This window comes from Pongo pygmaeus, chromosome 2 (genome assembly GCF_028885625.2).
Source record: "Pongo pygmaeus isolate AG05252 chromosome 2, NHGRI_mPonPyg2-v2.0_pri, whole genome shotgun sequence".
Classification (NCBI taxonomy): domain Eukaryota; kingdom Metazoa; phylum Chordata; class Mammalia; order Primates; family Hominidae; genus Pongo; species Pongo pygmaeus.
The window spans coordinates 180,008,264-180,080,352 of NC_085930.1; the positions used below are offsets into that span (position 1 = coordinate 180,008,264).

General features: G+C 38.8%; 1 protein-coding gene and 1 pseudogene across 1 annotated transcript; both read right to left on the bottom strand.

Moving 5' to 3' along the window:
* Positions 1-11,141: 11,141 nt before the first annotated feature.
* On the bottom strand, positions 11,142-31,565 carry EIF5A2 (eukaryotic translation initiation factor 5A2). The gene is made up of 5 exons (XM_054479685.2): positions 31,345-31,565; positions 30,458-30,657; positions 29,796-29,900; positions 17,011-17,142; positions 11,142-16,133 (listed from the first exon to the last, which is right to left on the bottom strand). The coding sequence occupies exons 2-5, from the start codon at positions 30,620-30,622 to the stop codon at positions 16,074-16,076; spliced, it is 462 nt and encodes a 153-aa protein (XP_054335660.1). The 5' UTR covers positions 30,623-30,657; positions 31,345-31,565; the 3' UTR covers positions 11,142-16,073.
* Positions 31,566-68,082: 36,517 nt separating this feature from the next.
* On the bottom strand, positions 68,083-69,147 carry LOC129032475 (Krueppel-like factor 7; annotated as a pseudogene).
* Between the last annotated feature and the right edge of the window lie 2,942 nt (positions 69,148-72,089).

Below are 72,089 nucleotides of genomic sequence, written 5' to 3' on the forward strand. Positions count from 1 at the left end.
CTGTCTCAAAGAGAAAAACACGTAGTGCTTGCTTCTTGTTCATTCGTTTGGTATAATTTATCATGGGTTTTAGAGTTAATCCCAGGTCTCTTGATTTCCATCCAAAGTGCTCCCAGTTAAAATTCAATGAATGTTTGCTGTGACCTAACTATCAGTATGTACAAGACACACGAGGGTGGAAGTGTCTTGCTGACAAAAGGAAAAAGTAGCTTTTGAGCTTTGAAGGATTGTAAATTGACATCAGATCCGAAAAGTGGCATGCTGAACCCCTTGGGTTTAGCAGTAATACGTTTTCGTGGAGATGAAATTATCATACCTAGGGGTAGGGGTAAGGGATGGGGTGGACTTTGTTGTTAATTTGAAGAATGACCCCAGAAAGTAAGAACTGTTCATGGCCTTTATGCCAGCAAGTAGTTATCGTGGAAACTGTGCTTTAATAGAGCATATGACTTGTAGAGTCTGAAGAGAGGCCCTGAATTCCTAGAAGAAATCCATTTCAACAAGATTTTTTAGTTGTCTGCCTTAAGAGCTACAATAATCATATTTCTTTTTCCAAACATTAAAGGGAGCAATTGGCATTTCCTCCTCAAGGGTTGCCTAAGCTGAGGGGCAGAAATGATTCTATTTTGCTTGTCTTTACCAGTCTTCCATGTCTTGACAATAAACTCCTTAAGCACTATTAAGCCATTTGTACAAGGAGGATATGAAAACATACCTGTTTCACAAGAACTAGTAATCACCAAATAACTAGTTAGAAACTGTAATGGGGGAAAAATGTTTGTCAATTAGAAAAAAAAAACAAGAATATTAGCGAGAAATGTGCAGATGGGAAGACTAAAAGTTGTAAATAATTCAGTTCTTCCCAAACTGTGCGTGTGCACACGTATATAGTAACACAATGCTAGTCAATACCCTATAGTTATTTTTTAAAAAATTGACAGCTAATTAAAAAAATTTTTAACATTTATTTTCGATTCAGAGGGTACATGTACAGTTTTGTTACATGAGTATATATAGTGATGGTGGGGTTGGGGTGCGATTGATCCCTTCACCCTGGTAGTGAAAATAGTACCCAATAATTAGATTTTCAACCCTTCCCCCCTTCTAGTATTCCCAGTGTCTATTTTTGCCATCTTCATGTCCATGAGTATCCAATGTTTAGTTCCCACTTATAAGTGAGAAGTACAGTATTTGATTTTCTGTTCCTGCATTAATTCGCCTAGGATAATGGCCTCCAGCTGCAGCCATGTTGCTGCAAAGTATGTGATTTCGTTCTTTATGGCTTGTGTTGACAGCTAATTCTAAAACGTATGACACAATAAATGTCTGAAAAGAGCCAAGACACTCTAGACCAACGAAAGGGAGTGTGCCTTTCAAGCTCTTCCAATATAAGATATAATAGATGATAGATATGTATTTAATATGTTATAAACTTCAGTCATTGGATCTACATGATGCTGAAGCCTTAGTAAACGGATCAGTAAGCAAAAAAATACAGAAAAACCCCTCCATATGTAACTACCTTACAAATGGCTAAAATATAGTTTTATTTTTATGTATGCATTTATTTATTTTTTAGAGACATAGTTTTGCTCTGTCACCTAGGCTGGAGTGCAGTGGTGCAATCTCAGCTTACTGCAACCTCCGCCTCCCTGGTTCAAGCAATTCTTCTGCTTCAGCCTCCCAAGTAGCTGGGATTACAGGTGCTTACCACTATGCACAGCTAATTTTTCTATTTTTAGTAGGGATTTCGCCATGTTGACCAGGCTGGTCGCGAACTCTTGGCCTCAACTGATCCGCCCACCTTGGCCTCTCAAAGTGCTGGGATTACAGGTGTGAGCCATTGTGCCCGGCCTAAAATACAGTTTTATAAATAATTTTTTAATGTATGGTTGAGCTGGTGGAAAAGTAAAATAATTTTTAGGGAGCAGAGATGACAAGTCATGATCATACATGTTTGGAGCTTGAATTAGCTCTGCTCAGATAGCATGAAAAAGCTCCAAATTGAATATGTAGTTTAAAGTGTGCTTGTATTATTAACACCAGACAGAAGCAAGGGCAAATGCTCTCTGGAGAAATGCATTTTAGATCCAGGTACAAATAATTCCCTGAGATAAGCTTCAAGAAATATGAGCTGACAGGTTTTTTGTTTTGTTTTGTTTTGTTTTGTTTTGAGACGGAGTCTTGCTCTGTCGCCAGGCTGGAGTGCAGTGGCGAGATCTCGGCTCACAGCAACTTCTGCCTCCAGGGTTCAAGCGATTCTCCTGCCTCAGCCTCTCGAGTAGCTGGGACTACAGACACACCACCATGCCAGCTAATTTTTGTATTTTTAGTAGGGACGGGGTTTCACCATGTTGGCCAGGATGGTCTCGATCTCTTGACCTCGTGATCTGCCCGCCTTGGCTTCCCAAAGTGCTGGGATTACAGGTGTGAGCCACCGTGCCCGGCAGAGCTGACAGTTTTTTAAAATCACTAAAATACAGGAAAACAAGCCACCGTGGATGAAAATCAACATCAAAAACCTATGAAATCAGACTCACAGAGACTTTATATGTTGGAATTATGAAATGCAGAATATAAAATAAGTATTTGTAGTATTTGCAAAAAGTAAAAGTATTTAAGATATGATAAGGAAGTCAGACACAATCAAAACTGATCAGAAATTTTTTTTTTTTTTTGAAAAACAGCTAAAGAAGGCCGGGCACGGTGGCTCAAGCCTGTAATCCCAGCAGTTTGGGAGGCTGAGGTGGGTGGATCACTTGAGGTCAGGAGTTCGAGACCACCCTGGCCAACATGGAGAAACCCCCGTCTCTACTAAAAATACAAAAATTAGCTGGGTGTGGTGGTGCCACCTGTAGTCCCAACTACTTGGGACGCTGAGGCAGGAGAATCACTTGAACTGGGGAGGTGGAGGTTGCAGTGAGCTGAGATCATGCCACTACACTCCAGCCTGGGCAACAGAGCAAGTCTCTGTCTCAAAAAAAAAAAAAAAAGAGCAAAAGAGAAAGTTTAGACATTTAAAAAAAGAGCAAAAGAGAACATTTAGACATTAAAAAGAAAAACTGAAATTAGAAAAAGTAGATGAGTTAAACAAGAGAGTAAACAGCTGAAGAGAAATCAGTGAGTGGGAAATTACTTAGAATGCAACGTGGAAAAGCAAATAGATATAAAGTATAAAAAATAGGTTAAGAGACCAGGATGTCAGAATAAAAGTTTTCTGGATATGTCAACCAGGAGATCCAGAAGGATATAATAGAGACAATGGGGAAAAGGCAAAATCTAGAGAGATAATGGCTAAATTTCCAGATACAGGAAGCCCCAAGCAGGATAATTTTAAAGAAATGCAAACCTATACACATTGTAGTGAAACTTCAAAACACAAAGACAAAGTTATTTCAAAAGCACCCAGAGAAGGAAAAGGCAAAATATTTACTAAATGACTTATACTAATAGCTGACTTTCCATCTGCAACAGTGGAAGCTGGAGGCAAAGGAATATTATCTGCAGAGTGCTGTGAGAAAATAACTGTCTACCTAGAGCTACAAAAAAAAACAAAACAAAACCAAGAATACATTTCAAGAGTAAAGATGCATTTACGACATTTTTAGGCCACAAAGCTGAAAGTTTGCCATCAAGAGCTCTTCAGTAAAGGAATTCTGAAAGATATACTTTAGAAAGAAGGAAAATGACCCTAGAAAGAAGGCCTATATGTCAAAAGAAATGGTGAGCAAAGAAAATAGCAAACGTGAGTAAATCTGAACAACTACTAACTGTAGACAACAGTAATAATTATGTCTAATTTGTGGGTTCATGGAACGTTTTTAAAAAACTCAGTATCATAGGCAGATTAGGTACTGTTAATGTTGTATTTCTTCATCTTGGTGATATTTACATGGGTATGTTTACTTTGGGAAGGCTCATCAAGCTGTAAATTATAATCTGTTCATTTTTTCTGTATATGTAATTCAATTAATAGTAATAAGATAGTATAAACTACCACTTGCCAAAATATGGCAGATTAGATAAAATGAGCAAATTCCTAGAAAAATACAATTTATCAGAACGTACACAAGAAGAAATAGAATATCTGAATAGTCCTATATCTTTTAAATAAATTGCATTTGTAATTAAAACCTTCCCACAAAAAAAACATAGGCAGATTATATACTGTTCATGTTTTACCAGTGAATTCTACCAAACAATTGCGGAAGAAACAATGCCAGTTGTAACAATTTTATGCCGAAACTCACATTCTGCCAGTTTACCTTTTAATTCAGGGCAGGGGAGAATTTATCTACAGCTTCCTGTCCCCTGCTGATAAATGTTTTTCCTTGGATTGTTAACTCCCTTGCATTTTCAGGTTGTAAATGTATAAGTGGGTATTGGTAGGGAGGTTTCCACACGTGTCCCATGCTTCATGTCAGAGAAGCCATGGGGTAGAAGGTGAAATATATGTGGGGAGGTGCTGTCAAGTTACGCCTGCATGAAACTGGTTGCTGCTCCTTTCTTCCTTTTGACTGGATGGTTTAGTGCATTCTATATTACTACATGAGAGATTCCAGAAGAATTAAGCCTCGGTTGTCCCCAGCAGATTTCTGTTTGCTTTTGTTCTTTCCAAGTTTCGTTTTTCCCAGTTTCTTCTGTTACCTGAGATCACTTCCTAATAAATCAATTGCATGCAGCCAATAGGCTAAGAAACCAATTTACAAACTCTCTAGGAATATTAGAGACATTCATCAACTTTTTAATGAGGCCAGCATAACTTTGAGAAAGGAAATTTATAATTATCCTTTTGAGAAAGGAAAATTATACCCCAGTCTCATTCATGAATATATATATATTCATGAATGTATATACACACATACTATAGTCACAGATATTTAGCAAACCATATCTAACAATATATCATTAGATTATTTACAATCATTCATAAATATATCCATAATGTAAGTATCTGTGTATTTTGAACTATGAAAAAATGCTATGACATTTAGGCAAACAGTACTCTGAATACAATTCTCTGTTGTGGTCCATTTATACGTCATACATCTTCTCTTTCTGCAGCTCTGCATCTGTCCTGGGTTTGTGCATCACACAAAGTTTCTTACAGGAGCAGATTGTTCACCTTATTCTGTAGTGTTGTCTTTTGGAAGACCTCAGCTGTGCTAACGGCACAAAGGATCACACTGTAACGTAGAAAGTAGACAATGTGTGCATCTCTGAAATATACTTGTTATTAAAACTCACCTATTTTCTTTTTTCTTTGTTTTTTTTTTTTTGGGATGGAGTCTCACTCTGTCACCCAGGCTGGAGTGCAGTGGTGCAATCTCGGCTCACTGCAACTTCCGCCTCCCGGGTTCAAGCGATTCTCCTGCCTCAGCCTCCTGAGTACCTGGGATTGATTACAGGCATGCACCACCATGCCCGGCTAATTTCTGTATTTTTAGTAGAGATGACGTTTCACCATGTTGGTCAGGTTGGTCTTGAACTCCTGACCTCGTGATCCACCCGCCTTGGCCTCCCAAAGAGCTCATCTATTTTCTAGAAGCTGATTTGAAAAAAAAAAAAGAGAGAAAGTCTGTAAATTACCCTTTACCCAAACAAACTTCTAGTCATCAAAGTTACCACCATTTAAGTATTGTAAAAAAATATATAGATTTTGTATGTGTAGCAAACAGCATTCTATTTCTTTCTGTGCCATGTGCTACAAAGTGGAACATGTTGAGCATCATGAGGCATTGCACTACCATTTCCAGGAAAATATACTTTAATGACATTGAAGTGCGAATAGTCTCATGGAAGCAAACCGTGCAGCTTTGGCTAAGAATGGGCTGAAGCCCTTCTGTGCAAACAATGATGAGATACTGAGGACAATCTTAAAACTACTGAAGAATATTGCTTTTAAAATCCCAAACCTATGTATGGTTCTTTGTTATATACTCATTAATGAAAGCCAAGGGGACCAGGGAAGGGAAATAGGAACTTAAGTTACTGCTGCTTGCCTTTTCTTTACTAATTGGATTCAAGAGCATTAAAAACTATGATTAAAACGTTTATGCTTGCTTCATTGCATCTTTTCTCTCAATGTGTATTTAGGAAAACCTAAGTTATTTGTTTTTATTATTTTTAACAAATTGCAGTTTCATCGAAGTAATATTTTCTTGTTATATAGTGCCACAGGAATTCTGAATATTGATCAGCCTTTAAAATGAAAACAAGTATCTTTTTTCATTGCTTCATTTTATTGCTTGTTATTTTCAGCTTATTGAATGGATATTTAGATTATCCCATTTTTTCACTATTATAAACAATGTTTTGAGGAATTTTTTTTTTTAAGATGGAGTCTCGCTCTGTCACCCAGGCTGGAGTGCAGGCTCAGTCTCGGCTCACTGCAAGCTCTGCCTCCCAGGTTCACGCCATTCTCCTGCCTTAGCCTCCCAAATAGCTGGGACTACAGGCATGCACCCCATGCCCAGCAAATTTTTGTATTTTTTAGTAGAGATGGGGTGTCACCATGTTGGCCAGGCTGGTCTTGAACTCCTGATGACCTCAAGTGACCTGCCTGCCTTGGCCTCCCAAAGTGTTGGGATTACGGGCGTGAGCCATTGCGCCAAGCCAGAACTTTCTTAATTAACAGAATTACCTTATGTGAAAAGAAATGTTCATGCAAGAAAAATAGAGAAACCAAAAATATAATGCATACAAATATCTAAAACCCCACTTGCTCAGAAATAGCTATTAAATGCTTTGGGGATGTGCATGTCTGTAAATGTGTCTGTGTGCATCCGTCTATCTACTTGCATCCATCTATCTATCTATCTATCTATCTATCTATCTATCTATCTATCTCCTTTAGATGACATAAATTTATAAAGATTGGATGGTACTATATATACTTTTTGAGTTCAAAAAATTTTATTTAGAAGTAATTTAAATGTTATGAAAGATTGTAAAAAAACAGTTCAAAGCACACACACACACACACACACACACCCTTTATCCAGATTTTTACTTCTTTTGTCCCACTTATTTGTTCTCTCACTCTGTCTCACCAACACATATACCTCTTTTATTGTGTCTAGACTTCCAACCAGTTTTGTTAAAGCCAGGTTACAGAGGAAATCACTCATGTTTTCTTCTAGGACTTGTATAGTTTTATTGCTTTCATTTAGGTCTCTGCTTCATTTGTAGTTTATTCGTATGTATGTTGTATGGAATTCATCTTATTTTTCTAGTTGTCCTAAAACAATTAATGTATGTCAATCTTTGCCCAGTGATTTGCAATACTATCTTGGTCATATATTAAATTTCTATGTGTATTTGGATCTATTCTGGATTTTCTATACTATTCCATTGATGTGTATTCACTTGCCAGTACCTCACTGTTTTGATATAGAGGCTTTGTAATATGTTTTAATTTCTGGTAATGCTGATCCCCACTCAGCTCTGTCTTTTCAATATTTTCCTAGTGATTCTTGCATATTCATATTTCCATATGAACTTTATTAACAACTTGTTTAACTTCATTTAAAAAAATGATATTTTTATTAAGACTGTGTTAACATTATAAATTAAATTAGGTAGAACTATCATCTTACTAACTAGCTATCAACCAAGAATATGGAATTTGTTCAGGTCAACTCTGTCTCTTGGGAGTGCTTTATAGTTATCTTTGTATAGGCTTTGAACATTTTCATTATGTGTTCTAATTGATTATTATTTGTATATATAAAGCTATTTATTTTTGCATGTTAATTTTATTTCCTGCTACCTTGATGAACAACTTTATTGTTTGAGTTAGCTTTATCATTGATTATCTGGGATTTTCCAGATATACTATCAGATCATTTGAAAACAGAAAATGTCTTTTCTTTTATTCTTACAATTTTAATATGTCTGTTTTCTATTGTCCACTTGTACTGGCTAATACTTCCAAAACAATAGGGGTCAAGATACTGAGCATTCTTGTTTAGTTCTTGACCTTAGTGAGACTGCCTTTAGCATTTCTCCACCAAGGAAAAGGCTATTTGGAATTTTATGCAAAGATGCACACACATATATATGCACGTTTATACATATGTATACATACACATACATAGCTAATGTTAGGTGTACCATGTTAACATATATAAACATAAATACATTTACATCAAATAAGTATTCATACATCTCTATTTTCTAAAGAGATGTTTTAAGAATGGATCTTGTTTTACCCAAGTGTTTTTTTCAGTATTTATGCAGAACATCATATGTTTTTTCAATTTATTTATTTGTTTATTTGAAACAGTGTCTTGCTGTCTCACTCAAAGTGGAGTGCAGGTGCAATCACAGCTCACTGTAGCCTCCACCCCCTGGGCTCCAGTGATCATCGCACCTCAGCCTCCTGAGTAGCTGAGACTACCGGTGCGCTCCACCACACCTGGCTAATTGTATTTTTTTGTGGAGACGGGGTTTTGCTATGTTGCCCAAGTTGGTCTCAAATCCTGGGCTCAAGCCATCCATCCGCTTCAGATTACAGGCATGAGCCGCCATGTCCGGCCTTATTTTTTCCCTTTAGGCCTATTAATATAGTAAATGCTATGAAAAGATTTCCCAATATATTAATTATATTCCCAATATATTAATATATTCCCAATATATTAATATATATTTCCCAATATATTAATATCCTATGATAGTGAGCTGTATTAATAGCTTTTCTAATATTGAACCATTCTTACATTTCTGATAGACACTCCATGTAGACATAGTGTATTACTTTCTTCACGTGGTGTTTGAGTCTAAAAACTAGTATTATATTAGGATTTTTGCCTCAATATATTTTTTATTATTTTTAACAGGTTTAGTATCAATGTTTGCTTCCTAAAAAGAATTTAGATTGTTTATTTTCCCTATTCTGAAACATTCTATATAACGTTAGGACCATATGGTCTCTAAAAGTTTGGTAACATTCTCCTGTGAAACCATTTGGACCTGGTTTTGTTTGGTTGGTTTCTTTGTGGGAACAGCAACCCCAGCTTGGCTTCTTTGTGGGACAATTTCTTGACAACTTTCTGTAGTTCTATTAAAATTACTGTTTAAGCTTCTATCTTTACTGAGGTCAATTTTAATAAACACATTTTCCTAAGAAACTATATCATCTAGGTTTTCAAATTTATGTGCATAGAGATTTGCAGTTTTCTGTTTTATTTTTATTTCCTCTGCATTAGTTATTCCTTCTTGTCATTTCTCATTTTTTATATTTGTGCTTTGTTTATTAAGTAATAGCTAATGATCGATCTATTTTGTTAATTTTTCAAAGAACTAGTATTTTAATCTATTTAATTTGCTATTTTTCTTATTTATCTTATTAATTTCTGCTTTTGTTATTGTTACTTCCTCCTGTGTGCTTCCTTTTGGTTTATTTTTCTAGCTGTTTGATTTACTATTTATTTATGTTCATTCTGTCATTTTTATTTATATAGATGGTAGGGCAATGAATTTTCCTCTGATAATACTTTTACATGGATTCTGATATGTAGTATTTTCATTATCTTTCAGGAATTCCTTAATTTTTGTATTTTCCCCTTTCATTGTACCCTGCATAATAGGTTTTAAATTTCTAGTTAGAAAGACCTTTTTATTTTCTAGTTTTGTTTTTAATTTCACTTGGGACTGGTAACAGTGTTTTTAATATTTCTGCTTTATAGAAGCTACTGCTATTTTCTTTGTGCTCTAAATATCCTTTTTTTTGGTGAAAGTTCTGTTTGCCTTGGAAAGAAAATCTCTAACATCAGGATGGTAATATTTGATATATATGCAAAAGATTTACCTCATTGATTGTATAGCAATTAAAATGAGCTACAGTGACAGCCATATTAAGTGAAACTCACATAATTATGAAGGAAAAATGCAGAGACACTATGAGTGTTAGTTGATGAACTTCTCTTCTCCCTTAGAATCTGTCTGTTGGGAATCTGGTGGCAACCAAGGTTGCCGGGCCTTTTTGGCTTTCTTGGGCACTAGACTACAAGTCATTGTGGTCCTGGGAAGTGTCCCTGGGTGTAGCCAAAAATTATTTTAACTGGATTCAGAAAAAAATCTCTCAAATTGGACAAGGATTGATATAACCTTGTAGGTAGGTCCTTTTGAACCAATACACACCCAGTGGTTGTAACTGATATGACTGCAAGTATTGTGGGAAACAGATATTGTAAGTTCCCAGTGGAGTGCATAAGTTAGACAGGCAGTATGGTTTCCAAATATGCAGTTCCACAGAAGGGCATTCTATTTAGATAGAATGTTTAATGATTTAATGATGGGGGGTGGGGGAAGGATAAGATGCAGATAAATTGTAAGAGACAAAACTCATAATTAGCCCTTTTCGGTCTTCGTTTTCCCTCCTATGCCTCCCTCTGGGTAACTGGGCTACCGAATTTGCAAGTGGCAAAAAGGAGTGCGGATAGAGGCTAGAAGACTTTACTGCCCAACTTTGCGTTGTGGATCTGGTAGATTATGGATATTTGTAATGATCATAGATACAAGGTGACAACTGCCATGGTATCTCTGGCATGGCTTACCTGTTGGGGAGCAAGAGGGATGTTCTAGAATGGTACAGCGTATAAGGAAGAAACCACTGAGCCACCTAGAAATGAACATGTCCAGTTGGTGTGGATTAGACATGGTGAGGACTGGCAAAAGGGTGAAGCCTTTGCTTCAGGGAATTATCACACCACTCATGTTGTGGAAAGGGAACAGCAACCCCAGCTTGTAGGAAAGAAATACCTCAGACCCTGGGAAATCAGGGGTGAGGGAAGCAGCATTGCCCTCTCTTACATTAAATATCTCTGGAAGGACACATAGGAAGGGGATGAAGAGGGGAAAATGTCTTTAGTCTTTTGTACCTGCTGAATTTTGAACCAAATGACCATTTTATATAGTTTAAAAAACATTAAACATTTAAAAATAAAATTGTACCTAAACCTCAAACCAACATTTAGAAATTAATAGTCCCAGCCATAATGCAAGGGCACTACGTAAGGACCTAGAATATGAAAGTACTCAATAAAAACAAGTTAGATTTTCTTTTAACGTGACATACACTTAAGTCATACAATTTTCGGGTATGAAATTGTTTTAAAGATGTATATGTACAAGAATAGTGCAAGCTGTTAACTTTATTTTTATTTAATACAACTGATGAAGTTAACAGACAAATATATTTTAATAATATCACAAAGTTATAATTGTTAAGGTATTATCTACATTTAAAGGTTTTTTAAGTCAAAGATTTAACATTTGAATTTTAACTATTTTTGAAATGTAAAATGCACAATTAGTAATACCCATACTACATATTTTAGAATTTTAAAGTTTTAGCGAAAACATTTGAGTTTCTGCAGGTAAAAGCAATAGTTCTCCTGTATCTAAGAAAAAAAAAATGTATTACTAAAAAAGTGCCACTGAATTTAGACAATGCTAAACTGTTTCCTTTTTGGGGAGGAAGACAAAAGTACATAACAGTATAGAACTAGTCATTTTCATTATACTAGTAGAGAACTAGTAATTTGCATTATGCTTTGTAACAAGCACAAGAGTGCTTATTTATAGTAGATATTAACCACAATAAATAACTCCTCAAAAAAGATCACAACTATGATGTGTGACAAGCTGTTCAGTCATTGCTGAAATTAGTCCAGAGTTTTTTAAAAAGTGCAATCTTGAACTAAGATAAACTTAAGTCTGTCAATACCAAGAATCAGTTTTAGGGACTTCATATAAATACAATAACCTGTCTTTTTTTTTGTAAAATAGGTTTCTACCTGTTCTAAGGAGGGGAATAGTGGTGGATGGCAAAGTTTGGCAACAAGTATGTTTCTAGCAGGTGAAAGCCTGGTATGCATTGCCATAAAGTGCATCATTTACATAAAGAAAACATGCTTATTAGATGTATACAGTACTTTTCAGGCACTTGACCTCACTTGGTAGCTAAGTTGGTGTTCAGATGTTTGTTTAATGGAAAAACATTAAATTACATATTGGCTTCAAGCCATGTTCCCATAGAACATCTGTGTTTCATAAGCTAAATCGAAATGTTCCCTGCTAAAATCAAATAATGATGCCATATACCCAATTCAGAGAAAAAATTTAATAGATTAAATAGATTGAATTGTCTCAATTTTTAAGGTTTTCCACCATAAATTTTTCTTAAATCTTTGTTGCCTGTTACTTGTCTGGATGTTAGCAGAAAAAAAAAGGCTTGAAAACTATGAAATATTATGCCTAAATGACATTAAAATGAGAGCTGCTGATCAGTACAATATACTGTTCATGGAAATATGCTTATATTTTCACTCTTACACTGCTTAAGAGCCATATTTTCTCATAGTAAATGCGTTCCTAGTTCATATTATAGAATTCAGTATGTAAACATTTCAGTGTACCCAAAAGAGCATTATGAATTTATCTATTATCCCTAAATATGTTTGGTGAACCTCTACATCAATGCCTGGCTCCAAAACTATCTCTGGGGTCCATGCCAAAGGAATACTTTCAGATATATCCTAAGGATAGGATTCTAAGATGAGACTGCCAAATTCTATTCTAAAATGAAAAAAATATGGCAAGATTCCAGTATGGATGCTACTGTTTCCATTTTTTTCTTGACTATTTAGCATGTAGTTTAAGTGTGTTGACATTAAGGATTTTTTTATATGCATGTATCACAGTATTGCAATTTGGGAAAATTCTGCCAATATATTTTCAGGCAATTAGCTTTAAAATAATGAAATTTCAGCTTTTAGCACAAATAGCCCTGAGAACAATGCATTCAAATTACAGCTCAACTAGAAATATTCGAATTGAGAAACCTTAAAGTACAAAAACAAGTTGTGGAAAAGTTGTAAATTAAAAAAAAAAAAAGTTACCAACAGTTGAGGCACCACCAGACTACAATACTTTTAAGAGTTGGGAGTCTGGAAAAAAGAACTAACATACAAAGCTATCTGTGCACATGTGCACACGCAAATTGTGTTGTAATGAAAAATTGTGTCTCCAAATTTTACAGCCTAATCATTTTATTGCAGTGTCTCCTATTATAGGTATCATGCTCTGACTGCAGGAGAGTTTTGGTAATTAACATAAAGCGCTGGTACAGAGACTTGTATCATTAAGGGAAACAGAGTCAAGAGCTTGGTTAGCAATAGTTTCTTCAAGTGACTGAGCCCCTGGAAGGGAGCATGAAAAAAAATCATAATTATGTTTATGATGCAAATGCTAAGTCAAAGTAGCAATGATATGATCTATGTTGTAGCAAATAAGGTATAACAAAGTCTTCACAGTATAAATAAAATGTTCTAAAAAGAAACAAATATTCAACCTGTTAATAAATTGGTGAAATGTATACAGATAAAAATGGCTTATCACTGTACAATGATATCAACATGACAGTCCACATTCTATACATGGTAACTCGTGATTTTTAACATTTGCTACAAAAATGTACAACAAATATTGGGAATCAACTTTAACATTTCTGATGTCTAAAAAGAATGAAGTCACTTCTGTTCTATGTTAAAAAATACATGTTCCCTGCTTCCTTTTAATATAATTTATAAAGCTTTACTAAATACTTTGTTCTAGAGAGACATCTATTGACTTATGTGAAAATAAAGTCCCATATCTTTAAAATCTATACTTATATATCGAGTATTTACACTTCATATATTACTTAAAATGAAAATATTTATGCATAAATAGCATTTGCCATTCAAAGTATGAAGATAGAGATGCATTATTATAATTTGTACACCCTTAATTTGTACATAATTGAAAATATATTTATGTGAAATTTTACAAGTTAGGAAGAACAGGGGCATGCTAATTGAGAGTTAATACTAAGTCATAACACCAGCATGGTTAAGAGGTGCCATATAAATGACCTGCAAGCAGCACAGATTAATAATTTTCTGGAATTCCTATGAGTTACAATGCCAACCAGTAGCAATTAAGATACACATTACAGAGTACTAAGAAACTAGAGCAGTATGTAGTAGGTACTTAAATAGAATACTGGAAAGAATGTAGCCTAATTTTAATTGTGCTTTAGATGGGCAAAAGCTAAAATGTTATAGGAAAAACGACTAACTACTACCTTACTATTTCTTGTGCTTTAGAAATTTCCTTTGTATTTCTCTTAAACTATCTTGCTTCTTCCCCAAATGGGTTTGCTGAGGCTAAGACAATATTTAAAAGTGTGTACAAATTAAGCAACTAAAACTTGGGATCTTCTGTTACTAATGCTATTTCCAGTCACTGATTAGATCAGTTACATCATCATATATGATATACTTCCCTTTAGAAGATAGGAACAAAGGGCTTTTTAGAGGTCAAGGCATGATGGGAGAGGTCTAAGAGCCAGTCTTAGAGAATTAAGGTATTTCTGAGATAGTGATTTTGTTCTATGTTTTGCTCCAATATGATGATTGTTATTGAGTCAAAGGTCCTCACAAACACTGTTAATAATGTCGAAAATTCTGGAAATAATATACATATGACTCAAAAGATTAAATAGAAATGCAGTGGTGTCACCTAAAATACCTTTTAAAATAATTCAGTTTATAGAATTATTTGCTAGTTATATTTCACACCAGCAACTGAATTAAGTCACACAACAATCAGAAAAAATGCATATACTTAAAATAACTTAAATAATAATATTCATATAAAGTAATGCTGCTTCCATGATTCACTTTCAATTCACTTTAGGAAAAAAAGGACATAAAATTAACAAAAATTCCAAATCAATTTAAGGAACTCTCAGTTTTTGTTTAATAAATACATTAATGTCAAAAAATCTACTTAAAAATGGATGGAAAGGGGCTGGGTGTGGTGGCTCATGCCTGTAATCCCAGCACTTTGGGAGGCTGAGGCACGTAGATCACCTGAGGTCAGGAGTTCAAGACCAGCCTAGACAACATGGTGAAACTCCATCTCTACTAAAAAATACAAAAAAAAATTAGCTTGGCGTGGTGGCGTGCACCTGTAGTCCCAGCTACTTGGGAGGCTGAGGCAGGAGAATTGCTTGAACCCGGGAGGCAGAGGTTGCAGTGAGCCAAGATTGTACCACTGCACTCCAGCCTGGTTGATGGAGTGAGACTCAGTCTCAAAAAAAAAAAAAAAAAAAAAAAGAAAAAGTTGGAAAGGAGTATTTACTGATAAATATTAATATTTATTCAACATAGTTGGAAAACAAGCATTGCATAGTATCCTGTAAAGCAGATTACTCCCTTTAAATGTTGGAGGCAAAGTTAAAAGCAAAAACAACTGAGAAACAACTTTTCATTTTTATGCTGACTTACAAAGTCCTCACATAAAAACGTATAGATTTAATCAACCCTCTTTGCCACTGTCTTTTGTGTCTTCCTTATAATCTTACTTGCTAACTTTCACCCAACAGTTCAGTGCCCTTCTGCCAACCATAAGAAGGGACTAAAACCACCATATAAGGTTACATCAAGTTTGCCAACAATTTGGTAAATAGTATGACCAAAGTAATCACATGGTTACATGTGGCCACCAAAATAACTGACACGTTTTGATAACATGATTTTTGTTTAAGGATTGTTTGCCCTACACAGACTGAAAGTGCAACAATTCCAATATCTAATCAGTTCATTTTATATTAAATCTGTAATTAATGCAGAGCAGTTCAACTTAAATGTGGTACTTCAATACCACTTTATGCTACATTGTTTGATTTTAAACCCTGGTTTATCATTTAACTAAAACACAGGAATGATTTGCTCAGACAAATCACATCTGCTGAAGCTATCTTGTTTGTTTCTTGGACTGACATACTGAAAACCACAGGAATATTATAGGAAACATACCTACAAAATTAAAAAAAAATTATACATATTGATAATTTTAAAAAAATTATCAGTTGCTTGCAAAACTAACCCAGCACAATCTGAAAACAATTAAAAAAAGAAATGAGGTTGCTTATGAAGGCTATAGCTTTGGTGACAACTTAGAACCAAATTATATCTGCAGTTGATTCAGACCTAAACAGTGTTCATGCCTGATGTTTCCATTTATTTGCAGGGTTTTATGGCTACAGCATATTCTTCACTCATTGCACACATGACAGATACCTAGAAGGAAAAAAGCAGGCAAAAGGTTATTCAGAAGATAATACATATAGAAGATATAATTAGTTCCTCATATATTGTATATTTGTGGATATTTTGTACATATGGACTTCTGAAAGGGGTATTCCAAAACAAGCTACTTTCTTTACAGTTTTCTAAAGCAGAATTTCTCAAAGAGTAGTTTGTAAGACAACTTCCAGGGAACAGGAAAAATAACTATAAATGTTTGAATACTTACTACACGTTACATTTCTGAAAGTTGTAACAAAGACAGTAAATCTCCTTCACTCTTTAACACTCCACTAGCATCATTTCTTACCTGTAAGAATAGCTCAGGGCTGGGCGCCTTGCTCAGGCCTGTAATCCCAGCACTTTTGGGAGGCCAAGGTGGGCAGATCACCTGAGGTCAGGAGTTCAAGACCAGCTTGGCCAACATGCTGAAACCCAATCTTTACTAAAAATACAAAAATTAGCCAGATGTGGTGGCACGCGCCTGCAATCCCAGCTACTCAGGAGGCTGAGGGGAGAATCGCTTGAACCTGGGATGCAGAGGTTGCAATGAGCCGAGATCACACCACTGCACTCCAGCCTGGGTGACAGAGGGAGACTCTGTCTCAAAAAAAAAAAAAAAAACAGTCAGGTACAGAGCTTCAAAACAAATTTGGGTTTGAGAGTAATGTTGATGTAGCAAAAATGAACTTTGATACTTTCTTTGATAATGAGTTTCTAAGGGTTTTATGGAAACCTGCCTGAGAGATCATTTTCAACATTTTAGCAGTATTTTTAAACCACATTCCATATGTAGTATTTTATGTCAACTAGCTGAGGTCAAAGTTTTTATAAAATGGTTTTCAAAAACAATCCTTCTCTAAGTCTTTACCTGTACATCTTCACCTGCATTGTATTTTCCTTCTATTTCTTTGCCTAGTTCACCTTCTGGCAGTTTAAGATCTTCACGAACTTCACCAGTTTCTGTCAGCAGGGAAAGGTAACCATCTTGAATGCATATCAGCTATTAGAAGAAATTATATCATTTGTGCTGATTAGATTATATCCACTTCTTTGTAATGTTTACACAGTTAAATTGCAATTGATATTAATTCATATAAGTACACAGTAATACATTAATATTCTTGGTATTTAAAATGCTAAAAATATAAAAAATATAAAATACATACAGAATAGAAATATAAGTTTACTCCTCCTGGTACTTCCCATACCCAATCTCTGCCTTGTTAAACAGTTTAGGTTTCTTTACAGTGTGTTCTATTTATGTTCACAAAATAAATATAGTTGCTGTTTTTTTTTTTTTTTTAATCAAAATGGGATATTGGGCCAAGCAGGGTGGCTCACGCCTGTAATCCCAGCACTTTGGGAGGCCGAGGCGGGCAGATCATGAGGTCAGGAGATTGAGACCATCCTGGCTAACACGGTGAAACCCCATCTCAACTGAAAATACGAAAAATTAGCCAGGTGTGGTGGCACACCTGTAGTCCCAGCTACTTGGGAGGCTGAGGCAGGAGAATGGCGTCAACCCAGGAGGTGGAGCTTGTGGTGAGCTGAGATCGTGCCCCTGCACTCCAGCCTGGGCAACAGAGCGAGACTCTGTCTCAAAAAAAAAAAAAAAAAAAAGGGATATTGTAAGTACTTTACAGTGAGCTGTTTTGACTTAATAATATTTCTTATAAATACTTTCTAAGCAGAAAATATAAACCTACCTTAGTTAACTACCACATATCTGCATGGACATACTATAACTGATTTAACCAATTTCACATTACTGGGCATAAAAGTTATTTTTGCTATTACAAACAATGTATTTTCTAATTTGAGTGTGAACAAAATTAAGTGGAAAACTTTTGGTTTTCAGCCAACAACAACAACAACAAAATCCACTAGTGTATGGATAACATCAGTGAAAAAAAAAACCCAGTCGTCAACCCAACCTGCAAAAAAGCATGGTTTTGATACTACTGAACTTCTTTTACTACAGGAATGAGGAAACAACCAACCTCCACTCATTTATTCTATTAATAAAAGTATGTACACTATTAGTATGCCAAGAATCCTAACACATTTTATAAAAGGCTACCATCCAGAATACCAGCTGCTAATATCTACAAAAGGAGTCAAAGACAATGGTCCTTTTGTAGATATCATAGTGGTTAACCACTATGATATAACCCAGGCATATCGTTGGGATTGCTCTCCTCCACATACACCATCTACCAAAACTGACTATGGCTCTCCATAGAAACTCCATCTACCACAGGAAATTTGAGTTTTGGTATGTCTAGACATCTCAAAAATAAGAAATCCTACAGAGCTACAACAAAGACTTTTAACTAACCTCTTAGACCCTCAAATATTTGTGAGGTGGCTGGTAGAGAAGTGGGAGCAAGGAGGTTGAGGTAGAAGTGTAACTTTTTAAAAAATACATATTTTTTTAAAGATGGACATCTCATTATATTGCCTAGGCTGGCCTCAAACTCTTGGGGTCAAGTAAGCCTCTGCTTTAGTCTTCCGAGGAGCTGGGACTATAGGTGTGCACCAATGCACCTAGCTTGAAGTGTAATTTTTAAACAACTACAACATTCCAAGGCAAATCTTTCTGATTTCTGTTCTTTTAGTAATTCCCTAAAGCAGAGCTTGTCTATTTCAAGAGTTAAATGTTCCTACTGTGCCACTAGTGACTGAAACACAGAAGCCAAATAATAATACTGATATTTTGAAAATGATGTATGTAATGGAGCTATTTTATTTTTTAAGAGTTAAGAATCATAAACTGTGGAATGAAATATATAAAGCATTTCAAATGTACAAATATATAAAACATCTAGTAAAACAATGCATTTGCAAACATTAAACATCTTATTAAGATAAATTGCTATGTTAAATACAATTAGTTTTCAAAAATAAAACTAAGCTACGAAAAACAAAAATAATGAGAACGAATTATTTAATCTTTGATATGGTTTGGCTCTGTGTCCCCACCCAAATCTCATCTTGAATTGTAATCCCCACATGTCGAGGGAGGGACCTGGTGGGAGGCAACTGGATCATGGGGTCAGTCTCCGCAATGCTGTTGTCGTGACAGTGAGTTCTCTTCAAAGTGTTTAGCAGTTCCCCCCTCACTTACTGTATCTCCTGCTGCCATGTAAGATGTGCCTTGCTTCCCCTTCGCCTTCTGCCATGGTTCCTGAGGCCTCCCTAGCCATGTGGAACTGTGACTCAATTAAATCTCTTTTCTTTATAAATTACCCAGTCTCAGGTAGTTCCTTATAGCAGTGTGAGAAAGGACTAATACAGAAAATTGGTACCAGGAGTTTGGGCCACTGCTATAAAGATGCCTGAAAATAAGGAAACAACTTTGGAACTGGGTAACGGGCAGAGACTGCAACAGTTTAGAGGGCTCAGAAGAAAGAAAGATGAGAGAGAGTTTGAAACTTCCTAGAGACTTGTTGAATGGATTTGAACAAAATGCTGACAATGATATGGACAGTGAAGTCCAGGCTGAGGTGGTTTCAGATGGAGACGAGGAACTCATTGGGAACTGGAGCAAAGGTCACTCCTGCCGTGCTTTAGCAAAGAGACTGGCAGGATTTTGCCCTGCCCTAGACATCTGTGGAACTATGAACTTGAGAGAGATGATTTAGGTTATCTGGCATAAGAAATTTCTAAGCAGCAAAGTGTTCAAGAGGTAACTTGGCTTTTTTTTGAAAGCGTACAGTCATGTGCATTCATGAAGAGATGATCTGAAACTGGAGCTCATGTTTAAAAGGGAAGCATAGCATAAAAGTTTGAAAAATGTACAGCCTGACCATGTAGCAGAAAAGAAAAACTCATTTTCTGGGAAGAAATTCAAGCCAGCTGCAGAAATTTGCATAAGTTACAAGAAGCTGAATATTAATAGCCAAGACAATGGGGAAAATGTCTCCAGGGCATTCCAGATATCTTCATGGCATCCCCTCCCAACACAGGCCCAGAGGCCTAGGAGGGAAAAATGGTTTTGTGGGCCAGGCCCAGGGCCCTGCTGCTCTGTATAGCCTTGGGACTTGGTGCCCTGTGTCCCAGCCACTCCAGCTCCAGCTGTGGCTAAAAGGGGCCAAGGTACAGCTTGGGCTGTTGCTTCAGAGGGTGTAAACCCTAATCCTTGGAAGCTTCCTTGTGGTGTTGGGCCTGCAGGTACACAGAAGGCAAGAGTTGAGGTTTGGGAGCCTCCACCTAGATTTCAGAGGATGTATGAAAAGGCTGGAGGTCCAAGCAGAAGTCTGCTGCATGGGCAGAGCCCTCATGGAGAACCTCTGCTAGGGCAGTGTGGAAGGTAAATGTCAGGTTAGATCCCCTACACAGAGTCCCCACTGGGACACTGCCTAGTGGAGCTGTGAGAAGGGGCGTCACCATCTTCTAGATTCCAGAATGGTGTACCATGTGCCTGGAAAAGCCACAGGCACTCAATACCAACCAGTGAAAGCAGCTGCAGAGGCTGTACCCTGTAGGGCCGCAGGGTTGGAGCTGCCCAAAGCCTTGGGAGCCTACCTTTTGGATCAGTGTGCCCTGGATGTAAGATATGGAGTCAAAGGAGATTATTTTGGAGCTTTAAGACTGAATGGCTGCCCTGCCAGGTTTCGGACTTGTATGGGACCTGTAGCTCCTTTGTTTTGGCCAATTTCTCCCATTTGAAATGATAGTATTTACCCAATGCCTGTATCCTCATTGTATCTAGGAAGTAACTAACTTGCTTTTCATTTTACAGGCTCATAGGCGAAAGGGACTTCCCTTGTTTCAGATGAGACTTTGGACTTGGACTTTTGGGTTAATGCTGGAATGAGTTAAGACTTTCAGGGACTGTTGAGAAGGCATGATTGTGTTTTGAAATGTGAGAACATGAGATTTGGAAGGGGCTAGGGACAGAATAGTATGATTTGGCTCTGTGTCCTCACCCAAATCTCATCTTGAATTATAATCCCCACATGTCAAGGGAGGGACCTGGTGGGAGGTGACTGGATCATGGGGGCAGTTTCCCTCATGCTGTTCTCATGATAGTAAGTGAGTTCTCATGAGATCTGACGGTTTAAAAGTGTTTGACAGATCCCCCCTGCTTGCTGTCTCTCCTGCTGCCCTATAAAACATGCCTTGCTTCCCCTTCACCTTCCTCCATGATTGTAAGTTTCCTGAGGCCTCCCCAGCCATGTGGAACTGTGAATCAGTTAAATCTCTTTTCTTTATAAGTTACCCAGTTTCAAGTAGTTCTTTATAGCAGTGTGAAAATGGACTAATACAATCTTTTAAATTGAATTATTTTCTATAGAAAAGTTGCAGTAATGCAAAGAAATCCCATATCCTTTACCTAGATACATCCGTTGTTCACATTTAATCACATGTGCACTATTTTCTCTATGTATACATCCAATATATATATCTATCATATACATTTTTATTATTTTTACAGAACTATTGAAAGTTCCAAAGATCATGATTCTTCAGCAATAAATACTTCAGTGCAACAGCCATGACTTTTCAGCAATTAAAACTTAAGTGTATTTTTCTCAAGAACAAGGAAATACTCTTAGATAACAACAATTTATTTTTCAAAATCAGGGAATTTAATATTGATAACCTATTATTCAATATATAGTACATATTTAAATTTGCCAATTGTCCTAGTATTGTCCTTGATAGCAACTTATTTCCCTAACTCCAGGGTCATACCTTGTATTTATCTGGCTATCATGTCAGTTTAGTCTCTTAATTCTAACAGTCTTCCCCACCCTTTAACTTTCATGGCATCTTTTTGTTTTTTGGGGGGTTTGGTTTTTGTGAGACCAGGTCTTGCTCTTTCACGCAGGCAGGAGTGTGGTGGCATGATCATGGCTCACTGCAGCCTCAACCTCCAGGGATCAAGTGATCCACCCACCTCAGCCTCCCGAGTCACTGGGACCATAGGCATACAACCACTATGCCTGTTGTTGGTTTTTTTTTAATTTTTAATTTTTTTAATTTTTATTTTTTGTAGATACAGGGTCTTCCTGTGTTGCCCAGGCTGGTCTCAAACTCCTGGGGGTTCACTGTTTTATAGAATATTCCTCAGTTTGTGTTTGTCTCACTGTTTCCTCATGATTAAGGTCATGCATTTTTGAAAGGAATACTATATAAATGATGTGCCCTCAGAGTATCCTATCAGGAGGTAAATGTCAATTTGTCCCATTACAAGTGATGCCAACTCTGATACGCTGACTAAGGTAGTTATCTGACAGATTTTTCCACTCCAAAGTTACACTTTCCCCCTTTGTAATTTGCAAGCTTTAAGAAAAAAAAAAAAAAGCCAACAGTGTCATCGTCAAGTCCCCAAGCATATTTTTGTGCAAATGTTTCTATCTTCTCTCAAAGGCCTCTCTGACTCCATAGAGTTGGAAGGTGGGGATGGTAAGGAAATTGTTATAAGTATCTTCTGGTCCTTTACCTTTAAACAAACCTACTGATTTGTTCACTTTTAGATGTTTTTGAACAATTTTTTTTTTTTTTGGTAGAAAGTAATTATTGTTAGTAGCAAGCAGGGAGACAGCAGAGGTGAGGGTCAAAAAACTTTAGAGATATTAGGCATGTGGAGGCGTACCAAGCTCCTGAACAGTATGAGGTTATAATGCTATCAGAATGTGGTATTTTTGGCTGGGTGCGGTGGCTCACACCTGTAATCCTAGCATTTCGGGAGGCCAAGGCAGGCGGATCATTTGAGGTCAGGAGTTCGAGACCAGCCTGGCCAATATGGCAAAACCTTGTCTCTACTAAAAATACAAAAATTAGCCAGATGTGATGGCACCTGGAGTCCCAGCTACTTGGGAGGCTGAGGCAGGAGCATCACTTGAACCCAGGAAGTGGAGGTTGTAGTGAGCTGAGATCACGCCACTGCACTCCAGCCGGGGTGGCAGAGCAAGACTCCATCTCAAAAAAAAAAAAAAAAAAAAAAAAAAAAAAAAAAAAAGAATGGGGTATTTTTTATTTCCTACTAAAATATTCTAGGGATCCTTGGATAATTCCAGGTCCAGATCAGGAAGTATGTAAGATGAACCTGGAGAAGCTGTTGTACTCAAAAGCAAGCAGCTATCAAGGAGAATTAAAATTAGGCCCATGTCAAAGGGACTCAAGAGCTAACTTGAATAAGCTCCCACTGGCCAAGATGGAACAATGTGAGAATAAATAAGGACACTAACAACAATGGATTGAAACACAAATATGTTTAAATGCTCGAGTTTATGATGAAAAAAATACGTATTTCGTCATCTTTAGTGGATGCTAGGAACCAATTTATTTTATAAACTGTACCTTAAAGGGAAAGAGTCAAATACACCCACCCCCACTACACACACAGACACTGGTACTGTCTCTTAAGGCAAACAAACAAAAATTGATGAAGGGAAGTTTCTTTTTATAGAAGTATTCTGGCTAAGAGAAACAAATGAAGGAATGACAGATCATAAATTTTGTCTCCTCCAATTAATAGACTGAGGCAGTGATCACATATCTGATAATATCACAAAAGGAGAAACAATCAGACTTATTTACCTAATGATTGCATAGAACATTACGGAGTAGTCCTGTTAAAGGAAAGAAAGGAAGAAAATAAAAATCTGAACTGAATCTGATCAAGACTCTACATCTTACTACCAAGTTTCAGGAAACACAAGGGACAGAGGAGCATGTTAAAAAACAAGGAAATGCAATTAGCAAAATCCATACAGTGGGAAAGTCTACAGAAGAAATGATACAGTGTCTTTGTCAAAAAATTGCAGAGACAGAATTAATCACACTGGTAATTGTTGAAGCCGAGTGACAGGTACACAGGATTCATTATACTATACTTTGAAAATTTCCACAATAAAAAGTGAAACAAAAAATGCTATAGTATATATGAATTCTAGAATGAGCACTGTAACCACTAAGTGCTGGGAGGCACAGTAAGCTAAGGAAGCAAAACATGATCTAAAAGGGAGTGTGGGGAGAGTTAATGACTGCAGATTCTGTCTTAGAAATAGTCAGAATAGGAAAGAACACTGAAAAGGGGGAATTATTGGGAAACTATTTTGCCTGCATTGTACAACTGATATACAACAGAAGGCTGGAGAAGGTATATTATCCCTACAGGTGCCTTTTTTTTTTTTTTTTTTTTTTTTTTTTTGAGATGGAGTCTAGCTCTGTCGCCAGGCTGGAGTGCAGTGGCGCGATCTTGGCTCACTGCAACCTCCACCTCCCTGGTGGTCTTGAACTCCTGATCTCGTGATCTGCCCGCCTCGGCCTCCCAAAGTGCTGGGATTACCGGCGTGAGCCACAGTGCCTGGACAGGTGCCTTCTTAGTTCTAATTTCTGAATTTAATTTTGTTTCTCAATCTATTTCAAAACAACCAGACTTGTTTAGGTAACACCTATTCCTTTTTATTTCTTCCTTCTTTTCCCCCAGAGTGTAGCACTCTTGTGCTATTTCCTTAGAGTTGCTGGTCCCTGGTAGAGACTGAATGCTTGATCACTATTATTATACAGCCTAAGCAAATAACACCACCATAACCTGACCCATCATCTGACCCATCAAGCCACACAACTAGGAAGGCACAGCAGCTCTCCATCATTAAGTGGAAGTAGCATACATGAGATCAGCTTGAGAAGGACCTAAAGGTACAAACAAGTTGTATAAGAAGTGGCTCAGACTCAGAAAACACTTTCTCTTACCACACTGACACTTCTCTTTCAACTCATAGCAATGACTAGATGGACAGTTGCCTATGACCAGCTGACTGAGAAAGGAAAATATTCACAATGGTTTCTAGATGGTTATGTATTATATGATGACACCATTCAGGGGTCAACTTGAAAGTGGGTTTGGGAAGAACTTCAAGCACTGGACCTGAAAGAAGACAGAACCAGAAGTGTGGATTTGCACTGATTATGAGCTAATGTGTGAATGCCATTCAGCTTTTTTTTTTTTTTGAGACCGAGTCTTGCTCTGCCACCAGGCTGCAGTGCAGTAGTGTGATCTTGGCTCACTGCAACTTCCACCTCCCAGGTTCAATCGATTCTCCTGCCTCAGCCTCCCAAGTAGCTGGGGTTACAGGTGCCTGCCACCACACCTGGCTAATTTTTGTATTTTTTGTAGAGATGTACAGATGCCTTCCTTTTTTTTTTTTTTTTTTTGAGATGTAGTCTTGCTCTGTTGCCCAGGCTGGAGTGCAATGGCGGGATCTTAGCTCACTGCAACCTCCGCCTCCAAGGTTCAAGTGATTCTCCTGCCTCAGCCTCCTGAGTAGCTGGGATTACAGGCATGCACCACCACGCCTGGCTAATTTTTGTATTTATTAGAGACGGGGTTTCACCATGTTGGCCAGGATGGTCTCGATCTCTTGACCTCGTGATCTGCCCGCCTTGGCCTCCCAAAGTGCTGGGATTACAGGTGTGAGCCACCGTGCCCGGCCTCAGCTTCTTTTTGTAGCTCTCTTCGTCTTTGCTCAGTGGGATCAATGACACAGGCTTTCTCTCACCAAGACTGATCTGACTACAGCCACTATTGAAAACCTCACAGAAACAGGAAAGTCTTGATATGGCAGAAGAAGAACATAGAAGAAAAAGAAGTCTTAATATGTTTCCCAGAAGAACAGCTGGCCACCTGACTGTACCCCTTCCATCATGAAACAGGCAGCAATTTTTTCTTATTGCAATAGTTTTATTCTACATATGGATTTGCCTTTCTTGCCTGCAGTGCTTCTGCTAAAATCTCATCTCAATTTACAGAATGCCTCATTCCTGTCATAGTATCTCACATTGCATCACTTCTGACTAGGAAACTAATTTTACAGGCAAAGTAATGAGGCAGTGAAACACCCAGGTAATTTGCTGGCTCAGGTACCCTATCACTCCAAAACAGCTTGCCTCTGTGGATCGGCTTAGTGAAGACTCACATATGGCACCTGCTGAATGGTACTTTGTTGGCCTGGAGGGCTGTTTTTTGCAGGTTACAATATATTTCAATATATGATGCTATTTTTCCTATAGGTAGAATACACAGGTCTAGGAACTAAAGTTAATGGCTCTTCTCATGATTACCCTTAATGATCCTGTAACAAGCCTATTTGCTTCTAGTCCTTGCAATATTGGGCCCTATTGGTATAGAGGTTTTCTATTTCCAAAGAAAGACTGCTTCCATCTGAGAACACAAGGATTCCCATGAAACAGGTAAAAATTATACAAAGACTTTAAGCTCAAGGAATTCAATTAACATATCTAAACATTCAAATAATATACTACTTATTTGAATTCAATTAACATATCTCAGCATTCAAATGATATACTACTTATTTGAATTCAATTAACATATCTCAACATTCAAATAATATACTACTTATTTGAAGAATATACTAGGATTTAATTGTGACAGTTTTGGAAATTCACTAATAATCCAAAGGTCTACAATATATACTTTATGTGTCTATAGTAATTAGTTTTCCTTCTGGAAAATGGTCTTCAAATGACAAGTAAAATTTTAGTAAATGCAGAAACGGCATTTAACTTGTGGTGAGGTTCATATCAACACAGAACTTTCTAAAGAAATATGATTCCAGAGAGTGCTAAAGTCTGAATAAGCATTTCTGTATGAATTTGGGGATTCCCAAAGGTCTATCTGGATGCATTTATAATTTTCCCCATCACTCAGTCCCGGACATCTATAACTACTTTTGGGAGAAGTAATGTAAATGAGCAATTCTAATCCAAGCTAATCTTGAAAGAGAAGTCAGGAGACAATTTTTCTTTCATTCTGAACTTATTTTAAAACACATAAAATTAAAACTATAAATATTAATACGTTTTGTTTCCTGTTTACTTTTTAATTATAATGAACAGAATACATATTTCTCTTTAGCCAACTGCTGAACTGGCACTCAAAATATTGAATTCATCAAATATAAAGGATTACACACAGCCAAATAATGAGTAGATATTTAATCAAGGCACTTGGTTAGGTAAGGGAAGACCACCATAGCACAATAAATATAAATAGAAAGGCCCACAGAACTGTTTTTTTTGAGACACTTACCCACTCTGTCACCCAGGGTCCCACTCTGTCCCCCAGGTCCCACTCTGTCACCCAGGCTAGAGTGCAGTGGAGTGATCACGGCTTAGTGCAGCCTTGACCTCCCAAGGCTCAAGTGATCCTCCCACCTCAGCCTCTGGGTCTGCTGGGACTACAGCTGTGTACACCACCATGCCTGGCTAATTTTTTTTTTTTCTGTATTTTGTAAAGATGGGGTCTCACCACATTACCCAGATTGGAGAACTAGTTTTTTAAAAAATTAACAGAAATAAGTTTTCTATGCTGACTTGAAAATGAAGAGCAGAGAAATAATGAGTACTTTCTATGCCAGGCGTTGTTGTATTAACTAATTAAACCTCAAAATGATCCCATGAGGCATTATTATTTATGTCTTTGCTTTATAAAGAAAGAAATGGAACCAAAACAGGTTAAGTAACTTGTCAACCAAGGTCACACAGCTATTAAGTGCCAAAGTAGAGACTAGGACCAGGCCTGCCTGGCTTAAATCATCCTCTTATCCACTTTGCAGTGCGGAGTACATACCAAGGGTTGGGACAAGGGTGAAGTAAGACACCTGTCTCGGGTGCAAAATTAAAGACGGCACCAAAAAAACCTCAGTGATCAGATAGGCACTTTAATGCAATATTTTAAAAAATTAGAATTAGTGCAAAAATCCTATGATAAAATACCAAAATTCTAAATAAAGATGGGATCAGAATTAATTTTCTTTGCGCCTTGAGCTCCTATATGGCTTGTCATTGTTACTAGTTCTGTCTTTATTTAAAATTCTGTGCCTGAGGCAAAAGCCTCCCTCACTTCATTTGCCTCATCCTAGTCTAGGACCCAAACCAAATTTTTCCTTTAAGTCTTGAGCTCCAATCAATGACTGGCTAACCTTATCATAGTATAATAGTAATTATCTGAACTGCTGATACCATCTTTCTGAAACATGCAACAGGCAAAAGCATTCTATATTGAATGAATATTACTGAATATAATTAATATTGAACAGTCAAAGCTTTCATACTTTAAGATGAAAAGAGAAACCCAATTTTGACAACATTCTATGCTCAACTTTAGCCTGCTGTACTATCTCTACCACATTCAGTAATCACATATATATTTAACAAATATTTTTCGAGCACCTACTATGTACCACATAAAATTCGGTGCTCCAACAATAAAGAAATGATTAAGTACAATATACATCTAACAAATGTTTTTTGAGCACCTACTATGTACCACATCAAATTTGGTGCTCCAACAATAATGAAATGATTAAGTAGAATTTTTACATAGGAAAAGGGGGAAACAGAACGGCACTTTTTGGTACGTATCTACTTATGGAGTTCTTATGGGGTACATTTTCTCATTTAATCCTCATATTATCCCTATTTTGTAGATGAGAAAACAGGCTCAGAAAGGTTGTATAACTTGTCCAAAATCATCCAACTAGAACGTGACAGAACTAGATCCAAACCCAGATCTACCTGGTTAAAAAAACCCACTTGCAAGACAATTCAAATTTCTACAAGACTTCAAAGCAACCTAGAAAACATTTATGACAAGTAGGAAAGTGAAAATATAAAAGTTTACTAGATTAAAACCACAAAAAAGTATGTTTGCATGTGGACAAACAGCAAAAGGAAATCATTGCGTAAGTGCAGTTGATAGCAACATTAAAAGAAATTTATACAAGACAACAAAGGGTACAGAAAAAAATCAGTTTAAGTCGGATAAAACAAATACCAGTGTCAACTTTGTATTTTTTACTATGTAAAATGAGCAGAAATGAGTTTGATATATGGTATGCTTGATACAGAAATTGAAGACTTTCAAGAAAAGCTTTAGTTATATGTAATCTGAGCTTCCACATCCTATAAGGTCAATTATTTTGTTATAATCAACACTCCAAACAACAAAATGCTATCATTAAATATGACCTACCCAAATGTATAACTGGAACTAAAACTTGAAATTTACATATATAATTTAGCAAAAGGTCATAGCATGGTCACTGAATATAATTTAACCAATTATATAGTTTTTGTGCTTTCTTCACCATACTCAGTGACCATGTACTTTATCCTTTATATTTATGGCTTTCAACTTATTTCCCTACTTAAGAATGTCAAGCTCTGACTAACATTCATTAATGCAAAAACTTGGTAGGAACATGAATTTCAGTAGTTTCTTAAATGTCTCAGGTCTGATCAGTGAAAAGAAACAAAACATCCAGGAGGGATGTTTTAAATTAGAACAAGAAATATTTTACAACAGAGAGAATAGTACTTTCACTAAACATTGTACTTAATTGCAATATGCAGTCACTTGGCCTGAGGAACACTAATAAGTATTTGACTTTTTAAAAAATGCAAGAATGTGAAAAAAATAGCAAACTAGCAATAATCCTAGAAAAGGTACATGTGTTAAACATCACTATTTCTCCAATTTCTAAGATAGCTGCTGCCTAATAATTGGTTAGAAAAACCTACAAAACTACTCTTGGGTTTTGTCAAATTATTACTGATAGTACAAAGTATTTGCACCTTGAAGAAACAAGCAACATTCTAAAGAAAATCAGTGCTTACTTGATAATCATTTCTCTTAATATTTGGAACATCCATGTTGTGAGTAGAAGGACAAATATCTTCATATTTTTTGCCCGTGAAAATATCAATTCCAACAAGGTGAACCTAACAGAGGAGAACAGGAAACCTGTTTAATCTCTGCCAAGTATATCACTCATTACACACACAAGAGCACAATACCAACGCTGATTACGACAGATTCTTTTTCTCCTCCTTCCAAGGTCACCTAATTTTACTTAAAAAAAAAAAAAAAAAAAGTAGTGGTCTTACAATTAAGAGGCAGTAAACAACTAAACAGTATCACGACCTGTCAAGACCCAATATAGTCCAGTGATTCAATTATGAGATTACACAAGAAAAATAAAGTGTAGGTTTCTTAGAATTGCTAGAACAGGTTTTCTCATCTGTAAACTGAATAGATCTTATAGGTCACTAGGATTCAGGAAAGTTTCAGTTCCCAGTTAATGAACATTGTAAGGGCCCAAGAAGGGAATGCTACCTTTAAGTATTCAACGTAATAACTGATTACCCAGTAATTGTAGGAAGGAAAAAATAGTGCTTATTACAAAATTTTAAGTATAGAAATCTCATGATCTGTAACGGAATACAAATGATCAAAGTCCCAACGCCGAAGCCAAAGCCTGATCTGCAAGGGTACTTACCTTGGCATGACCATGCTTTCCAGTTTTGGAAGTTGACATCTCCACTATTTTGCATGGTCGTCCTTTGAGCACCACGAAGCCGTTTTTCCGCAAGGCCGAGCACTGCATAGGGTAAGTGCTGGAAGCCCCGGCATCTCCAGTAGTGAAATCAATTTCGTCTGCCATGGTGGGCTGGGGAGATGGTAGTTTTTCCGTAGGAACTACACAAAAAGTTTGCGTTTGCTTTTTAACAACGGGTATGTAGGCAGGGAAACGTCTCATTTCGGACAAGTTATGTGCCAAGCATCATAGGCCCGTTATTTCTGCATGTAAGTAACACCCACCCTAGACTAGTGGATACTTTCTAACTCTGGCCTCTACAAACTTTTCCAGCTATTGCTTGGGGAGGTGGGATGAGAAGTCGCAGAGGAGCTCGCTGAGGGTGGGGACACCCGCCCTGGGCGCTCCTCCGCGCTGGAAACAGCAGGTTGCGGCCCCCATCGCCCCACCGCAGAAGCCGGCGACCTTCCCCCGCCGCCCAGCCCTCGGCCGCCGCCCCGAACCCTACTGCGGGGGACCCAGCCCAGGCCGCACGTCCCCGCGAAGGATGCGGGGTAACAGAACCTGGCCGGCAGCACCCGGCCCTCTGCTAGCTGGCGCGCACCCCGCCCTCCACCCTTCAACGCCGCCGACGCGGCCGCACAGGCGCCCCTCGTTCTGCCGGCATCTAGGGCTCAGCTCGGCCCTGCCCGGCCCCACTAGGGCCTGAGCCCCGGCGGGTCTCGCGCTCGCCTCTGTTCCCCCATCCATTCTCCTTCTTTCCCTCGGTCAGCGCTCGGGTCTGGGCGCCTTCCCCGGCCCTGCCTCGCTCTGGCCCCATCCCCACCAGCTTTTCCCCAGGTCCTCACCTTTCAGCTGGCAAAGAGCGCCTTTCGTCTGCGCACCCGCGCCGGTCCCCTACAGCAGCAGCGCCGGCGGCGGCTGTGGCGGCCGCGGCAGTTCCAAGAGACGGGGCGGGGCCGCCACACTTTCCACACCCCAGTCTCCCCGCCCTTACCCGCCCCCACTCAGCCCTATTTCCGGGATAGGCCCCGGAGCGTCACAGGCACCGCCCTCTCGGGCTACGATTGGCTACCAGATTCCCGAGGCTCCTCCCAGTCACGTGAAGAGCGCCCTGGCAACCCCACGTGCTGCGGATTAGTGCACTTCCGGCGTGGAGCGCACTTTCAGCAGTCTAGTTGCCGAGGGTGAGCTCGCTGGCAGAGGAACTTGCGCCTTCCAACTCTTAGGTTTGTTGCGTTCGGGTCGCAGTCGACTTTAATGGGAACCAAGCAAGGCACCTAGTGGCCCCTACCATCAGGTGCGTGGCAGTTATCACATGACGATCGTCAGAACTCGCGAGGCGCGCAGATTCAGCGAGTGGCAGTGTGGCTGGCTGTGAAGCGAACTTTGGGTTCGAGCTTCTGGTTCAGCTTGCAGCCTTTCTTGGGGTTCGAACCTCCTCCTGGTCCTTAAAGAAGAATTTAGGTGCAGTATTTTATTACCCAGCTCGGCACTGCGGGTCCTGAGGACCCCATTCACCCCTTGGTGAGATTTTTGGCAGCGACTGCTGCGGGATGCCCCTGTAGAGTCAGCACTGCTCCCTGGGGTGGGAACTCCTGAAGCATCCGCCAGCTAACAAGCCAGCAGTGAAATGAATTAACCCACTTCTCACAGCAAAGGCTGTTGGGAAGTTGTGGAGGCGAAGGGTGTCTGACTCCTACAGCATTGTGGGTCCAGAGAGGTGTTCTGCCAACTCATCCATTCTTTCCTCCTGGCACTGGCATTCCTTAGAGTTTGGGGTTTAACCCTGCCACATTAGAATGCTTGGATGGTCTTCAAAATTGACCTAGAGCTTGTAGACTGCCATAGAAAGGTTCTTAAAAGAGATGTGCTCCCCTTTCACAGTTTTATTTCGCAACCTACCACAGTATCCTATCTTGGGGACGTGATCTAGGAAATTATTTCCCATCCCACACCCGCATTTATGTGGTAACTTTGATTTCCTATTGCTGTCTCATGAATAATCCCATATCTCACATTCCTGTATGACTCTACAGTTTACACATATCTTTCAAACATGCCCAATTTAACTTTCGCAATAAGTTACTGCCCTCTCATGTACTGAATTCAGCCTCTAGCTAATATACAAAGGAGCCATTACAGCAGTCGGGAGGCTGAGGCGGTGGGTTCCCTGAGCTCAGGAGTTCGAGATCAGCCTGGGCAGCGTCGTGAAACCCCGTCTCTACCAAAAATACAAAAACGTAGCTGCCCATGGTGCCGTGCACCTGTGGTCCCAGCTACTAGGGAGGTTGAGGTGGGAAGATCACTTGAGCCTGGGAGGTGGAGACTGCAGTGAGCCGAGATCCGGTCGCTGTACTCCAACCTGGGGGACTGAGTGAGACCATCCCCTGCCACGCCCAACCCACCAAAAAGAAAGAGCCAGATTAGAGTCTCGGTTCATTAGCTCTTTCTGCTTTTCCTTATACCTCCTTACTTTTCCCTATTGTTTTTACAATGATCGCTAATAGTATTTAGTATTTATATAGGCAGGTAGTGTACTAAATTTTTGATGTGCATTATTCCTTTGATTGTGACTGCTGCTCTCTATTTTTAACCTTTTTAAGTTATTCATATAAAGTAAAATTTGTCCCTTTTCTTTTTATGAGTTTTGAAAAACATATCTTGATCATCTGCTATGATCAAGATATGGAATATTTCCCTCATTCCAAAAGTTTTCTAGTGGCTTTTTGTGCTCAGTTTCCTCCCTCTACACCCAGCCCCTGGCAAATATTAACAGTACTTTTTTAACCCTGCATTTTTAGTTATGGAAAAAGGAGAAAAGTTAAGCAATTTGCCCTAGATTGCAAAGCTAGTAAGTCGGAAAACCGAGATTGGAACCAAGGCAGTTTGGTTCCAGAGTCACTGCTCTACCTACTACCATATACTGCATTCACAAAAGATTTGGGTTTGAAATCAAATGACTGAGCATCACTCATTCAATAAATACAGTCAGTTCTTCTGAAGTCAGTAAGAACACTGAATTGGCAAGTACTAAACCATTGCTCCTAGGGGAAATACAGGGTTAGGTTCCTCTGAGCCTCTGGGCCACAACATTGGTTAATATGTGATTTTTAGTGTGTTTCTATTTAAAGACACCTGATTTGCTATATATTGTTGGTTCATTAACATTAAACTCATGGCCAACAGCAATGTAATTCATACCTGAAGGTAGCTTATCTAACATATGCTCTCTGTAAGGCACACTGTAGCTTTCTTCTGTTTCAGAACATTAGACAGCTCTTCAGCACAGTGCTTGGGGGCCATTTTGAACAGTGAAATCACCAACAAAAAGCACAACAACGCAAAATCTGGCAATAAATAGACTGAAAAGAATACTGGTTTACAGTTTGACAACTGAAACAAGAAGGCAGAGCATGGCTGTGGTTGACCTCAGCTAAATGTGCATTAGATGGCACAAGTCTCTGTGCATGTTCACAAATGACTTCAAAAGCATTGCAAGTATTGATTTTAAGATTCCAAGTGAATTATGTCAAGTATGCAAATTTGCAAATATGGAATCCAAAAATAATGAAGATCGACTGTGTGTACTTTAGCAGCCTTACCTCTGGTATTACTGTGTTGACCAAGACAGCCTCTGCTTCCTAAGGTGCTTGCAGTCTATTGCAGAAGACAGTCTAGTAATTTTAAAATATAAAACAAATGCTAGTAAAGAAATAACTATAAGGCACTCAAAAAAGGGGCTTATCTAGGCTAGGTGGTGTCCAATTAAAATATGATACAAGCCACATATAGTTTTGAGTTTTCTTTTAGACACATAAAGTTAAAAAATGAAACTAATTTCAATAGTATATTCTGTTTAACTGAATATGTCCAAAATATTATTTTACATGTAACCAATATAAAAATTATTACTAAGATATTTTACTTTTTTTCATACTAAGCCTTCAAAATCTGGTGTATTTTACACTTTCAGTACATCTAAATTCAGACTAGCTATAATTGAAGTGGTCAATAACTAGGCATGGTTGGTGGCTATCATATTGGGCATCATAGGTCTAGAAGGTTCAGGAACTTCTTCTCTGGAGGGATATCAATTTGAGATTTGAAAGACAAATAGAAGTTAGCAATGGAGAGGAGTTTAGAAAGGGCACTTTAGGCAAAGGAAATGGGATTACAGAGGTGTATTGTGACAGAATCGTGGCATCATTTGTACTGTAAATGGCGTAGTATGATGGTGTGTACTGTAAAGATGGGTGAATTTGGACTTTCTCCCAAGGGCAATAGAGAAGCATTGAGTCAGTACATACAAGAAAATGATAAATTTTTTATTATTTTTAAAATTTTTTAATTAATTTTTTTTTTGAGATGGAGTGTCGCTGTGTCACCCAGGCTGGAGTGCAGTGGTGTGATCTCGGCTCACTGCAACCTCCACCTCCCGGGTTCAAGCCATTCTCCTGCCTCAGCCTCCCAAGTAGCTGGAACTATAGGTGCCTGCCACTACGCCTGGCTAATTTTTTTTTTTTTTGTATTTTTAGTTGAGACGGGGTTTCACCATGTTAGCCAGAATGGTCTTAATCTCCTGACCTAGTGATCTACCTGCCTCAGCCTCCCAAAGTGCTGGGATTACAGGTGTGAGCCACCATACCTGGCCTTTTTTTTTTTAATTTAGACTATTCTAGTTGTGATATGGAGTATTTTTTAGGAGGAGAAAATATTGGAAGTAGGAAATCAATTAGACATAATTATGTTGAACAAACATGATGAATGAGAAGATTGCAGAGTTATAAGGGAAAATGGAAAAAATGTCATAATTAATTGAATGTTAAGGGTCAAAATGGGGAGGCACAGAGTATGAAGAAAAGAGTCAAATTAAGACTCAACAGTTTATGGTGTAAAAATCTGGGTGAATGGTGGTGAATTTTCATTGAGATAGAAAATACAGGAGAAACAGCAGTTTGCAAGGAAAGTTGAGTTCACTTTTGGGCAGATTGAGTTTAAGGTTCCTATAGGAAAGGGAACTATCTGAAATAGAGATACATGTTTATGAATCAGTATATAGGTGATGATTAAAGCTATGAAAGTGGAATATTTAGAGGAAGCATGTGCAATGAAAAAAGAGGAGTGAAAAATAGAGCCCTGTGCTATTTAAAGGATCACCAGCGGAAGAGGAGAATGAGAAAGAACATTATATTTCTTAGGGTTTTTTGGTTGCAAGCAACAGAAAACAGTTCCTACCAATTTAAGTAAAAAGCACATCTTTATAGGAATGATATGGAATAACTAGAGGTTTGAAAGGAAGCCTGAAAGGACAGAAACTGTGCAACTTTAGAGTTTCTGTAGAAAGAACCATTGTATAGTCTCATCTGATGCTGTTAGAATTAACAACCTACAAGTGTTAATACAAAGTCTAAGAGTTAAAGTTCTGGAAGATGAAATTCTGATTGCTCTAGCTTTCATTTCCTGTTCACCCCTTGACAAGGCGCCTTGCTCCAATAGTCCTGTTTCTACCTCTTGCAAACCAAAAGTATCTGGGACAGATCTCCATCAATTTAGAAAGTTTATTTTGCCAAGGTTAAGGACGCATCTGTGATACAGTTTCAGGAGGTCCTAATGACATGTAGCCAAGGTGGTCAAGGTACAGCTTGATTTTATACATTTTTTTTGAGACGGAGTCTCGCTCTGTTGCCCAGGCTGGAGGTGCGGTGGCGCGATCTCGACTCACTGCAAGCTCTGCCTCCTGGGCTCATGCCATTCTCCTGCCTCAGCCTCCCCAGTAGCTGGGACTACAGGTGCTCGCCACCACGCCTGGCTAATTTTTTTGTATTTTTAGTAGAGAAGGGGTTTCACCATGTTAGCCAGGATAGTCTTGATCTCCTGACCTCGTGATCCACCCGTCTCGGCCTCCCAAAGTGCTGGGATTACAGGTGTGAGCCACTGCGCCCTGCTGATTTTATACATTTTTGGGAGACTTGAAATGTCAGTCAATACATGTAAGTTGTACATTGTTTCAGCCTGAAAAGACAGGACAACTCAAAGTGGGGTGGGGTTGGTGGTGGGGTGGGGCTTCCAGGTCATAGGTAGATAAAAGACAAATGGTTGCATTCTTCTGAGTCTTTAATCAACCTTTCACTGAGTACACAATTTACATGTGAGAGGGGTTTAGAGGAATAGTTATTTATGCCTTAGACTGGCTCAGTGAATCTTCATTTTTACATGAACAGTAGGGCCTAGGAAGCAATCAGATAAGTGTTTGTCTCAGTTGAGCAGAGGGATGACTTTAAGTTCTGTTTTTTTGTCCCTCACCTGTGAAGATAAGCTATCAATTTACTTTGCCAGGGTGAAAATCAGCAGAACTGTTTTAGGGTAAAGATCATGAGGTCCACGAGGAATTTTCTTGTGGGCAAATTGTGAGGGAAGTTTGTAGCTTTTTTATCTTTGTAGCTATCTTATTTAGGAATAAAATGGGAAGCAGGTTTGCCTGATGCAGTTTCCAGCTTGACTTTTCCCTTTCGCTTGGTGAGATTTATTTTCCTTTCACACTCTGCTTTATGTAAAGGAGGTTCGACCATGTTGATTTTTTTTAAATGGAATAGCACTGGATTTAGAATAGCATTAACCAAACCAGCAAAGTGTCTGACATAGCTGCACAAAAATACAATGACATATATACCTACATCAGCAAATTAAGCCTGATTTAATTTTATTGATCTGATCTCTACGGTTGAGCACCCTCCATTTCTAAAATAATTTTCGTATTTTTGACCATATAAATCAACAAATGCCTGTAACTCACTTTGTGGCCAAACTTTCACTTTCAGGTAGTTTAATTTCAATTTCAGGTAGTTTAATTTGACTTTCAGTCTCCAAATTGGGATTGGATCCTGGCCTAAGTAACAATGAAGGGTGGAGCATAAGGGAATTAATGGCTTCCTCCTCAAGGGAGTGACAGTTTCCTCAGGCAAGGCAGATACAGTTGTTTACAAGAAACACTCCTTGTCAGATTACGTGTTGTTGATAGCGTTTACAGAGGATTTGGAGGTTTGGAGTACTTCAACTTAGATGTACTCTAAGTACAGAGTACATAGTACTATGTACATAGATGTCCCCTTAGTACATAGATGTCTCCATTTTCCTTGTAGAGCTTTCCCTTATCAGTTGCCTAATGTTTACAAATGAGACCAGCAATACACAGATTCAAACTCTTAAATTTGTTTCAAAGAAATCTTAGCCTTTGAGTATTTTTTTCTTGTTCTAAGGTGAACTTTAGAGAACAAATTTCTCGTGGTTTAAGTTACCCAATCCTGTCTGAAGTAGTCATCTCACCCCCAAAGTCCTAAAACTTTTCTCATCCTTTAAACTCTTTAAATTGTTGAGTGGCAGTAGTTACCAGTTTCCTTCAGTTAGAGCTTCATTTTCAGTGGCCATGCAGCCTAAGAGATAATTTGTTGAGCGGTTTCACCACTGCATAACATAGACTACTATGTTCTGCTTTTGTAATTTCAACTTAGAATTAACGATCTTCTACCCCATCTTGGCTCTATCCAATTCTTAATAACCATATTTGCAAGATAATGTATGGGCTACAACTCTCTGGTAGATTAGTTAGGGTGCTTGGTTGCAAGCAAAAGAAACAAATTTTTAAAAAGTTAAGCAAAAAGAGAATTTTATGAAATAGTATGAAGGAGCTGCCACAATTGAGAGAAAGAAGGAAATACTATGTAGAAAGGAATCAAGCAGCTCTGGGCATCTCAACAGCAAATATGGCCCTGTCGTTGAAGCAAAGAAGTTCAAATCGTTTGAGATGATACAGTTGTTTCCTTAGTGGGTGAATGTGTTTTAACTTCGGGAAGGTTCAGAGTTATGTATAGAGATAAAGAAATAGGGTACTCTCAGGGGTTTGATGGTGCAAATTTGATTTTTAATTGTATGTAATATTAAAGATAATTTGGCATATTCAAGTAAAGATAAGCCTTGAGATTCCAAATTTTAAAATGTATAATTGGGTGATTGGGTTAAACTTGCGGTTTTAAATTGAAGTCTTTCTAAGTGCTGTGGTTTGAATGTTCCCTCCAAAACTCATGTTGAAACTTAATCCGCAATGGAACAGTATTAAGAGGTGAGGCTTTTAAGAGGTGATTGGGTCATGAGGGCAGAAAGACGGATTAATGAGTTAATAGATTAATGGGTTGTCACTGGAGTGGGTTAGTTATCACAGAGTGGGTCTGTTATAAAAGTCAGTTTGGCATGCTCTTTTCCTTTCCATGTGATGCCCTCTACCATGTTATGACACAAGAAGGTCCTCATCAGAAGCCAGCTGAATGCCAGCACCATACCCTTGGAATTCCCAGAATCCAGAATTGTAAGAAATAAATTAATTTTCTTTTAAAAAAACCCAGTCTCAGGTATTCTGGTATAGCAACAAAAAAACAAACTAAAGACACTAAGTTTTAAAATAAAATTGTAACATTTAGAAGATCTTAAGACTCACCACATTAATGAGTTAAATTTATTGTATTTATAAGAGTTGTGTTTATACTTGTAAAGTTCTTATTTATTTACCAGACTATTGAGGTACTTTTAAAAAAAGCAATGTATTGAACTTTTAAATACAATATGTACTGTTTAAGAGTGTTTAGGTTTGTAATTGGGACCAAGCATTCACTAAAAGCTCACTTAAAATTGATTAAACTTATATGCTATATTTTATATTTGTAAGTAGAATGATGAGATTTATAAGTTGAATTTAAGGAAGTCTCCAGATGGAAATGCAAATCTATTAGAAGGTAGGAAGAACACCTGAAATGGTAAATATATGGGTAAATATAAAATATTATATATTTTTCTTCTAATTTTTTTAAGTCATATGATTGATTAAAAAACTATAACAATACTGTAATCTGGGGTTTATTACATATGTAGCTGTAATGCATGTGATAACTAGCACAAAAAATGAGAGGTAAGTGAAAGTATATTGTTGCAAGGTTTTTAGATTTCATGTGAAGTTTTCTAATACTGCCTCTAAATAGACTAAAATTAGATAACAATGCATATTATAGTTCTTAGAATAACCATTAAAAGCAATATAAAGAGAAATCACTAAAAGACAAATGAAATAATTAAAATGGAATTCTAAACAATATTAGATTTACCACCCCCACCTACAAAAAAAAGCAGGAAAGTATAAACAAAGAAACAAATCAGATGGGATAAATAGAAAACAAATAACAAATTGATAAATTTAGCCATATCCATAATTACATTAAATATAAATGGATTAAACACTCAAAAGGCTGAGATTGTCAGACTAGAGACCACACAAAAGACCCAACTATATGCCATCTATAAGAAACACTTTATAAAGCATTTTTAAATATAAAATTTCTTGAAAAATACAACATACCAAAATGGACACAAGGTGAAACAAAATCTTAATATTTATTTATTTATTTGAGATGGAGCCATGCTTTGTCATCCAGGCTGGAGTGCAGTGGTGCGATTTCAGCCCACTGCAACTTCTGCCTCCTGGGTTCAAGCAATACCCTTGCCTCAGTCTCCTGAGTAGCTGGGATTATAGGTGCCTGCCACCACACCCTGCTAATTTTGTGTGTATATATATACACACACACACAAATTTTTTATGTGTGTGTGTGTGTGTGTGTGTGTGTATGTATATATATATATAATTTTTTTTTTTTTTTTAGTGGAGACAGGGTTTCACCACGTTGTCCAGGCTGGTCTCAAACTCCTGACCTCAAGTGATCCACCTGCATCGGCCTCCCAAAGTTCTGAGATATGTATGCGGAGGGGTCTAACCTCCTTCTCCTCCTTCTTTGACAGAGTTACAGCTTTTGCCGGGAAACCTGGAAAGCCCAGGTATCTAAAACTGAAGCTTCCTAAGTGAAGGAGAAATAAGATCCTTTCCAGATAAGCAAATGTTGAGGGGGTTTGTTACCACCAGAGCTGCCTTACAAGAGATCTTGAAAGGATCAGTAAATACAGAAAGGAAAGACCACTACCAGCTAAAACAAAAACACACTTAAATACACAGAGCAGTGACACTATACAGCACTCACACAAACAAGCAAGCACAATAATCAGCTAACAGCACAATGACAGGATCAAATCCACACATATCAATTCTAACTGATATGGTTTGGCTGTGTCTCCACCCAAATCTCATCTTGAATTGTAGCTCCCATAAGCCCCATGTGTTATGGGAGGGACCCGGTGGCAGGTAATTAAATCATGGGGGTGAGTTTTTCTTTTGCTGTTCTCATGATAGTGAACAACTCTCATGTTTTTATAAAGGGCAAATCCCCTGCACATGCTCTCTTGCCTGCCACCATGTAAGATGTGCCTTTGTTCCTCCTTCCCCTTCCACCATGATTGTGAGGCCTCCTCAAACATGTGAAACTGTGAGTCCATTAAACCTCTTTTTCTTTATGAATTACCCACTCTCAGGTATGCCTTTATTAGCAGTGTGAGAACAGACTAATACAGTAAATTGTTATCAGTAGAGGGGGGTGCTGTTATAAGGATACCTGAAAATGTGGAAGTGACTTTGGAACTGGGTAACAGGCAGAGGCTGGGGCAGTTTGGAGGGCTCAGAAAAAGCTGGGAAATGTGGGAAAGTTTGGAACTTCCTAGAGACTTGTTGAATGGCCTTGACCAAAATGCTGATAGTGATATGGACAATAAAGTCCAGACTTAGTTGGTTTCAGATGGAGATGAGGAACTTGTTGGGAACTGGAGCAAAGGTGACTCTTGTTATGCTTTAGCAAAGAGATTGGCAACATTTTGCCCCTGCCCTAGAGATCTATGGAACTTTGAACCTGAGAGAGATGATTTAGAGTATGTGGAGGAAGAAATTTCTAAATGGCAAAGTGTTCATGAGGAGGCAGAGCATAAAAGTTTGAAAAATTTGCTGCCTGATGATACAGTAGAAAGAAAAACCTATTTTCTGGGGAGAAATTCAAGCCCACTGGAGAAATTTGCATAAGTAATGAGGAGCTAAATGTTAATCATCAAGACAATAGGGAAAATGTCTCCAGGTCATGTCAGAGACCTTCATGGCAGTCCCTTTCATCACAGGCCCAGATGCCTAGGAGGAAAAAATGGTTTCATGGGCTGGGCCCATGGACCTCCTGCTGTGTGCAGCCTGGGGACTTGGGATATCCTGCATCCTAGCCACTCCAGCTGTGGCTAGATACAACTTGATCCATGACTTTAGACAGTGCAAGGCCCAAGTCTTGGCAGCTTCTACGTGGTGTTGAGCCTGTGGGTGCACAGAAGTCAACAATTGAGGTTTGGGAACCTCTGCCTATATTTCAGAGGATGTATGGAATATCCAGGCAGAAGTTTGCTGCAGGGACGGATCCCTCATGGAGAAACTCTGCTAGGGCAGTGTGGAAGGGAAATGTGGGGTCAGAGCCTCCACACAGAGTCCCCACTGGGGCACTGCCTAGAGGAGCTATGAGGCCACCATCCTGCAGACCCCAGAATGGTAGATCCACCAACAGCTTGCACCGTGTGCCTGGAAAAGCCACCGGCACTCAACACTAGCCCATGAAAGCAGCCAGGACAGGGGCCTGTACCCTGCAATACCACAGGAGTGGAACTGCCGAAGGCCTTGGGAACTCACCTCTTGCATCAGTGTGACTTGGACGTGAGACATGGAGTCAAAGGAGATCATTTTGGAGCTTTAAGATTTGACTGCCGGGCTGGATTTTGGACTTGCATGGGCCTGTAGCCCCTTTGTTTTGGCCAATTTCTCCCATTTGGAATGGGTTTATTTACCCAATGCCTGTACCCCCATTGTATCTAGGAAGTAACTAACTTGCTTTTGATTTTGTAGGCTCATAGGCAGAAGGGACTTGCCTTGTCTCAGATGAGACTTTGAACTTGGATTTTTGGGTTAATGCTGGAATGGGCTAAGACTTTGGGGGACTGTTGGAAAGGCATGATTGGTTTTGAAATGTGAGGACTTGAGATTTGGGAGGGGCCAGGGTTGGATTGCTATGGTTTGGCTCTGTGTCCCCACCCAAATCTTATCTTCAGTTGTAGCTCCCATAATCCCCATGTGTCATGGGAGGGACTTTGTGGAAGGTAATTAAATCATGGGGGTAGGTTTTTCTTGTGCTGTTCTCATGATAGTGAATAAGTCTCATAACACCTAATGATATTACAAAGGGGAGTTCCCCTGCACACGTTCTTTCCTGCTGCCATGAAAGATGTGCCTTTGCTCCTCCTTCACCTTCCACCATGATTGTGAGGCCTCCCCAGCCACATGGAATAGTGAGTCCATTAAACCTCTTTTTCTTTATAAATTACCCAGTCTCTGGTATGTCTTTATTAGTAGCGTGATAACAGACTCTTAGACTAACCTTGAATGTAACCAGGCTAAATGCCCCACTTAAAAGGCACAGAGTGGCAAGCTGAATAAAAAAAGCAAGACCCAATGGTGTGCTGTCTTCAGAGACCCATCTCATATGTAATGACACCCATAGGCTCAAGATAAAGGGATGGAGGAAAATCTACCAAGCAAATGGAAAACAGAAAAAAGCAAGGGTTGCAATCCTAATTTCAGACAAGACAGAGTTTAAACCAACAAAGGTAAAAAAAAAAAAAAAAACAAAAAACAAAGAAGGGCAGTACATAATGGGAAAGTGTTAAATTCAACAAGAAGACCTAACTATCCTAAATATGTATGTACCAAACACAGGAGCACCCAGATTCATAAAGCAAGTTCTTAGAGACCTAGAAAGAGACAGACTTCAACACAATAATAGTGGGAGATTTAAACACTCCACTGACAGTATTAGATCATCCAGGCAGAAAATTAACCAAGATATTCAGGACCTGAACTCGACATTGAACCAAATAGATCTGATAGACCTCTACAGAACTCTTCACCCCAAAGCAGCAGAATATATATTCTTCTCATCAGCATATGGCACATACTCTAAAATTGACCATATAATTGGACATGCAACAACCCTCAGCAAATACAAAAGAACCAAAATCATACCAAACAGTCTCGGACCACAGTGCAATAAAAATAGAAGTCAAGACGAAGAAAATCACTCAAAACCATGCAGTTACATGGAAATTAAACAACATGCTCCTGAATGACTTTTGGATAAATAATAAAATTAAGGCAGAAATCAAGAAGTTCTTTGAAACTAACGAGAACAAAGATACAACATACCAGAATCTCTGGGAAACAGCTAAGGCAGTGTTAAGAAGGAAATTTATAGCACCACATGTCCACATCAAAAAGTTGGAAAGATCTCAAATTAACAACCTAACATAACAACTGAAAGAATTAGAGAAGGAAGAGCAAATCAATTCCAAAGGCAGTAGAAGATAAGAAATAACCAATACCAGAGCTAAACTGAAGGAAATCAGTACACCAATAACCATTCAAAAGATCAACAAATCCAGGAGTTTGTTTTTTGAAAAAGTTAATAAGATAGATAGGCTGCAAGCTATAAAGAAGCAAGAGAAAAGATCCAAATATACACAATTAAAAATGACAAAGGGAATGTTACCACTGACCCCACAGAAATAAAAATAACCATCGGAAACTACTATGAACACCTCTATGCACACAGACTACAAAACCTAGACTGAACCGGGAAGAAATTGATTCCCTGACGAGACCAATAATGAACTCCAAAACTGAATCCGTAATAAATAGCCTACCAACCAAAAAAAGCCCAGGACCAGGTGGATATACAGCCAGATTCTATCAGATGTACAATGAAGAGTTGATACCGTTCCTACTGAAACTATTCCAAAAAACTGAGGAGGAGGGACTCCTCCCCAACTCATTCTATGAGGCTAGGATCATTCTAATACCAAAACCTGGCAGAGACACAACAAAAAAAGAGAACTTCAGAATTGATGAACATCGATGCAAAAGTCCTCAACAATATATTGTAAACTAAATCCAGGAGCAAATCAAAAAGCTAATCCACCATGATCAAGTAGGCTTCACTCCCAGGATGCAAGATTAGTTCAACATACACAAATCAATAAATGTGATTCATCACATAAACAGAACTAAAGACCAAAACCGTATGACTATCTCAATAGATACAGAAAAGGCTTTTGATAAAATTCAACACCGCTTCATGTTAAAAACGCTCAATAAACTAGGTGTTGAAGGAACATACCTCAAAATAAGAGCTATCTATGAAAACCCACAGCCAGCATCATAATGGATGGGCAAAACCTAGAAGCACTCCCCTTTAAAACCAGCACAAGACAAAGATGCCCTCTGTCACCACTACTATTCAGTACAGTATTGGAATTCCTAGCCAGAGCAATCAGGCAAGAAAAGAAATAAAGGGCATCCAAATAGGAAGACAGGAAGTCAATTTATCCCTGTTTGTAGATGACATGATTCCATAGCTAGGAAACCCTATAGTCTTGGTCCAAAAGCTCCTTGATCTGATAAACAATTTCAGTAAAGCTTCAGGATACAAAATCATTGTTCAAAAATCACCAGAATTTCTATACACCAATAACAGTGAAGCTGAGAGCCAAATCAGGAAGGCAATCCTATTCACAATAGCCTCAAAAAGAATAAAATACCTAGGAATACAGCCAACTAGGGAGGCAAAAGAGCTCTACAAGGAGAACTACAAAACACTGCTCAAAGAAATCAGAGAAGACAGAAACAAACGGAAAAACATCCCATGCTAATGGATAGCAAGAATAAACATCAAAATGGCCAGACTGCCTAAAACAGTCTGCAGATTCAGTGCTATTCCTATCAAAATACCAATTACATTCTTCACAGAGCTTGAAAATGTTTTAAAATTCATATGGAACCAAAAAAGAGCCCGGATAGCCAAGACAATCCTAAGGAAAAAGAACAAAGCTGTAGGCATCACACCACCTGACTTCAAACTATACTACAGGGCTACAGTAACCAAAACAGCACGGTACTGATAAAAAAAACAAGCACATAGACCAATGGAACAGCATAGAGAGCACAGAAATAAGTTGCACACCTATTACTATCTGATCTTCGACAAAGCTGACAAAAACAAGCAATGGTGATAAGACTCCCTATTTAATTAATGGAGCTGGGATAACTGGCTAGCCATATGTGGAAGATTGAAGCTGGACCCTTTACCCCTTACACCATATACAAGAATCAACTCAAGATGGATTAAAGACCTAAATGTAAAACCCAAAACTATAAAAAACCTGGAAGACAACCTAGGCAGTATCATCCTAGACATAGGAATGCAGAAAAATTTCATGACGAAGACACCAAGAGCAACAAAAGCAAAAATTGAAAAATGAGCTCTAATTACTCTGTTGGCTATCCGGGCTCAACAGAGTAAACAGCCTATAGAATGGGAGAAAATATTTGCAAACTATGCATCTGACAAAGGTCTAATACCAAGCATCTATAACAAACAAACAAATTTACAAGTGAAAAGCAAACAACCTCATTAAAAATTGGGGGAAGGACATGAACAGACACTTTTCAGAGGATGACATACATGCAGCTGACATACATATGAAAAAAAGCTCAATGTCACTGTTTGTTAGAGAAATACAAGTCAAAACCACAATGAGATACCTTGTCACACTAGTCAGAATGGCGATTACTAAGTACAAAAATTACAGATGCTGTCAAGGTTGCAGAGAAAAGGGAACACGTATACATTGTTGGTAGGAGTGTAAATTAGTTCAACCATTGTGGAAAGCAATGTGGTGATTCATCAAAGAGCTAAAAGCAGAACTACTGTTTGATCCAGCAATCCCATTACTGGGTATATACCCAGAGGAATATAAATCATTCTACCATAAAGACACATACATACACGTGAATATTCAGTGCAGCACTATTCACAAAATCATGGAATCAATCTAAATGCCCATCAATGACAGATTGGATAGAGAAAATGTGGCACATACACACCGTGGAATACTATGCAGCCTGAAAAAGAATGAGATCATGTCTTTTGCGGGAACATAGTTGGAGCTCGAGGCTGTTATCTTTAGCAAACTAATGCAGGAACAGAAATCCGAATACTACATGTTGTCACTTATAAGTGGGAGCTAAATGATGAGAACTCATGAACACAAAGAAGGGAACAACAGATACAGGTCTATTTGAGGGTAGAGGATGGGAGGAGGGAGAAGGTAGAAAAGTTAACTGTTGGGTACTGGGCTTCATACCTGGGTGATGAAATAATTTGTACAACAAACCCCTGTGACATGAGTTCACCTGTGTGACAAACCTTCATGTGTACACCTGAACCTAAAATAAATGTCTTTTTTTTTTAAAGAAACAAAATTAAAAGTGTTTGTGCCTCAAAGGACACCATCAAGAAAGTGAAAAGAAAACCTACTGAAAGGGAGAAAATATTTCTCATATATATACGTATCATATCAAATATATAAAATACATAATAAGGGATTTTTATCTAGACTGTGTAAAGAACTTTTACAAGGGCCAGGCACAGTGGCTCACACCTGTAATCCTAGCATTTTGGGAGGCCGAGGCAGATGAATCACTTGAGATCAGGAGTTTGAGAACAGCCTGGCCAACATGGTGAAACCCCGTCTCTAATGAAAACACAAAAATTAGCCAGGCATGGTGGTGCACTCTTGTAATCCCAGCTACTCAGGAGGTGGAGGCTGGATAATCTCTTGAACCCAGGAGGCAGAGGCTGGAGAATCGCTTGAACCCAGGTGGTGGAGATTGCAATATGCTGAGATTGTGCCACTGCACTCCAGCCTGGGTCACAGAGCAAGACTCCATCTCAAAGGAAAAAAAAAAAAAGAACTGTTTTAAGTCAACAATAAAGACAACCCAATTAAAAAATCGGCAAACAGTTTCAATAAACATTTCTCCAAAGACTACATAGAAATGACCAATAGGCAAATAAAAAGATGCTGAACATCATTAGTTATTAGGGGAATGCATGTCAAAACTACAATGAGATACTTCTTTGCACCCAGTAAGATGTCTAAAACGAAAAACACAGACAATATCAAGTGTTGACAAAGATTGAAGAAATTGGAGCTCTCATACATTGTAAAATGGTGCAGCTGCTTTGGAAAAGTTTGTCAGTTTCTCAAAATGTTAAACTTAGAGTCAGCATGTGACCTAGCAATTCTATACCTTGATATATGCCTAAGAAAATTAAGAATGTACATTTATCAAAAAACTCACAGGCTGATGTTCATAACAGCATACTCATAATGGTAAAAAAGTGGAAACCACCCAAACATCAACTAATGGATGAATAAATGAAATGTGGTGTTCTATAATGGAATATTCAGCAATAAAAAGGAATGAAGTACTTATATATAGATCAGACTTGAAAAATCGTACAGTGTAAAAGAAGCCAGTCACAAAAGGCTGAATCTTCTATAATTCCACTTAAGTGAAGTGCCAGAACAGGCAAATCTATAGGTTAGTGGTTGTCAATGCTTGGGTAGAGGGGAGAATTTAGGAGTGACTAGTAATGGGTACAAGGTTTTTTTTTTGGTGATGAAAGTTTACTGAAATTAGACAATGTTGATGGTTGCACAATGCTGAATATACTAAAAACCATTGAATTATATTTTAAAAGGATGAATTTTATGGTAAGGGAATTACATCAACAAGTTTGTTACTTAAAATACTTTAAAAGGATTAAATTTATAGTAAGGGAATTATATCTCAATAAATCTGTTACTTAAAAAAGAAGAAAAGTAATGATGAATACACCCTCACTCATAATTCTAACATGCCATGGTGGAGGTCTTATTACACATTTATTCCTTTGTATGCTTTCTATGAAAAATTACATTTTTTTCCATGACTGTCCTACAAAGGAGATAGAAAAATTAATTCACCATGTTAACAGAAAAGTGTTTAAAAAATTATATGATTATCTCTATAGAAAAAGCATTTGACAGCACCTAATAACCCATTCTTGAGAACAACTCTCAGCAAACTAGGAGTATACAGGAACTTCAGTAACAAAATACAGTGCATTTATGAAAAAAGCCCAACAATGAACATTACACTTAACAGTAAGAGTTTGAACGCTTTCCCTCCATTATTTATTTTCTATTGTGACCATAGCAAATTGCCGCAGATTTGGTGTCTTTTTTTTGTTTTTATTTATTTATTTTTATTATACTTTAAGTTCTAGGGTACATGTACACGATGTGCAGGTTTGTTACATATGTATACCTGTGCCATGTTTGTGTGCTGCACCCATTAACTTGTCATTTACATTAGGTATATCTCCTAATGCTATCCCTCCCCATTCCCCCCACCCCATGACAGGCCCCCGTGTGTGATGTTCCCCACCCTGTGTCCAAGTGTTCTCATTGTTCAATTCCCACCTATGAGTGAGAACATGTGGTGTTTGGTTTTCTGTCCTTGGTCCTTGCGATAGTTTGCTCAGAATGATGGTTTCCAGCTTCAACCATGTCCCTACAAAGGACATGAACTCATCCTTTTTTATGGCTGCATAGTATTCCATGGTATATATGTGCCACATTTTATTAATCCAGTCTGTCATTGATGGACATTTGGGTTGGTTCTAAGTCTTTGCTGTTGTGAATAGTGCCACAATAAACATACGTGTGCAGGTGTCTTTATAGCAGCATGATTTATAAATCCTTTGGATATATACCCAGTAATGGGATGGCTGGGTCAAATGCTATTTCTAGTTCTAGATCCTTGAGGAATCGTCACACTGTCTTCCACAATGGTTGAACTAGTTTACAGTCCCACCAACAGTGTAAAAGTGTTCCTATTTCTCCACATCCTCTCCAGCATCTGTTATTTCCTGACTTTTTAATGATGACCATTGTAACTGGTGTGAGATGGTATCTCATTGTGGTTTTGATTTGCATTTCTCTGATGACTAGTGATGATGAGCATTTTTTCATGTGTCTGTTGGCTGCATAAATGTCTTCTTTTGAGAAATGTCTGTTCATATCCTTCGCCCACTTGTTGATGGGGTTGTTTGATTTTTTCTTGTAAATGTGTTTAAGTTCTTTGTAGATTCTGGATATTAGCCCTTTGTCAGATGGATAGATTGCAGAAATTTTCTCCCATTCTGTAGGTTGCCTGTTCACTCTGAATGTAGTTTCTTTTGCTGTGCAGAAGCTCTTTAGTTTAATTAGATCCCATTTGTCAATTTTGGTTTTTGTTGCCATTGCTTTTGGTGTTTTAGACATGAAGTCCTTGCCCATGCCTATGTCCTGAATGGTATTGCCTAGGTTTTCTTCTAGGGTTTTTATGGTTTTAGATCTAACATGTAAGTCTTTAATCCATCTTGAATTAATTTTTGTATAAGGTGTAAGGAGGGGATCCAGTTTCAGCTTTCTACATATGGCTAGCCAGTTTTCCCAGCACCATTTATTAAACAGGGAATCCTTCCCCATTGCTTGTTTTTGTCAGGTTTGTCAAAGATTGAATGGTTGTAGATGTGTGGTATTATTTCTGAGGGCTCTGTTCTGTTCCATTGGTCTATATCTCTGCATGGTACCAGTACCATGCTGTTTTGGTTACTGTAGCCTTGTAGTATAGTTTGAAGTCAGGTAGTGTGATGCCTCCAGCTTTGTTCTTCTTGCTCAGGATTGTCTTGGCAATGCAGGCTCTTTTTTGGTTCCATATGAACTTTAAAGTAGTTTTTTCCAGTTCTGTGAAGAAAGTCATTGGTAGCTTGATGGGGATGGCATTGAATCTATAAATTACCTTGGGCAGTATGGCCATTTTCATGATATTGATTCTTCCTATCCATGAGCATGAAATGTTCTTCCATTTGTTTAGGTCCTTTTTTATTTTGTTGGGCAGTGGTTTGTAATTCTCCTTGAAGAGGTCCTTCACATCCCTTGTAAGTTGGATTCCTAGGTATTTTGTTCTCTTTGAAGCAATTGTGAATGGGAGTTCACTCATGATTTGGCTCTCTGTTTGTCTGTTATTGGTGTATAGCGATGCTTGTGATTTTTGCACATTGATTTTGTATCCTGAGACTTTGCTGAAGTTACTTTTGAGCTTAAGGAGATTTTGGGCTGAGACAATGGGGTTTTCTAAATATACAATCATGTCATCTGCAAACAGGGACAATTTGACTTCCTTTTCTCCTAACTGAATACCCTTTATTTCTTTCTGTTGCCTGATTGCCCTGGCCAGAACTTCCAACACTATGTTGAATAGGAGTGGTGAGAGAGGGCATCCCTGTCTTGTGCCAGTTTTCAAAGGGAATGCTTCCAGTTTTTGTCCATTCAGTATGATATTGGCTGTGGGTTTGTCATAGATAGCTCTTATTATTTTGAGATATGTCCCATCAATACCTAATTTATTGAGAGTTTTTAGCATGAAGGGCTGTTGAATTTTGTCAAAGGCCTTTTCTGCATCTATTGAGATAATCATGTGGTTTTTGTCTTTGGTTCTGTTTATATGATGGATTATGTTTATTGATTTGCGTATGTTGAACCAGCCTTGCGTCCCAGGGACGAAGCCCACTTGATCATGGTGGATAAGCTTTTTGATGTGCTGCTGGATTTGGTTTGCCAGTATTTTATTGAGGATTTTTGCATCAATGTTCATCAGGGATATTGGTCTAAAATTCTCTTTTTTGGTTGTGTCTCTGCCAGGCTTTGGTATCAGGATGATGCTGGCCTTATAAAATGAGTTAGTGAGGATTCCCTCTTTTTCTATTGATTGGAATAGTTTCAGGAGGAGTGGTACCAGTTCCTCTTTGTACCTCTGGTAGAATTCGGCTGTGAATCAGTCTGGTCCTGGACTTTTTTTGGTCGGTAGGCTCTTAATTATTGCCTCAATTTCAGAGCCTGTTATTGGTGTATTCAGGGATTCAACTTCTTCCTTTTTTAGTCTTGGGAGGGTGTATGTGTCGAGGAATTTATCCATTTCTTCTAGATTTTCTAGTTTACTTGCAAAGAGGTGCTTATAGTATTCTCTGATGGTAGTTTGAATCTCCATGGGATCGGTGGTGATATGTCCTTTGTCATTTTTTATTGCGTCTATTTGGTTCTTCTCTCTTTTCTTCTTTATTAGTCTTGCTAGCGGCCTGTCTATTTTGTTGAGCTTTTCAAAAAACCAGCTCCTGGATTCATTGATTTTTTGAAGGGTTTTTTGTGTCTCTTATCTCCTTCAGTTCTGCTCTGATTTTAGTTATTTCTTGCCTTCGGCTAGCTTTTGAATATGTTTGCTCTTGCTTCTCTAGTTCTTCTAATTGTGATGTTAGGGTGTCAATTTTAGATCTTTCCTGCTTTCTCTTGTGGGCATTTAGTGCTATAAATTTCCCTCTACACACTGCTTTAAATGTGTCCCAGAGATTCTGGTATGTTGTGTCTTTGTTCTCATTGGTTTCAAAGAACATCTTTATTTCTTCCTTCATTTCGTTATGTACCCAGTAGTCATTCAAGAACAGGTCGTTCAGTTTCCATGTAGTTGAGCGGTTTTGAGTGAGTTTCTTAATCCTGAGTTCTAGTTTGATTGCACTATGGTCTGAGAGACAGTTTGTTATAATTTCTGTTCTTTTACATTTGCTGAGGAGTGCTTTACTTCCAACTTTGTGGTCAATTTTGGATTAAGTGCGATGTGGTGCTGAGAAGAACATATATTCTGTTGATTTGGGTGGAGAGTTCTGTAGATGTCTATTAGGTCCACTTGGTGCAGAGCTGAGTTCAATTCCTGGATGTCCTTGTTAACTTTCTGTCTCGTGGATCTGTCTAATGTTGACAGTGGGGTGTTAAAGTCTCCCATTATTATTCTGTGGGAGTCTAAGTCTCTTTGTAGGTCACTCAGGACTTGCTTTATGAACCTGGGTGCTCCTGTATTGAGTGCATATATATTTAGGATAGTTAGCCCTTCTTGCTGCATTGATCCTTTTAACATTATGTAATGGCCTTGTCTTTTTTTTTGTCTTTGTTGGTTTAAAGTCTGTTTTATCAGAGATCAGGATTGCAACCCCTGCTTTTTTTTGTTTTCCATTTGCTTGGTAGATCTTCTTCCATCCCTTTATTTTGAGCCTATGTGTGTCTCTGCACGTGAGATGGGTCTCCTGAATACAGCACACTGATGGGTCTTGACTCTTTATCCAATTTGCCAGTCTGTGTCTTTTAATTGGAGCATTTAGTCCATTTATAATTAAAGTTAATATTGTTATGTGTGAATTTGATCCTGTCATTATGATGTTAGCTGGTTATTTTGCTCATTAGTTGATGAAGTTTCTTCCTAGCCTCGATGGTCTTTACAATTTGGAATGTTTTTGCAGTGGCTGGTACCGGTTGTGCCTTTCCATGTTTAGTGCTTCCTTCAGGAGCTCTTTTAGGGCAGGCCTGGTGGTGACAAAATCTCTCAGCTTTTGTTTGTCTGTAAAGGATTTTATTTCTCCTTCACTTATGAAGCTTAGTTTGGCTGGATATGAAATTCTGGGTTGACAATTCTTTTCTTTAAGAATGTTGAATATTGGCCCCCACTCTCTTCTGGCTTGTAGAGTTTCTGCCGAGAGATCTGCTGTTTGTCTGATGGGCTTCCCTTTGTGGGTAACCTGACCTTTCTCTCTGGCTGCCCTTAACATTTTTTTCCTTCATTTCAACTTTGGTGAACCTGAGAATTACGTGTCTTGGAGTTGCTCTTCTCGAGGAGTTTCTTTGTGGCGTTCTCTGTATTTCCTGAATTTGAATGTTGGCCTGCCTTGCTAGGTTGGGGAAGTTCTCCTGGATAATATCCTGAAGAGTGTTTTCCAACTTGGTTCCATTCTCCCCGTCACTTTCAGGTACACCAATCAGATGTAGGTTTGGTCTTTTCACATAGTCCCATATTTCTTGGAGGCTTTGTTCATTTCTTTTTACTCTTTTTTCTCTAAACTTCTCTTCTCACTTCATTTCATTCATTTGATTTTCAATCACTGATACCCTTTCTTCCAGTTGGTCGAATCGGCTACTGAAGCTTGTGTATGCGTCTCGTAGTTCTCGTGCCATGGTTTTCAGGTGCATCAGGTCATTTAAAGTCTTCCCTATGCTGTTTGTTCTAGTTAGCCATTCATCCAATCTTTTTTCAAGGTTTTTAGCTTCTTTGCGATGGGTTCGAACATCCTCCTTTAGCTTAGAGAAGTCTGTTATTACCGATCTTCTGAAGCCTTTTTCTCTCAACTTGTCAAAGTCATTCTCCATCCAGCTTTGTTCTGTTGCTGGTGATGAGCCGCATTCCTTTGGAGGAGAAGAGGTGCTCTGATTTTTAGAATTTTCAGCTTTTCTGCTCTGGTTTCTCCCCATCTTTGTGGTTTTATCTACCTTTGGTCTTTGATGATGATGATGTACAGATGGGGTTTTGGTGTGGATGTCCTTTCTGTTTGTTAGTTTTCCTTCTAACAGTCAGACCCTCAGCTGCATGTCTGTTGGAGTTTGTTGGAGGTCCACTCCAGACCCCGTTTGCCTGGGTATTACCAGTGGATGCTGCAGAGCTGCAAATATTGCAGAATGGCAAATGTTGCTGCCTGATCCTTTCTCTGGAAGCTTCGTTTCAGAGGGGCACCCGGCCATATGAGGTGTCAGTCGGCTGCTACTGGGAGGTGCCTCCCAGTTAGGCTACTCAGGGGTCAGGGACCCACTTGAGGAGGCAGTCTGTTCTTTCTCAGATCTCAAACTCTGTGCTGGGAGAACCACTACTCTCTTCAAAGCTGTCAGACAGGGACATTTAAGTCTGCAGAAATTTCTACTGCCTTTTGTTCAGCTATGCCCTGCCCCGAGAGGTGGAGTCTACAGAAGCAGGCAGGCCTCCTTGAGCTGCAGTGGGCTCCACCCAGTTCGAGCTTCCCAGCTGCTTGGTTTACTGTCTCAAGCCTCAGCAATGGTGGGCGCCCCTCCCCTAGCCTCGCTGCCACCTTGCAGTTCAGTCTCAGACTGCTGTGCTTGCAGTGAGCAAGGCTCCGTGGGTGTGGGACCCTCTGAGCCAGGCGCGGGATATAATCTCCTGGTGTGCCATTTGCTAAGACTGTTGGAAAAGCACAGTATTAGGGTGGGAGTGACCAGATTTTCCAGGTGCTTCTCTTGGCTAGGAAAGGGAATTCCCAACCCCTTGCGCTTCCACGGTGAGGCGATGCCTTGCCCTGCTTCGGCTCACGATCCGTGGGCTGCACCCACTGTCCGACAAGCCCCAGTGAGATGAACCTGCTACCTCAGTTTGAAGTGCAGAAATCACCCGTCTTTTTTGTCGCTCACGCTGGGAGCTGTAGACTGGAGCTGTTCCTATTCAGCTATCTTGGAACCTCCCCTTCAGATTTGGTGTCTTGAAACAATATCCCTTTTTTTTTTTTTTTTTTTTTTTTTGAGACAGAGTCTAGCTCTGTCACCCAGGCTGGAGTCCAGTGGTACAATCTTGGCCCACTGCAACCTCTGCCTCCCGGGTTCAAGTGATTCTCCTGCCTCAGCCTCCCGAGTAGCTGGGATTACAGGCATCCACCACCACACCCAGCTAATTTTTATATTTTTAGTAGAGATGGGGTTTCACTGTGTTGGTCAGGCTGGTCTTGAACTCCTCACCTTGTGATCCTCCTGCCTCAGCGTCCCAAAGTGCTGGGATTATAAGCGTGAGCAACTGCGCCCTGCCTAAAACAATATCCATTTTTTTAATCTTACAGTTCTCTATGTCAGAAGCCTGTGCACAGCATCACTCAGTTTGTGCTCTCCTCAGGATTTCAGCAGGACCATCTCAAAATATTGACAGGGCTGTTTTGTGTGTGTGTGTGTGTGTGTGTGTGTGTGTGTGTGTGTGTGTGTGTTTTCCTGGAGGCTTTACAAATGAATCTACTGCTAAGCTCAGTCAGGTTGTTGGCAGATTCCAGTTCCATGCATTTGAGGTACTGGGGTCCCTGTTTCCTTGCTTACTGTCAGCTGAAGTTTGTTCTCAGCTTACAGAAACCACTCATATTCTTGTGGCCCCTTTCTCAATCTTCAAAGCCAGCAATGGCAGGTTACATCCTGCTTATACTTTGAATCTTTCTGACCTCACTTTCTGCATCATCTTTTCTCTGCTACTTCCTCTTCTTCAGCATGTATCTGATTGAGTCTTCTGCCTTCTTCTTGTACTCTCAAGGGCTTATGTAATTACATTGGGTCCACCTAGCTAATTCAAAATAATCTCTTTAATTTAAGGTTAGTTTATTAGTAACCTTAAATTTATCTTCAGAGTCTCTGCACATCAGTATCTGGATTAGTATTTGAATAATCAGGGGATGGGAATCTTAGGGCACATCTTTAGAATTCTGCCTATCATACCCTTTAAGAACAGGAACAAGACAAGGATATTCACCATAACCACTCTTATTCAACATTGTATTGGAGATTTGACCTATTGCAAGAGGCAAGAAAAAAAAGTATATAGATCAGAAGTAAATACATAAATTGCTTTTATTCATAGATGACATGTTAATCTATGTTGTAAATCACAAGAAATCCATGAAGAGGGGCTGGAATTAGCAAGTGAGTTTTCTAGAATTAATAAGTGAGTATAAGACAGCCAGTAGGAAAATCAATTATATTTCTATATGTTATCAACAAACAATAAAAATTTGATTTTTTAATAGAAGGAACTATTTATAATAATAAATATTAATTGAAAGTAGATTATGAACATAAACATGACATAAAACTTACAGAAGGAAACATAAGGACATATCTTTGCACCATGGGAGAGTGCAAAGAATTTTTAGACAAGTCATAGAAAGGAATAACCATAAAAGAAGACATATGTTAAAATTAATCAAATATAAAACTTCTTATCAAAATGAGTAGCCAATCTACTGGGACAAAATAAGAAAGAAAATATATATAGCCACCAAGATAACTTTTCAATAGGTGAATGGATAAACCAACTATGGTATATCCATACAATGGAATCTTAGTCAGTGATAAAAGATGATCTATCAAGCCATGAAAAATGTACAGATGAGCTTTAGATGCATAATGCTAAGTGAAAGAAGCCAGTCTGAAAAGGCTACATACTGCATAATTCTGATTATAAGACTTTTTGGAATAGGCAAAACTAAAGAGTTAGTAAAAGTTAGTTGTTAGCAAGAGTTTAGGGGGACGTAGGGAGAGTTCAATAGTTGAAGTTTAGTTTTAGTTTTAGTTGAATAGTTGAAAGTTTAATAGTTGACTAGTTAAAAGTTTAGGTTTGTGAAACTATCCTCTATGATACTGTCATGGTAGATACATGGCATGCATTTGTCAAAACCCGTACAACTTTACAACACTAGTGTGAAACTCAGTGTATGCAATTTAAGAAAATCATTTAAGAGATTGGGGTATCCAAGAAGGAATGCATATATGACAAAAGAATCTGTATCACAAATATATAAAACAACCTCAGTGAAGGTGGTGGGGAAGGTGACAACCTAGATAACTATGGAAATGAGTGAAGTCTGTAAGACTAAATACAATAGGAACTGCATATAAGCACTGTACTCTAGTTGATAAAGATGTTTTCCATGAGGATATGGATTAACAATTCTAATACTGCTATGTATCTGTACTGGAATTGAACAATTAAGTAAATGGATGATATAGGGTACAAGCCAGTTTTCTCACTGCTGGAGTGAGAATCTACAGATAGGCCAGAAGAGGAGATTAGAATGATCTATGTGGTACTGTATAAGAGTTGGAGACATATGTACGAACTCATGTTTAGCTAAACAGATCTACAGATAGTTGCAAACAGAAGTATTTATAGATACATGTATTGCACAGGTTAGTACACACACACACACATATATATCCTTGCTCTGTCAGCTAAGGCAGCCTAGAAGCAACAATATCCCAGTAGCAATGAGCAAATGTGGTCTCCAGATTCTAGTTTCTAATAACATTCTCTGATAAAAGGAATCAGGACTTGAAGAAATGGCTGATTCCAGAACTGGGGCAGGAAATACTCAAGATAAGCCAAGAACATCCTGTGGTAACAGAATGTAAGGAAGAGCTCAAAACAAACAAAAAACCAAAAGACACACCTACCTTTATAAGGATACTTTATAAGAGCACAAAAGCAAACTAAAACAGCTTCCAATGGCCAAAGCTGGAACACTTTGAACAACAAAATAAAGAGCATGAGGTGCTTAATATCATTCGTTATTAGAGAAACTCAAAAGTGAAATCACAATGAAAAAACACTATTGACTCATCAGATGATTAAAATGAAAAGACTGAAAAGAGAAAATGTTGATCAAGATATATTAATATTAATAAAATTCATACATTGCTGGTGAGATTATAAAATGGTACAACCACTTGGGGGAAAGGTTTGGCAGTTTCTTATACAATGCCAATTTTAGGTATTTACCCAAGAAAAATGAAATTATATATCTATAAATTATATGTATATAAAAAGGCTTGTACATGAATGTTTATAGCACCTCAACTCATAATAGCTAAAAACTGGAACTAATCCAAATGTCCATCAGTATTTATCTTCATTGGATAAACAAACTGTATTGTATTCATAAAATGGAGCACTACTCAGCAATAAAATGAATGAAACTGACAGCCACAACATGAATGTGTGAAAGAACCCAAACAAAATAATTTATACTGTAATGTACTTTATCTGATGTTCCAGAATAGGCAAAACTATAGTGAAAAAAAAATCAGAAAAATTGTTTTATCTGGGTGAGGGGGTGGTGTATGTTCTGGAAAGGGGCATGAGAGTACTCCCTTGGGTGATGGAAATATTCTGTATCTTGACAGGTGTGAATTACTTGGGTGTATACATTTATTAAAAGTCATCAGTTTGTAAAATAAAGATGTGCATTGTTCACTGTAGTATAGTAAATCTTACCTAAATAAAAAAACTCCTCAGGGAGAAAAAAGCTTAAAAACAAAGGTTTTATATTGGTAATTTTGATAAATTGAACATTTATATTTATTTTATTTTAGATTCAGGGGGTACATATGCAGTTTTATTACATGGATATATTATGTAATAGTGAGGTTTGGGCTTCTGGTGTGCCCATAACCCCAACAGTGAACATTGGACCCAACACTTAATTTCTCAACCCTTACCCTCATCTCTCCCTGCCTGCTTTTGGAGTCCCCAGTGTCTATTATATTCATCTTTATGTCCAGGTGTACCCATCATTTAGCTCCCACTTATAAGTGAGAACATATATTATTTGGTTTTCTGTTTTTGGGTTATTTTATTTAGGAGGATGACCTCCACCTCCATTCTGGACTGCAAAGGACATGATTTCATTCTTTTTTTTAATGGCTGCATAGTATTCCATGGTATATATTTACCACATTTTCTTTCTCTGCTTATCTGTGGATGGATACTTGGGTTGATTCATGACTTTGCTATTGTGAATAGCGCTGCAATAAACATGAATGCAAGTGTCATTTTTATATAATGATTTTTTTTTTCCTTTGAGTAGATACCCAGTAGTCAGTAGTAGGATTCCTGCGTTGAATGGTGGTTCTACTTTAGTTATTTCGGGAATCTCCATACTGTTTTCTATAGAGGTTGTACTAATTTACCCTTAAACCAGTAATGTATGTGTTCCCTTTTCTCCACATTCATACCAACATTGTTATTTTTTGACTTTTTAATAATAGTCATTTTGACTTGTGTGAGATAGCATCTCATTGTGGGTCATATTAGTCATGGTTCTCTAGAGGGATAGAACTAACAGGATATATATATATATATATATATCCTGTTATATATCCCATATATATATCCTGTTATATATCCCATATATATATATATATGGGAGTTTATTAAGGAGTATTAACTAACACAAGGTCCTACAATAGGTCATCTGCAAGCTGAGGAGAAGCCAGTCTGAGTCTCAAAGCAGAAGAACTTGGAGTCTGATGTTCGAGGGAAGGAAGCATCAGCACGGGAGAAAGATGTAGTCTGGGAGGCTAAGCCAGATTGGTGTTTTCACGTTCTTTTGTCTGCTTCTATTCTGGCCACACTGGCAGCTGATTAGATTTTGCCCACCCAGATTAATGGTTGGTCTGCCTTTCCTAGTTCACTGACTCAAATGTTAATCTTCTTTGGCAACACCCTCACAGACACACCCAGGAACAATACTTTGCATCCTTCAATTCAATCAAGTTGACACTCATTATTAACCATTACGTGGGTTTAATTTGCATTTTTCTGGTTAGTGACGTTGAGCATTTTTTCATGTTTCTTGGCCACTTATGCATCTTCCTTTGAGAAATATCTGTTCATGTCCTTTACCCACTTTTTAATGGGATTGTGTTTTTCTTGTTGATATGGTTGAGTTCCTTGACGATTCTGGATATTAGTCCTTTGATACATGCACAGTTTGGAAATATTTTCTCCCATTCTGTAGGTTGTCTGTTGACTCTGTTGATTATTGTTTTTACTCTGCAGAAGCTTTTTAATTCAATATAGTCCCATTTGTCTATTTTTGTTTTTGTTGCATTTGCTTTTTGATGTTGTAGTTATAAATTATTTGCCTAGGCCAATGATGTGAAGAGTGTTTACAGGGTTTCTTCTAGGATTTTTATAGTTTAGGGTCTTACATTTAAGTCTTTATTTAATCTTGAGTTAATTTTTGTGTATGGTGAGAGATACAGGTCCAGTTTCATTCTTCTGCATATGGCTAGTCAATTTTTCCAGCATCATTTCTTGAATAGGATGTTTTTTCCCCACTGTGTGTTTTATCAAAGATCAGTTGGTTGTAGGTATGTGGATTTATTTCTGGGGTCTCTATTCTGTTCCATGGATCTATATGGTTTTTATACCAGTACTATGCTGTTTTGCTTACTATAACCTTGTAGTATAATTTGAAGTCAGGTAATGTGATACCTCCAGCTTTGTTCTTTTTGCTTAAGATTGCTTTAGCTATTTATACTTTTTTTGGTTCCATATGAATTTAGGATTTTTTTTTCTAATGCTGTCAAAAATGACATTGGTAACTTGATAGGAATTGCATTGATTCTATATATTGCTTTGGGCAGTATGGTCACTTTAACTATATTGATTCTTCCAATCCATGAGCATGAGATATTTTTCCATTTGTTTATGTCATTTATAATTTATTTCATCAGTGTTTTGTATTTCTCCTTGTAGAGATCTCTCCCTCCTTGGTTAAATGATTAAATGTATTCCTAGGTCCTCTGTGTGTGTGTATGTGTGCATTGTAAATGGAATTGAGTTTTTTATTTCATTCTCAGATTGAACGTTATTGGTACATAGAAATGCTCCTGATTTTTGTATGTTGGTTTTGTGTCCTGAAACTTTTTTTTTTTTTCAAGTCTAGGAGTCTCTTGGAGGAGTCTTTAGAGTTTTCTAGGTATAAGATCATGTCATCAGTGAATAGAGATAATTTGATTTCTTCTTTTTCAAGTTGGATGCACTTTATTTCTTTCTCTTGCCTGATTGCTCTGGCTAGGACTTCCAGTACTGTTGAATAGAAGTGGTGGGGATGCACACCCTTTTCTTATTCCAGTTCTTAGGGGGAATGCTTTGAACTCTTCCCCATTCAGTATGATGTTGATGGTGGGTTTGTCCTACATAGTCTTTGTTATTTTGAGGTATGTTCCTTCAGTCCCTAGATTGTTGAGGGTTTTAATCATGAAGGAATGTTGGATATTATTGAATACTTTCTTTGCATCTATTGAGATAATCATAGAGTTTTTGTTTTTAATTCTGTTTATGTTATGAATCACACTTATTGATCTGTGTATGCTTAAGCATCCTTGCATCCCTAGAATAAAATCCTTGCATCCCTTGCATCCCACTTAATCATGATGTATTATATTTTTGATATGCTGTTGGATTCAGTTTGCTAGTATTCTGTTGAGGATTTTTGCATCTATTATTCATCAGGGATATTGACCTTAGTTTTGTTTCATTGTGTTCTTGCCTGATTTTGGTATCAGGGTGATACTGGCTTCATAAAATGAGTTAGGGAGGAATCCTTCCTTCTTGATTTTTTGGAATAATTTCAGTAAGATTGATATCAGACTTCTTTGTACATCTGGTAAAATTTGGCTGTGAATCCATGTGGTCCTGGGCTTTTTTGTTGGAATAATTTTTATTACAGCTTCAATTTGATTACTCATTATTGGTCTGTTCAGGGTTTCTATTTCCTTCTGGTTTAATCTTGGGAAGTTTTATGTTCCAGGGATTTATGTGTTTCCTCTAGGTTTTCTAGTTTATACTTTTAGAAGTGAGAGAGGTAGGGCCTTTTTCTGGATTAGTCTTTGTCTTAAAGGGAATTTTGTGGGTTGTTTGATCTTCTATCTAGACCACTAAAAATTTCCCCATATCTTCAAGGAGGCTGATTTGCTTTCTTACCATTCGTGTGTTCACTGGAGTAGCACTTTTAATTTCCTTCAAGAACTTTTCCTTTGCATTCACAACTTGACTACCTGTTTGATGCAGGAGGACTAGCTTTTGACTTGTCTCAGCTTTTGGCATGCCTTCATCACTAAATTTAGTTATTTCTAGCTTTCGATTTAAAGTGAGATATGTATGACTTCCTTTCACTTGAAAACTGAGTAGTCATTGTAGGGTTATTAATTGGCCTAATTTAAATACTGTTTCTCAGGAATAGGGAAGGCTAAGGAGGGAGGGAGACAGAGAGAGAGAGGAGAGAGGAGGGAGGGGAGAGGAGAGGGGAGAGGGGGAGAGAGGGGAGAGGGGGAGAGAGGGGAGAGGAGAGAGGAAGGGAGGAACAGCCAGTTGGTGGGGCAGTCAGGTAAACACAGTCGTTATCGATTAAGTTTGCTGTTTTATATGGGGGCAGTTTGTCATGCCTCAAAACACTTACCATAGTAGTGAGAGGTGACAATGTGCTAGCAGCCCTCACTCACTCTCGGCACCTCCTCGGCCTTGGCATCTGCTCTGGCCACATGTGAGGAGCCCTTCAGCCTGCCACTACACTGTGGGAGCCCCTCTCTGGGCTGGCCCCCTCTGCTTGCGGGGAGGTGTGGCGGGAGAGGTGCAGGCGGGAACTGGGGCTGCGCGTGGCACTTGTGGGCCAGCATGAGTTCCAGGTGGGCGCGGGCTTGGCAGGCCCCACACTCGGAGCGGCCGGCCGGTGCTGCTGGCCCTGGGCATTGAGGGGCTTAGCACCCGGGCCGGCAGCGGCCGAGGGGGCGCCGGGTCCCCCAGCACTGCCGGCCCACCCGTGTTGCGCTCGAATTCTCTCTGGGCCTCACCTCAGCTGCCTCCCCGCGGGGCAGGGCTTGGGACTTCCAGCCTGCCTTGCCCAAGCCCCCCCATGGTGGGCTCCCTCGAGGCCTGAGCCTCCCCAATGGGCACCGCCCCCTACTCTGTGGAGGCTGGTCTCATTGGCTGCCCAAGGGCTGAGGAGTGCAGGTGCTTGGGGCAGGACTGGTGGGCAGCTCCACCCGCAGCCCTGGCATGGGATCTACTAGGTGAAGCCAGCTGGGCTACTGTGTCAGATGGGGACTTGGAGAACTTTTATGTCTAGCCGGAGGATTGTATATGCACCAATCAGCACTCTGTATCTAGCTAATCTGGTGGGGACTTGGAAAACTTTTATGTCTAGCTAGAGGATTGGATTGTAAATACACCAATCAGCACTCTGTGTCTAGCTCAGGGATTGTAAATGCACCAATCAGCACCCTGTGTCTAGCTCAGGGATTGTAAATGCACCAATCAGCACCCTGTCAAAATGAACCAATCAGCTCTCTGTAAAACAGACCAATCAGCTGTCTGTAAAATGGGCCAATCAACAGGATATGGGTGGGGTCAAATAAGGGAATAAAAGCAGGCTGCGTGAGCCAGCAGCCGTAACCTGCTTGGGTCTGATTCCACACTGTGAAAACTTTGTTCTTTCCCTCTTTGCAATAACTCTTGCTGCTGCTCACTCTTTGGGTCAGCACTGCCTTTATGAGCTCTAACACTCACCGTGAAGGTCTGCAGCTTCACTCCTGAAGCCAGCGAGACCACGAACCCACCAGGTGGAATGAACTACTCTGGACGGGAGGAACGAACAACTCCAGACGCGCCGCCTTAAGAGCTGTAACACGGCCGGGCACAGTGGCTCATGCCTGTAATCCCAGCACTATGGGGGGCCGAGGCGGGTGGATCACCTGAGGTCGGGAGTTCGAGACCAGCCTGACTAACATGGAGAAACCCCATCTCTACTAAAAATACAAAAAATTAGCAGGGCGTGGTGGCGCATGCCTATAATCCCAGCTACTCGGGAGGCTGAGACAGGAGAATCGCTTGAACCCAGGAGGCGGAGGTTGCAGTGAGCCGAGATTGCGCCATTGCACTCCAGCCTGGGCAACAAGAGTGAAACTCTATCTCAAAAAAAAAAAAAAGCTGTAACACTCACTGTAAAGGTCTGCAGCTTCACTCCTGAAGCCAGCGAGACCACGAACCCACCAGAAGAAAGAAACTCCGAACACGTCCGAACATCAGAAGGAACAAACTCCAGACACACCATCTTTAAGAACTTTAACACTCACTGCGAGGGTCCGTGGCTTCATTCTTGAAGTCAGTGAGACCAGGAACCCACCAATTCCGGACACAGTAGCATTAAAAATCACTGATCATAGATCACCATAACAGATTGTCTTAGTCTGTTTTCTGTTGCTTATAACAGAATACCTGAAACTGGGTAATTTATAAGGAGAAGGAATTTATTTCTGACACTTATGGAGGCTGAGAAATCCAACATCGAGAAGACTTATCTGGTGAGGGTCTTCTTTCTGGTAGGGACTCTACAGAGTCCGAAAGTGGTACAGAGCATTACATGGTGAGGAGGCTAGGTGTTCTAGCTCAGGTGTTCTTTCCTCTTCCTATAGAGTCTTCAGTTCCAGTATTGTAATAACCAGTGAATCCAGTAACACATTAATCATGAATGGATTAATCTACTTATGAGAGCAGAACCCTCATGACCTAATCACCTCTAAAATTTTCAGCTCTCAATACTGCCACAATGGGGATTATGTTTCAACATGAGTTGTAGAGGGGACAAACATTCAAACTGTAGCACAGATATAATAATAAAAAAATTGGAAATATTGTGAGAATTATCAAAATGTGACACAGAAGCATAAAGTGAGCACATACTGCTGGAAAAATGCCACTGATAGGCTTGCTCAACTAAGGGTTGTCACAAACCTTTAATTTGTAAAAGAAAAAGCAATATCTGCAAAGCACAATAAAGCAAAGGACAACAAAACCAGGTATGTGTGTGTATTTTAAAAGAATATTGGATTCAATTTGCTGAAACTTTTGTTTATAATTTTTGTGTTTGTGTTCATGAGGGATATTGGTTTATAGCAAGCTTGTTTAATCCATGGCCCATGGGCTGCATGCAGCCCAGAACAGCTTTGAATGAAGCCCAAGGCAAATTTGTAAAGTTTCTTAAAACATGAGATTTTTTGCAGTTTTTGTTTTTAGCTCATCAGCTATCGTTAGTGTTAGTGTATTTTATGGGTGGCCCAGGGAAGTCAAAAGATTGACACCCCTAGTCTATAGTTTGCTTATAGTAGCTTTATCTGGTTTGGTGTCAGGGTAATGCTAGCTTCATAGAATGAATTGGGAAGTATTACTTCCTTTTCAATTTTTTGGAAGAGTTTGTATAGGATAGATATTATTTCTTCCTTAAATGCATGGTAGAATTCACCAGTGAAGTCACTTGAGCCTTGAATTTTCTTTTAGGGAAGGTTTTAAACTATATTATTGATTTTTAAAATAGATAATAAGGGTATTCAAGTTTTAAACTTCTTCTTGCATGAGTTTTGGTAATTTGCCTTCCAACTAATTTGGAAATTGTTGGATTTATTGGCATAGACTTGTTCATAATCTTTCCATATTATTCTCTTTTTTAAAACTTTCTTTTTAATAGAGACTTGCATTGGTTAGTTCGAAAATTAAATTAAGTGTTATAAACCCTTAATAATAGCATTTTGAGAGGCAAGAGCAGCTCCAGCTTGGAAGAGAACATTTGCAAATCATGACAGCCACGGCTTAATGCCATCACTGTTGTGTGCATGCATTCATGCTGGAGGCTGCTACATAAAGGAAAAGAAAGGAACCAACAGAATTCAGGGTATCTAAAGTTTCATCTAGTGCACTGATGGAGGCACTACAGTTTAATACAGCTGAGGTTCAAGGTCCCTCACACATCCTTCATCCAGGAAGGATGCACCACACATTCAAATATAATCCCATGGTACACCCTGATGGACTGGCCACAAAATGCACTCAAATACAGTAGAGAATTATGAGATTGTCAGCAAGCAGTGCTCCAGAAATTGTTTTTAAGTCATGTCTAGTTTTAAATCTTTGGAATAAAACTGATTTTTTTTTAATATCCTCCAACTAACATACATTTAATTGCCTCTGGCAAATGGACAGATTTATGTGTGTGTGTGTGAAGGGTGTTTGTCTGTGTGTGTGTGTTAAGAGTGTTTTTTATTTTTTTGTTGTTGTTTTGTATTTTTTGTTTGTTTGTTTTTGGTCTAAATAGAAAAAAGGAAAAGGAGAAAGAAAATTCTTGAGGCCAGACCTTGAAATGCCCCAAGTGTCCAACTGGGAGCTACAGCATTTGTGAGGAGGTTCCTTTGCCCTCAGACTAGTTTCAACATTTCAGTGAAAACAAAGGCCACAGAAAGCTGAAAATCCAGATCTTGAAGGTTGCTGTCATATATGTGTTTGTAGTTCTTATATTATTATTTCCTTTTGACTTCAGTTTTGCATCACAAATATGTATGGGGTGGCATTTTAACAGTCAGTGAGTCAAACAGTCAAAGGAGGGCAGGAGGGGAGCCAGCTGGTAGGAGGGAGCAGCAACTGTGTGTGGACCAAGCGCCATTTTTATTTTATAGACATGTCTTGAAGGGATGGTCCCAGAATATACAAAATATACAATCTGTCCTAATAACCACCTTACTTGCTTGCGTAGGCCATTTGATGGTCCTAAAGGCAGTCTTTGGAGTTGAGGCCAGTACCAGCTAGCTAGGAATACGGGTAGATAGAGACCAGTATTGGATGTGTGTGTGTGGTATGAAAAGTAAGGACTATAGACTCCTTCGGAGTCAGCTTGCAGAGTAAATGTGGGGCCTCTGTTAATCCTGAGGATTCTAGGTCACAAATCATGGTGGGCCTAGCCAAAAAAAAATAAATAAATAAATAAAAAAAAGAAAGAAAGAAACGTGTCTCTCCTTTTAGAAAGCCCATGAGATAAACACCTCAACCTTTTTCTTGAATGTCAACCCTTCACTCTCACAATGACATTTTAAATTGTGTGTTGTAACAAGTGGAGGAATAGGAGCTCAGTGGGCATGAGAGAGAAGGTACGATGATGTTTTGTGAAGCCACTAGACTTGGGAGGCATCCTCAGTTTTCCCCACTCCTGGAAAGAGTGATATTTTTGGCTTTTTGTCACATCATAAACCAGAGTTAAATACACAGCTGCCCTCTGAGACTAGCGACATCTATGCTTTAACTGGTGATGGGGTAGCAATGACACCCAGCACAACGGTTGATCACTATGAGCTGAGGTCATTATGCCTCGAGGAGGATGAGAGAACTGTGATTGGCTATTTTGAGAGCTGAACATCCAGGTACCGAGAGAGTCCTGGAGAGGGTTAGTCCATGGAGAAAAGGTAAAACACTTAAGCTTCAAAATAAGCTTTTCAAGTTTTCATTAGCAAAAATGGAGAGATTAAAAATAGAAAATCTAGCACTGGCAATAAGGTGAGGCTCAAGGGATATACTGTGATTTATCATCAAGGACTTTATTCTCTTGGCCACTTTGCAGTCATGCTAGAAGTTTCCAGAATCCCTAGTGCATATGGTGTGTAAGAGTCAAAAAGTAAGAGAAGAAAACTCCTCCCTTGAGAGTGAAGTCTACAGAAATGCAGGCCAGAAAGGTGTAAGATGTTATTCCAGAGTCTGCCGCCGCTAAAGCCTTTGGGATTGACGCGAAAAATCTCAATAGTACTAAGAAGAACCAAAACCACTCAACAGTTCTGTGAGGAAGTCTGACCCATGGAATAGTAGGACTTTTCACACACAAAGGACAAATAAATCAAGAGTTAATTTTGGCTACCAAATTGCAATTTGGTTTTCTAGGTCATTTTCCCCCAACTATTTAAAAACAAACTTTAGTGCTACACATATACAACTTTAAGATGCTGAATTCTCCTATCAAGTTGCACTAAGAAGCAAGTGAAATAAGCCACTCAGACTGCCGTCCACCTGCAGAGACGTCACATTCATTTACTTTGATTTCCATTGGCAACAGCAGGAAATAATTCGAATAGTGCTGAAGTAAGCAGCCAGTCTGCCTTGCTGAGTTCACCTGGTTTCCTTCTTCATCTTCCATCTGGCTAGGGCAAGGCATAAAGAATAGACATATATATTTTAAATACAGTTGAGTGCATGACAGTGTGTATGTGTGTGGGTCTGTATGTGAGTGTGTGTATGTGTGTATAGAGGTTTATAAGTGAGAACTTTCTTCTGAGAGGCAGTGGTTCTCCACCTGAAGTCCAGCCCCCTGCCTCATGGTATTTCCTTAAGACACTGGCTGATGGCCACCGCAACTCTGGCCTGTTTTTTAGATATGTCTCTTCATAGGGAGGGCAAGATGGTCAGACCTGGAAAAACACCTGTCGCAGTGGTTGCATTTGAAGAGGTTTGCACCTGTGTGTTTCCCGTAGTGCCTCGTGATCTCATCGCTTCATGCAAAACGCCACTAGCATCCCTCCCATGAGTACCTGTAAGGCTTCTCACCTGTGTGAGTCCTCTGATGGGCCTTTACGTGGGAGCTTTTTGTATAAACTTCCTGGCACCCGTTAAACTGACAGCAGTGAACCCTCTTCTTGTTTTCAGGACATGCTTCAGCCCCTAGCCCTCCTTGGTCACTGTCACTCTGTCCACTCTTAACGGCCCTGGCACCATCACGGCTGCTGAAGCTGTTGTGACCCCTTCCCCTTTATGGAGATGAGAGCAGCCGCCTTGGCCACTAGTTTCGACGTCACTGTGCCATCCACGGCAGAGAGAGTTTGTGAGGTTTTGACCAGATGGCGGCTGAGCTCAGGGGACAATGGGGGCATTAATGAGGTCATTGTGTTGAGCTGGACCTGGTTGACAGCTGTGTAGCTGTCTAGAGAAGAGTTGGCGGCTGGAGGCTGAGGCAGGTCTCAGATAGCAACTTGCCCCAAGAGAGCAAGATGTCTACTGCTGAGCTCTTCTCACAGATGGCCACTTCCACGGGGAGCAGCAGGAGGTCTAAGCGACGGAAGCTTTCCTCAATGCACCGGGGAGGAGAAGCGTGGAGCAAACAGGCCAAGTCCTCAACAAAGGTCTCCGAGATCCTCCTGGGCTCCGTCTGTAGGTAGCATTCCAATTCAAGGCATGTCTCCTCTGGAATATTCCCTCTTCTCTCAGTCTCTATTCTCCTTAGGGGACCCTTTCTTTTATCCTGTGTTTCCCTCAGGGGTCTCCACTCCCACAAGTAAATATCTTCCAGGATATCCTGGAAATAAGTCTTCTGGACTTCCTTTTTTCCATTTACTTATTCCTGCTGCCAGGTCTCCAGGGATAGCAAAGCTGAGAAGTAGCCGGTGTCGTGGACAAGTTGTAGCTCCTGGAGTATACTATAACTAGCCAGCACATCCATGCTGCTACTGCCGGGCAAAACTGGAGGCGAAACCCTCCCCCAAACACAGTTGGGGCTGTTTGTCAGTGTCTGGCTCACCCCCCAAGAAGGCAGACATCCAGTGGCCCTTTTGTTTTGTTTCAGTCAAACGAAGCTGCCATCTATTTCTGCAGTGCTATTCACTCCTAATGCAATCTTTGCCTTTTATTTTGAGAGGTTGCATTTTTTTCTCTTGTGATCGCTTCTCTTCCCCACTTCCCTACCCTCCCCTCCCCACCCTCACCCCATCCTTGCTAGTTTGTAGTCTCACCCTTCCTTTTCTCCCATATTATTCTTTTAATATTTGTAGAATCTGTAGTGATGTCACCTCTTTCATTTCTGATGTTGGTAATTTGTGTCTTTTTTTCTGATCTGTCTGCCTACAGGCTTTATTGATTTCAAAGAACTGTGTTTTTTGGTTTCGTCAGTTTTCTCTACTTTTCTGTTTTTTATTTCTTTAATTTCCACTTTGACTTTTATTATATCATTTTTCCTGCATACTTTGGTTTTATTTGCTCTTTTGCTGCTAGTTTCTTAAGGTAGAAGCTGAAATTCATTTATTTGAAAACCTTCCTTTATTTTTTCATATCTGGATTGAGTGCTACAAATTTCCTGTTAAGTATTGGTTTAATGACATCTGATATGTTGTGTTTTCATCTTTAGTTCAAAATACTTTCAAATTTCCATTTTTATTTACTTTTTTGATTCATGAGTTATTTAGTGTTTTAAAGTAGCTTTCAATGATTTGGGAATTTTCTAAGGGTATTTCCGTTACTGATTTTTAAAAATTTCATTGTGGTCAGATAACATATTTTGTATAACTTGAATCCTTTTTGATTTATTAAAATCTATCTCATGGCTTAGAATATGGTCTATCTTGGCAAATGTTTCATAGGATTTTGAGAAAAATATATATTCTGACATTATTGGGCATGGTGTTCTATAAATATCAATCAACTTGAGTTGATTGATAGTATTTTCCTAGTCTACTCTATCGTTATTGAGTTTTATACTTGTTCTATTAGTTTTTGAGAAGATATTGAAATCTCCAACCATAATTATGGATTTATCTATTTCTCTTCACATTACTATCAGTTTTGGCTTCATGTATTTTGAAAGTCACTTGTTATTAGGTGCTTAAATATTTATGATTGTTACATATTTCTCATTAATTTACCTTCTTGTCATTATGAAACGTCCTTTTTAATCTTTTTTGCTCTAAACTATATTTTTTTCTGACATTAATATAGCCACTGCCACTTTCTTCTTACTGGTGGTAGCACGGTGTGTGTGTGTATGTGTGTGTGTGTGTGTGAGAGAGAGAGAGAGATAGTTCGGATGTGTGTCCCTGCCCAAATCTTATGTTGAAATGTAATCCTGAATGTCGGAGGTGAGCCTGGTGGGAGGTGATTGGATCATGGAGGTGGATTTCTCATGAGTGGTTTAGTATCGTCTGTTGGTGCTGAGTTCTCCCAAGATCTGATCATTTGAAAATGTGTGGCACCTCCCCATCCTCTCTCTTGTTCCTGAAGTGCCTGTTCCTACTTTGCCTTCTGCCATGCATAAAAGCTCCCTGAGGCTTCCCCAGAAGCAGATGCCACCATGCTTCCTGTACAGCCTGCAGAACAATGAACCAGTGAAACCTCTCTTCTTATAAGTTACCCAGTCTCAGGTATTTCTTTTTTGTTTTCTTCAACTTTTATTTTAAGTTCAGGGGTACATGTGCAGGATGTGCAGATTTGTTACATAGGTAAACATGTGCCATGATGGTTTGCTGCACAAATCATCCCATCACCTAGGTATTAAGCCCATCATCCATTAGCTATGCTTCCTGATGCTCTCCCTCACCCCACCACCCTCCTCCAACAGGCCCCAGTGTGTGTTGTCCCCCTCCATGTGTCCATGTGTTCTCATCATTCAGCTCCTACTTATAAGTGAGAACATGTGGTGTTTGGTTTTCTGTTCCTGCATTAGTTTGCTGAAGATAATGGCTTCCAACTCCATTCATGTCCCTGCAAAGGACATGATGTCATTCCTTTTTATGACTTCATGGTATTACATGGTGTATATATACCACATTTTCTTTATCCAGTCTATTGTTGATGGATATTTACATTGATTCCATGTCTTTGCTATTGTGAATCATGCTGCAATGAACATATTTGAGCATGTGTCCCTATAATAGAAATATTTATGTTTCTTTGGGTATATGCCCAGTAATGGGATTGCTGGGTCAAATGGTATTTCTGCCTGTAGGTCTTTGAGGAATGGCCACACTGTCTTCACCATGGTTAAACTAATTTACATTTCTACCAACAGTGTAAAAGCATTTCTTGTTCTTGGCAACCTCGCCAGCATCTGTTGTTTTATGTCTTTTTAATAACAGCCACTCTGACTGGTGTGAGATGGTATCTCATTGTGGTATTGATTTGCATTTTTCTCATTATCAGTGATGTTGAGCTTTTTTTCCTGTTTGTTGGTGGCATGTATGACTTCCTTTGAGAGGTGTCTGTTCATGTCCTTTGCCCACTTTTTAATCCTTTTTTTTTTTTTTTGTAAATTTAAGTTCCTTAATTCTGGATATTAGACCTTTGCCAGATGAATAGATTGCAAAAGTTTTCTCCCATTCTGTAGGTTGTCTGTTCACTCATATAGTTTCTTTTGCTGTACCATTTGTCAATTTTTGCTTTTGTTGAATTGCTTTTGACTCAGGTATTTCTTTAGAGCAGTGTGAGAATAGACTAATATAGTGTGTATAGGTATTTACATTCTTTTACTTTTTACCTTCTTGTGTCTTTTTGTTTAAAGTGTATTTCTTGTAGGCAGCATATAGGTGAACCTTGCTTTTTTATTATGGTAAAATATACATAACATAAAAATGTACCATTTTAAAGTATACAGTTCTGTATCACTAAGTACATTCA

Coding starts and splice junctions, on each gene's coding strand:
- EIF5A2 (XM_054479685.2), bottom strand. CDS start 30,622: ATGGCAGACGAAATTGATTTCACTACTGGAGATGCCGGGGCTTCCAGC. Junction 29,901..30,457: donor GAAAGCATGGTCATGCCAAG/GTAAGTACCCTT, acceptor CTCCTCTGTTAG/GTTCACCTTGTTGGAATTGA. Junction 17,143..29,795: donor TTAAGAGAAATGATTATCAA/GTAAGCACTGAT, acceptor TTCTTCTAATAG/CTGATATGCATTCAAGATGG.